The sequence below is a fragment of the Pinus tabuliformis genome, chromosome Q (genome assembly GCF_031772625.1).
Source record: "Pinus tabuliformis cultivar Carrire ecotype Pingquan chromosome Q, CPIR1, whole genome shotgun sequence".
Classification (NCBI taxonomy): Eukaryota; Viridiplantae; Streptophyta; class Pinopsida; order Pinales; family Pinaceae; genus Pinus; species Pinus tabuliformis.
In genome coordinates, this window is record NC_142296.1 from 1,037,478,131 (window position 1) to 1,037,550,219 (window position 72,089).

General features: G+C 38.7%; 1 protein-coding gene across 2 annotated transcripts; it reads right to left on the reverse strand.

The window, feature by feature from the left end:
• Positions 1 to 11,208: 11,208 nt before the first annotated feature.
• On the reverse strand, positions 11,209 to 52,310 carry Y14 (RNA-binding (RRM/RBD/RNP motifs) family protein). Of its 2 annotated transcripts, none has more exons than XM_089385719.1 (4): positions 51,781 to 52,310; positions 36,421 to 36,557; positions 11,593 to 11,738; positions 11,209 to 11,533 (listed from the first exon to the last, which is right to left on the reverse strand). In XM_089385719.1, exons 1-4 carry the CDS (start codon positions 52,064 to 52,066, stop codon positions 11,437 to 11,439), a joined length of 666 nt encoding a protein of 221 aa, XP_089241845.1. In that variant the 5' UTR covers positions 52,067 to 52,310; the 3' UTR covers positions 11,209 to 11,436. The 2 variants fall into 2 exon arrangements, with proteins under 2 accessions (XP_089241845.1, XP_089241846.1); XM_089385720.1 differs by having other exon boundaries at positions 11,209 to 11,510; positions 51,781 to 52,304.
• Positions 52,311 to 72,089: the final 19,779 nt, after the last annotated feature.

Consider the following 72,089-nt stretch of genomic DNA (forward strand, 5'->3'; position numbering starts at 1 on the left):
TTGGAATTGATGGGAGAAACAAAGTAATCAAAGCAATATGAGATGGAATTCTCTGTTAAGAATGTTAAACTTCATAGTTTAATCAAAAGACATCAGATACTTACGAAATCCTTCCCACAAATATATTTCTTCCATGATCAAAAGAAAAACCATCAAGTTATATATATATATGAAAAGGATTGGATAACCATTAAAGCTCAACGATGATCATATTCCACAACCATCTAAACAAAGGTGAAAGAGTACCTAAGATTAATAAAAAGTTAGCTTTGGCTCCCACAAATTCCAAAATGAACCCGTTACACCAAGCATCCAATCATTATTCCTCCTAGACACAGTTTCTAAGGAAATCCCAATCTCATTGCAAGAATAAGTGTTACAATAGGGAAGAGAGTCTCATTTCTAATCGTTGCAATGTCATCATGAGATGCAAGGGGCATAAAATATCATCTGTCATATACATCTAAAAGAACCAACAAGAATAAAAGAGATTTGAATCATGATGATGTTATTTGAAGGGCACTAATCTTCAAATGTTTAGAAAAAGGTTAATTTTGCTCACACTTTTCCTTGCGTCCCAAAGCAATGCATTCAAGAAGTTCTAAAATGTCAAGGTGGTGATGAGTGAATAAACATTGGCTTGTATATAAAGCACAATAAAAAACAAAAGCACTATGAATTATGAATTTAAACTATTCAAGACTCCATAATAAAAAATGCCAAGATATCCCATGCAAGTCCACGGGTATGCATGAAAGCAAGGTAAATTTGCACCTAATCCCAATGATTCAAATCAAAGGATATTGTAAGGGCCACTAAGCAAAGTTAAGGAAAGAATGAGGAGAATGTCAAATGTTGAACAAGATGAAGTGGAACTCAAGGCTACTCAAACCCTAAGGGAGAAGGAATTAACTTTCATGGCCCATTTGCAAGCCATCCAACTAACTTTTCAAGAGTTAATCAATGTCTGGCAAATGGTTTGAAGCACACCCTCCTCCATAAAAGCAACAAGCGCACAAATCCACCACAAACAATTGATTAGCTACTTAGTCAAAAATAAAGCATGAAGTAAAAATAATAATAAAGATTCTAAAATTTTATTATATGATCATATATATATATATCTATAGTACTAGTAATTTTGTGTATATTCAGTATTAGTAATTTTTTGTTGATGTGCGTGCATGTGTGTGTGTATGTATATATATATTCAATACTAGTAAGTTTGTGTTGATATGTGTGCATATCAACACATACTAATGAGCCGGTTTAATTAATCTTTGCTTCCCCTAGATGGTTTTTGGACCCCCACCGACTTTCCCTCTGGCAGCTATCAACTTGGTTACTTGACAGTTATGGAGGCAAACGTTTTCTCCGCGGTTTCTTCGGAACAGCTGCCGATATGGCCTCAGACCGGAACCACAGTGGACGATTTTCTTACTTTTGAGAAAGATCTGGCTATAGAAGTAGAAGCCCTACCCCCACTCTCTCAGCAGCACATACCCTCTATTTCGGTAGCTCCTGAAGCTACAGCGATTCGAGAATTCGCGGGTCCTCAACCGCTTAGGGAACCCTTTTCGCAAGCTTGGAGCAACAGTGTGACAGACACACGGATTCTTGGGCCGGGCTCTGGTCTACTTCCTGTGGGGAATACGTCGAATAAACCCTCGGTTGGGTCCCTACTTGCATCAAACAGCAGAGCACCGGTTCTTTCAGCGCCACAAGACCCGGGAAACCCCCCACAGGACAATTTCACGGACATTGGCATCATCTCAGGGTACTTCGACAATTTAAAGGATAAAGGACCTTTGACAAAGAAAGATAAGGCTGCACTTGTGGATGACCCGGAGGATAGGTCAGCAGTAGCACTGAAAGAAACATACAAGGCCATCTAAAAGGAAGAAGCGCCTCCCCTTGAGTAGCAATGAGCTCTTCTTGAAACTTTATGATGACACACCTTTCAGTGAGGCAATGGACTCGACTGAAAAGGTTCTGGTTGGAAGGGTTAGGGGCAGACACTATAGCGTTGAGCAGTTACAGAAGTGGACGATGGAGGTCTAGGGACATCACCTGTTGGAACCCCCTCGTGTCCAAACCTTTGTGAGGGGTTGGTTTGCTCTCCGCTTCAAGAGCATTGCCCAAACTAATTGGGTCCTCACTACTATTTGGCACATTGACCATGCACCAGTCCTCCTTCGAAGATGGACTCCAATGTTCGACCCAGAGACTGAAAAGGCGGGGACTGGTCCGGTATGGGTTCGTCTCCCAGGTCTTCCTGTACATTTCTGGACGAAGCAAATATTCAGACAGATTGGGGATGCCATGGGCACGTTCCTTACACATGATGAATCATATATCACCACAGGAAGAATGGCTTATGCCAGAATCTTAGTCCACTTGGACCTCTCGAGAGGACTCCCGAAATACATCAATATTCAATGGAGGGATTCGACTCGAAGACAAATGTTGGACTATGAAGGGGTTCCCTTCAGATGTAGGCGCTGCCACAAGGTGGGGCACCTTTTCAAAGATTGCACACTGAACAAATGGAATAGCAGGCAATCAATGAAGAATTTTCCCCAAGTTTCGCCGGTACAAGATGCTCTATCACATGGAGACCCTGCTAGAGATGAATTGCCTCAAGCCTCCGAGGAATTTCTTCGCATTTCTACTCCTCACTCTGGGGGAACAGGCACTTTATCGAGCCCTGGTCAGCGTTTAGCAGAGCAGGCCAAGAACACTCCAAGGAAGCATGGTCAACCGCCACTCCGCCCCCCTCCACCTGTTCCTAGCTCGGCAACGACAGCCTCGGGAGATTCCTACTCTTCGGGTATGCTTTCCTTTCACTTACCCTCCTCACAATGCTTTTCTAATATTCATAATACAATATCTGAACAGTTATTGAGTCTGGGCACTGAGGTCCCTCTGGAGTCCCCTGTTACTAGCATTTGTGCCATCACCCCTCCCCTCACTGCTTTTGCCCCCACCCCCCGCCCCCCACCCGTTCTACTTTGTAACCCCCCCTCCACATACCTCGACCACATTGTTGGAGACCTCGGCCCCTTGATACAATACCCGGTCTCGTTCGAGGATTTCGACTATGGACCATGTTGGACTAGACATTCTCCACCCCCCCCCTCGGCTACCAAATCCTCCTGAGGTCGTCCTTTTGATCTAAAAATTGCACAAGCACAAGCGGATGTTGACATTGCTTTGGGAAAGCAATCCACTATCACTGGGGTTCTTAGAGCAAGAACAACCCTGCCTGAACCCCCTCCATGAAGATCCTATCCTACAATTGCAGAGGGCTTGCTAGGCCCGACAAAAAACTAGCACTCCGTCGACTACTCTCTGCCGACTCTTTGGATATCATTTTCCTTCAGGAGACCTTGGGACAATCCTGTGATATTGCAAGAACCCTAGAACTTTTTCTACTGGGTTGGAGATTTACAGGATTGGATGCACACAGCCGTTCTGGAGGACTTGCTTTGGGCATAAATACTCGATCTATTAAAGAGATCAGCTGCTGGGGTGGGAGGGGTTTTATTGGGGTCGATGTACACTCTGCTGATTTGGGGACCCCTTTCAAAATTGTCAATATTTATGGTCCCTGCCTAAATCACCCTATTTCTGGGACCACCTTCTTGATTCGGAACAATTCTCGGCGGGAAACCTGATTGTTGGTGGGGACCTAAATTTTTCAATAGGCTTCGTCGGATCTTGGGGTCAGCGTGCTCAATCGGACTCTCTCTCAGACTACTTCTCATCTATCTTGGAACTTCACCACCTAATAGACATCCCTGTTGCAAAATTACAGGCCACTTGGAGGAATAATAGGGTGGGTGAAAGTGGCCTTGCTAGGAGGTTGGATCGATTTCTGGTCAAGGAACAAGTCATGGATATGGGCCACAATATTAGACAATGGGTAGGTATTGGCAGGCTATCGGATCACTTGCCAATTTACATGGAAATAGGACGAGGAAGAGACAGGCCGAAGGGTCCTTTTGAGTTCAGTGCTATCTGGCTTAAGGATGCTTCTTATATCAGTATGGTCACTGAATTTTGGAAAACAAACCCACCAGGGGTTGGAGGCACAGCTTCGACTGGTTTTATTAGTAACTTAACGGAACTGAAGAAGTTGTCTAAAAATTGGGCCCATCATAAAAGACTGCAGGATGATCATTCGTTGAAACAGATTGAGAATGAACTGGAGGTATTTGAAAAAGAGCAAGGAGGTCTATACAGATCTGAGGAGCACAAGAATCACATCACTTCCCTCTTCTCAGCCTGAGGTAAGTTCCTAAAAGAAAAAGAAGACAAATGGAGATTGAGGAGTGGGGCCATCTGGATTCAGGAAGGCGATGCAAATACTAAATTCTTTCATAAATTTGCAAATGGGCGGAAAGCAGTCAACACTATTTGGCAAATGCAAGATGAACAGGGAAGGACAGCACATACTTTCCCCCAGCTCGCCTCTCTAGCAAACTCACATTTTAAACAGGCCTACAGTGACCCAGGGGAGATTAACTTAGCAGAAATTATCAGGGTTGCACAGCTCTTCCCTAGATATGTGGATCAAGACGAGGAGGAGGAATTGATTCAGGAGGTCACTTTGGGGGAGCTGGAGGATACATTAAAGTGTTTCAGCAAGGACAAAAGCCCTAGACCTGATGGATGGTCCATCGAATTTTACTTGGCATTTTTTGAGTTGATAGGACCGGATCTGCTCAGAGTGGTGGAGGAGTCAAGGGTTTCGGGTCGGATGGACGCTGCCATCTCATCCACATTCATTGCTCTGATCCCGAAGGTTGACAATCCATCCACCTTTGCAGATTTTCGCCCTATATCACTTTGTAACTGTTTGTATAAGAATATTGCCAAAATTATTGCAAATAGATTGAAGCCCATATTATCGAAGCACATCTTGCCTGAACAATTTGCGTTCCTAAAGGATAGACAAATTCATGAAGCGATTGGAACGGCACAGGAGGTTTTACACTCTCTACACAGCAAGAAGGGCAAAGGTATGATAATGAAGGTGGATTTATCTAAAGCATTCGACCGGGTGAACTGGTTATATCTGAGAATGCTTCTTACCCACTTTGGCTTCCCTTTCATTTTCATTAAATGGATCATGGGTTGTATTACTAACATACCTTTCAGTGTTTTGGTCAACGGGAGTGCATCCCCTTTCTTCTTGTCGTCACGTGGCCTTCGACAAGGGTGTCCTCTCTCCCCTCTGCTTTTCCTCTTGATCATGGAAGGCCTCGGACGGTTAATTACGGAAGAGCAACGGAGAGGCAAACTTTCTGGCATTAAGATTACAGATGAATGCATGCTCACTCACCTACTTTTCGTGGATGACGTGCTGATTTTTCTCAACGGAAGTGTGGGGGATATAACTTCAATCAAAGATATATTTTCCTTATTTCAAAAGACCACTGGTTTGATCATCAATGAAGGAAAATCTACTTTGACGGTTGCGACCTGCACTCAGCACAAAATTCATTACGCACTCCACAGATTTAACTTTACATTGATTGCTCTGGAGGAGGGGCTGAAATATTTGGGATATAAGTTAAAGCCGATTGGATATAAGATTGCAGACTGGACTTGGCTCATAGCTAAGTTGGAAAAGCGGCTAAGTACTTGGTACTTAAGATTTTTATCCCGTGCAGGCCATTTGACTCTTATCAAGAGTGTTCTGGAAGCGACCCCGGTCTATTGGATGTCACTTGCCTGGATTCCCAGGGGTATTCTGGCGAGAATTCAAAATCTTTGCTGCAGATTCTTATGGAGGGGTAATCAGCAGGGAAGAATTTTTGCTTGGGCTAAATGGGATGCCCTCACACCTCCAAAAAAATGGGGCGGCTGGGGACTCAAAAATCTTGATGATTTTTCCTCAGCGCTCGCTGCTAAACTTGGTTGGCAGTTGGTTGCTTCGGACAGCCTATGGACGAGAGTAACCTACTCGAAATATATCGCCCCTGCGCATGTTCTGGAATGGATTAGAAGACCGGCTAGGCTATACTCGAGCATTTCAATTATTTGGAACGTTGTCCTAAAAGCTTTGGATCCCATTTGCACGGGCATCCCCTGGAGAATTAAATCCGGGAACAAGGTTCCATTGGTATTGACCCGTGGATTGGCTGTGGCAATATGCACAGATTACCGGCTGATCTCTTATTGTACCTAAGGGAGCATCATATCACACACCTTGAACACATTGCTGATGAGTTCAACACCACTTTTCTTCATCAGGCTTGAAATCCGACATACAACTCAACTTTCCTCCAGCTTGGCAACAGCATTGGAGGAACTACATACAAGCCCTCCTAGAGGCTCATATCAGATTGATTGGGAGTGATGACGAGATCATCTGGGCACTGGCAAAATCAGGGAGATACACTCCAAAGGAGGGATACATTGTGCTGGCGGAATCTCGAAAGCCCCCCATACTTCACAAGTGATGGAAACACCTCTGGAAACTCAAGGCGCCTCCTAGATCCAGACTTTTAATGTGGTGCATACTTCGAAATAGAATTCCAATGGGGGGCAACCTGATGAAGCGATCCTTCTTTGGCCCACACTGATGTCATTTCTGCGACATGGAGGGTGAATCTGCGTCCCACATTTTCCTGAACTGCCCGATCATTCGCCACTTATGGAACCTTGTATCATCTGCCATACCATCCTCTTATACCTAGCATCCGGGCACCCTGGTCGAGACCTAGAACGAGTGGTACTCCTCTGTTACTCCCCCCAAATTGAGAAATCTCCCCTTATTGTTCTGTTGGGCTGTCTGGATTGCCCGTAATCAACTCATTTTTCATAACTCCCCTCCCAGGTGGACTATCATTGCAGCCTTGATCAAAGCAGACTTTGACCTCATCCCTAATGACCCGCCCTTAACGCGAACCCACATCATCACTCCTGCACTGATTGATCCCATCCGTCCCTGGGCATTTTTTGACGGGGCCGCACAAGTGGATGGTTGTGGGGGGGTCTATCCTTCACCTATTCGCGAGGCACTCTTTCAGGCTATCCATGGGATTGAGAGGGGGCACAAATAATTTTGCTAAACTTTCAGCAACATATTTCATCATCCGATTTGCAACAGAGAAGAACTGCCATGCTCTACAACTGTTTGGTGACTCTAAGATTGTCTGCGACTGGTTAAATAAGCATTCTTATTGTTGGTCTTTTTCATTAAGACACATACTTGACGAAGCATTAATATTGATCTCTAATTTTGATTCCTTTTCATGTAATCACATCTACAAGGAGCAGAACTTGGACACTGACCAACTTTCCAAAGAAGGCGTGAACCGCAAGCAAGGCATCTGGCTGATCATTGTGCAGATTGATGGAGCTAGCTACCAGTACTATCATAGACCATTTATGGACATAATGGTCTAATTTTTGGACAGTTTTTCATCAGATATTGTACATATTTATTCTGTGGTTTATGAACTGTTTTGCGGCCATTATGATTGGCTCTGTACTTATTTTTGGTATTATCTCCCTGCGTGGACCTAGATAATACTTATACCACTGTTTATGGTACTTTTTTTCTTTTGGACTCCTCCCTGACTATGTTGGGGCTACTACCCAGATGTTTTTCTGGTAGTAGTTTTTGATATTTCATCCTTTTTTGCTTTAAGTCGATGGAATATCAGAATATGCATATGCATCTACAAAATGTAATTTCTTCCATTAATGAAATTACAAATTTTTCCATGGGAAAAAAAACACAATTACTAACACTGAAAAAAACCACCAACAAAATATCCCAAGTATCATATGAATAACAATCTTATAACAAAAAAACGATACCAACCATGGAATGACTAACCACTTGAGGCTATGTAGTAAGTGACTATTTGGTTCAACTTAAAAAAATAAAAAATAAAAAATAAAAAAACTAATATATATATATATATATATATATATATATATATATATACACATATGTTAATAAGATCAATAAAAACTCTCTTAATTAAATGTGTGAAAATATACAAAATCAATAAAAAGAGGGAGCATTAAAAAATTATTGAAAATTTGGGTATGTTCAAAGAATTGCATCACATTGAAAATGTATACACTAAATGTGCACAATCCATATTATGCTAAAGTGACCAAGGATCACATTCAATGCAAGATACATATCAAATGTCATTAACCAAACTATATTTGTTGAAGTACTAGTACCAAGGTGTTGGAAATTACTAATAACAGTTATATACAAGTGTCTAAGAATTAATAACAGTTATATTAAGAATTAATTATTTGTTTATTTGTTTATTAATTAATAACAGTTATATTAATTAATTAAATGAAGAAAAATTACTTTTTAATTAAATTGTTTGTCAAGTGGGTGGGTGTAGCTCAAGTGCGTGATCGAGATGAGTTGTTTTTATCCTCTCCACCTGAGATTAGTTGCTCTTATCCTCTCACACCCAAGTTCCAATCTCACTGAGATTGACATACTTCCACCTTGGGAGTAATTTCTACATGAAAAATAATAAGTTCACTACACATGGATTTTCAGTAGATGTAACTAGTATTAATCTCCAGTATAATAAACCACACAAATAAAAATAAATAAAATAAATAACATGAAAATTTTATTTTATTTCAATATTCCGATTGAGATTTATGTATTTAATGACTCAATAAATTTATTTATTTTACATAGTAAGTCAGATAAATTTGCATTAATTTTATACACTGTATGTTACAACATACTAACATTTTATTGATTACAAAATAAATTACCCAGCATTATTATGACCAGCAATACGTCACTGAAATGTTTTAAGAATAATATCTCTATGTATTTTACGTAAAATATCAAGTCACATCATTGCATCCATGTTAAACACTTATAAATCTCCCTCGCATTAAAATGTAAAAAGCACATTGAAATAAAACAAAACAAAAATATTTAATTCAACTACTTCATCATCCAATGATGATAAATAAAATATTAAAACGTATAAAGCACATACATGTAGAACAAAAAAATTATTTAATCCAAGTACATCATCCAATGATGATAAATAAATTACAAAACTTAATGTTGAGGGGGTAGAACAAAAAAATTATTTAATCCAAGTACATCATCCAATGATGATAAATAAATTATAAAACTTAATGTTGAGGGGATAGGAATAGGGATCAGGAATGCGAAAGTTCCGGAGAGATCCACATCTCACATCTATCCCATAACCACTTTAACTAACTCTTAAATATATATTTATGGTCACACATCTAGTCCATCCCATAACACTGTAACTAACCCTCAAAACTCTTTTCTTATATATACTCAAAACTCTTTTCTTTTATATATATATAAGAGGTCACAAATCTAGTCCATCCCATAACACTTTAACTAACCCTCAAAACTCTTTTTCTTTTATATATATATATATATATATAAGAGGTCACACATCTAGTCCATCCCATAACACTTTAACTAACCCTCAAAACTCTTTTTCTTTTATATATATATATAAAAGAGGTCACACATCTAGTCCATGACCACTTAACCCATCATCTTTCATAATCACCTTTTTTGAAAATCATATAATTAAATGTGAGGACCAACTGAAACCATGCTACGTTAAAAGCTGAATATTAATTGAAATTTTAATATTCAGATAATATCTACAATTTTCTAAAACGCAGATTTATAATTTGCATCGCACGTCCGTTCAAATCTTAATAGATCTTCGCGTGCAGAACGTAAATCTCATTCACGAGCTTTGCCAGCCGAATAAAGACATCTACCCATTCGCCAACTGTTTAATCCACTTTCAACCCCAAAACTAAGTTGCACGTTTTATTCCATATGCATAAGTTCTCAAAGGGCAGGTACGTTGCTACCATTCGCACTTCTGGAGATGGAGCTCAATGGTTTCAATGCTAACCGTATATGAATTGTAGAATGCAAACATAGATACCTGTCCAGGTTGTGAGTTGCAATCTAATGTAGTTCATGTGATCCCCCAACCTACCAATATGCACTAAAGTTTGTATGTCAAATTCATTTAGAGCATGCAAAATAATCAAAACAAAATCCATAGTCCAACTTCTCTATGTTTTGGCAATTTTTTAGTCATGTTTTTCAAAGGACTTTACACAAAATTCAGCAAGAATTTGTTGGAATTACCAGATTGAGTTCTGTAGTTTACGGAATACAAGTGCCCCAGAGATTTTTCAAAATGCTGAATCCACTTATACACTCAAAAATGCATTTAAAACAATGAAAAATCATGATCCTACCAAAAATTGTATCATCATTCAAGTGAAAAGGCCGAAATGCAGAAGCAATTAAACTAAGCCCAAACAAAATGCACGAGTCAGCTACACCAACGATTTCCAAACCAAACCGAGGTTCAAAATCCACCATGTTATGATATTAGAACATCGGTAATTTTAGCCTAACTATATAGTTAAAATGAATATTTTGCCAGCCATAGTACCTTCCATTTTACGATGTTAGCTAATACCATACATGAACTCTTGAACAACGTGATTTTAATGATTACAGTAGTTCACCCAACAATAGCAGTCCTGGTAGGTACCAAGAATTGTATTCAAACAAATATGACTACAAAAGACATTCTTATCAATCAAGTTATTGCTTATTGTTATCTTCCTTAGGCATGAATAAATATGATAGATCTATTTAAACCTAGATAGCTCTTCAACACAGAATTGTGCAAATTAAGCCTCAACACAGCTTTTCAGCACAGAAATGTGCAAACTTTCTAAGATTGGCATGGTACCAATTATTAAAGCACGATAATTTAGTAAAGAAATTAAATCAATACTTACCATATAAAATGATGTTTTAACAATCAATTAGTAATTGGAACTGGAGATGCAGAATTAATCCAGAAACAAGCTAATCTTATAGCAAATGGACCCTCTTTCCAATTGTAAATCTGATAAAAATCAAAATCAACATAAATTTCAAAGATACGCTTAGTTCTACCATGATCCGAGACTTGTGCATGCTGGAACAATGCCTTAAACAGTTTTTGCCCAATTCCAAATCAACCAGCCATATTTCATACCAGGAGAAAAATTCAAAGAAACATTTGTTTCGCGCAAAGACCAAATTGAAGACGAAAATTTTCAAGTAAATGCATTTTGAAACCTGAAGGCTCCCAAGCACGCCCATATATGGGATGTATATAGTACAAAAATCAAAATAAAAATCACTATTTTCATGAATAATTGCAAATAACTTCCACTGCACTTCCGCATTCTAGTGCTTCAATTACATCATCCTTTAGTACAGATTGACAGGTCGATAATATGCATTATGAAATAATACATACCAGATACCAAAATATCAAGCCAACTCAATCAGTCACGCACAGACTAGTAATAACTCAAATCAACTACCAGCTGTTATAGATCTCACCATCTAATAATGTATACTTCAGTATCTTCTCCTGACAGGACTCCTTGAGCGATGACCCCCACGCGGTGACCTGCAAAGATAAGAAATACAGATCTTCAACCAAATCGTAGTTGCCTTATAAGTAACTGTAAAGAAAACAAAAGACCACTTACCTCCGACGAACAGTTTTGCGTCGAAATGGACCATTGCTGAAGGCCCAATCAACAGATATGGTTTGAGTCAATAATTCTGCTCCATTAAGATTTGTTATTGCAGCCTGAGCCTCCTTAAATGTTTCATACTCAATTAAGGCATAGCCCTGACTTGGAAAAACAGCACCAACAACAAGAAACATATGAGCTGTTGCATAAGAAATGGACTGAAGAAATGATAATACATGTGTTCATCGTGAGCGGGACAACATTGAAAGAGGTATTTAACAGTATTATAGACCAGAAGAGCTATCTACATGATTGGTATTTTGTTCATGGGATGCAAAAATGAACGAAAAACACTAAAGAAAAGGAAATCGTAGTAATTGAAGATGAAATAATACAGCTATCATGGCTATTTGAAAAATCTGTCCGTAGACAATGAGCACTGCCTAAAAATATTTCCCTTCTTAGGAATGTGTTTCCTAAAGTTGCACCCTAAAAATTAATCAATTACATCCAGGGAAGTTTTTAATGCTGCTTCTCAATCTTCTTTTTCAAACAATGTCCTAAATAAAATAACTCGCTTTCACTCATATGTTATACCCATACTGTTGGCTTATCAACCCTTCAAACCATTGACAAAAGGAGAAATGCATTGCGGTATTTTCTATCAATTTTCATTTTCCTTTATATCCTAAAATTTTCTCAATGCTAAAATGATAACAACCCTTGAAATGAGCTTTCAAAAGGTCCTTCCCCACACCCACAACTGAAGGAACATGAAATAGCAACCGATACACCACATGAATCAAAATCCACAGGAAAAATACAATACACATTTATCTCCTTCAACCAACCTTGCCTAAAAGAGAGGTGGAATAAGGAACAAAGTAAAGCAACCCCAAAAGCAGAGAAAAGAAAGCAAATTGTCCTCAAAATTAAAAAACCAAAAAAAAAAAAAAGGTTATATTGAAGTTTAAGTGAAGATGCAGCCATAGAGGATATAGAAGATTTGGAGAGCGTTTGGAGAGACCCCAATAAAAATGAACTATAGCACAGGGAAATTACTTGTTTTTTCATTAACAAATCACTGTAATACTTTTCACAAGTGAGGCTAAGTTTTGACACTGGTAAATTCAATGACATACAGTTATCAATTAACAAAAAGGGTAATCCAACAAATTCTACCCAAGAAAGTTGCACCGTGCCCTCTGGAAAGGAAATATTTCTGATGAGGAAAACTGGAACAAAAATATAAAACACTCTTAAATATTTCTTCATTCCGAAAATGTTTTATATATCAAGATATGGATCACAAAATCTTGAATTTGAAACTCTTAAATATTTTCAAGCCATTTCGTGTAGGATAACTTTTAAGAATGTTTCCTGGAGTTTACAGGCAACCTCTACCACAGAAAGGGTTTTTCCAAACCCAAAAAGATAAACTTATAATTTTGCTTAATAGATGATGTGTGACCAATCCACACAGAAAACAGACAGATGAAAATAGACAAAACTGAAGCATGAAAAAGGACAAAACTGGATACCATAGGTCAAGCTGACAAAAGTTCAAATACGGTCAAGATCCACAGTGTTACCAACCACTATTCCGACTGGCAGTTGAGCCACCCTGTGTCCGGATATTCCAAGAGGGATCTCCAAAAGGTTTACTTTGGTAAAAAGATCAGTGGAAGTTTTGGTAAGATATATGAATAATTAACAATTGGGTATTAATTCACTTGGCGAGGTCAACAGAATTTTAAGCTCTCTAGGGTACCAATATTGGTCGTGGTCAGTCCCACACAAAATGGCATGAGCTTTCAAAGGAACATGAAACTGTATTCAGGTCCTGGGCAATTTTCGTGGAATAGATATCCCTCACGTCTGACACGCAAAAGCTAAAAGAAGCCCTATGTGTAGTGTGGCCCTCGAGACATGTTTTCTTAAAGCTAAATATATATATATATATAGAGAGAGAGAGAGAGAGACACACACACACACACCTTGTTTCCTGGAATCAAGTCCTGGGCAATTTTGGTGGAATAGATATCCCTCAGCTCTGACACAAAAAGCAAAAAGAAGCCGTATTTGCAGTGTGGCCCTCAAGACATGTTTTCTTAAAGCTATATATATATATATATAGGCACGTGCCTTGTTTCCTGGAATCAAGTCCTAGACAATTTTGGTTGAATAAATATTAAATATATCCCTCAGGTCTGACACCTAAAAGCCAAAACAAGCCCTATTTGTAGTGGGGCCCTCGAGACATGTTTTCTATATATATATATATATAGACGCACGCCTTGTTTCCTGGAATTTTATAACTGCTATTCTTATTATCTGATACACATCCCATTTTGAGAATAGTTTCCCACTCCATTTAAGGTGACAATGGGGTAAGATATGTGCAAAATAATGTATATTAATGCAGAATGGAGGAAAAGCAACCAAAGGAGAGGCTAGATAAAACAGAATCAAGCAGATAACTAGACTACACAAAACATGGATTAGGATTTAAAGCGAACAACTTGAACATGGATGGATGCTACAGTACAACATATCACAAACCTCTAAAATCATACAAAGTTTCTCATAAAAATGGACCATAAGAGGACCTTAATTCTTATTGTGCAACTAAAGACCAATCTTCCAAAACCTGAATTACAACATTAAATACACTATTGGCCGGTCTGATCAGAGGTACACTTAATAGAATAATTCAATAATCAGAGCTTTTTGAAATTTAAAGAACTCACTATTAAACTATAAGTACTGTGTAACAAAAGAGTGGACAGTCGTGCTGCTGTTATTTTCCTTTTCCCAAAGGCTTTATTTACCTTTAGGAAGGACAAGTCGAAAAAGAAAATTTAGTAGCAAATACATAAGTCAGAAACTATGTGCGCACTATGCAAAACTTCTGTACAAGCATGAAGGCAAACAAGGGTCTCCTCGAGATATTCACTATTGGAATTGCTGGTGTACACCTGTCCTCATTTCACTCGGGATTACAAACTGACTGGCTTAAATTCATGTAATTTGGGGTACACCGCCAAAAACCATGAGAATAGACATCCAGTTACTGCAACATGTGGATGTAGGAATCGTGCCTTCCATAATAATGCAAAGCTAAAATTATCACAGAAAGCCCTAGAAGGCCTCTGCAGTTAAAGTGATTGAACAGACTGGTTGATTTCAGCTCCCTTCTTGTGCTTCAGTACAGGCTATAAACATATCAGAACTTTGAAAACAAAGAACAAAAAGGTCATACAAGACTGATCCATCTTTTACAGCTAAACAACTTAGTTGAATTTGCATAGCTCATACAAAACATGAAAGTGTGGAGATCTGTTAAAATGCAAAACCTTTCATCACTACATTAAAAAAATTCTTCTAATGCAGAATGAGACAGTGAAGAGATTAATTCAATTAAAACTAAAGATTGTGGCGTTGAACATGGAGCTTGACTAGATAGAACAAGAAGATCAAACATTCAGAATAAACAAAAAAAATATTTAGCAAATATGGATTGTCCTTATGATGTCAAAAGGAATACCAAGCAGCTCCTAATTGTAGGGAAAAATATCAAGTTGCAGTTGATAATATCAGAAATGTCAGTACCTGGCAATGCCAAAAGAGCCATTACTGCAGCTCCTCATTGTGGGGCAAGATAGGCAATGACAATTCATAGCATCAGAAATGTCAGCAGTTGGTAATACAATAAGAAAAAGGGTCATGTCCCACGCTCCCCTCCTCGGTGCTTTCTCCCATCTCAAGTCAATAAAACCACATATATTGATAATAGATAGAGAGGCAAGCCCCAAGCATTAGCTCAATTGGTTGAAATATACACCCAAGGTATGTTGTTGACAAAAAGGCCATAGGTCACAGGTTTAAACCCAGTCAAGTCCCTCGGTTACCAGCCACTATTGTATTTAGTGATTGAACCACCCTCCATCTAGATATTCTAAACAAGGGTGGTGGTTCCCACAAGGTTTTTCTTGGAAAGCATTCTAGAGGCAATGTTCTTCTCTCTTAAAACCATGTTGTTAGAGGCAGAGCAGAAAGCTGCTAAGGAGGAACACAGTCCTTCCTTTAGCAGAGCAAGGCTCCACAGTTCCACCTGACGAGACTTAGTCCAGTAAACAGAATAGAACTTTGGACAATGCTCTTCATATCTGCCACCATCAGAACAAACTTTGTACAGTGAAGATGTAGACCCTTAAGTTCAAAAAACTTGAAATACATGTCATCAGTCAATTTAAATGGGCCTGTGTTAGTGGCCCAAATTGTCTGAGAAGTCTGAGATCTCCACACTGATTGTTGAGGTTGTTATAATTTTTGGCCAACAAGATGAAGTCATCTGCATCAATTTGAATGATGACCATCCTTGCAAGGTCGACTCCACCTCAGTCTTCCTCTACAGGGCATTGCCCTAGTTAGTAAATATAAATTCCAAACAGAGTTTGGGCACCCCCATTTGACCCCTATGTTACAAGTAATTTTTTTCTGCCCATCCCTTGCAAGTTTTAATTCTGCTCGTTACTCTCCCATATATTCTAGCTGTTGGAGATCTGAGGCCTACGGGTGTGCTTAATTTTTTTATAAGTTAATTTTGGGAACTGTGCCAAAGGCAATTTCAAAGTCCCAAAACAGCATATGTAAGGTCTCCTCTAACTGCTGATTAATTTTTCTTTTCTAAAATTGAAACATATAATTTATTAGCACACATGGATCTGATCATAGCAGTTTTTCCAGTCAGCTGGGTTTATGTATATCAACTATAATTGAAGACAATATGAAACAATTATGACTGCTTAGAAGAAAACATAGAAATGACACACCAACATGCAGCAAGGTAAAAATGATTACAATGGCCATAATAGCTATCAAATGGTAGAAAGTGAAAGAATTGTCTGGGTCATTTAGATCATAATACTTGAATGATAATAGAGATGGACGTGTAGTAGAGACTGTACAATTAGATGGAGAGGACAGCATTCAGCCTCAAAGGTTATCAAAATCTGTTGAACTATCTGTCCAATGTAGCTTTCCTAGGGGAAGACTTAGGTAACAAATTCAAATCAAATCTAGTGCCTTGTGGTTACCAGCCACTATAGTGGCTGGTGATTGAACCACTCTCCAGAAGGATACTCAGCAAAGGGATAGGATCCCGCAAGGATTTCCATGAAAGAGAAAGGTGCAAGGGATAGCTATAAACATAATAATTAAAAACAAAATAGAAAATTTAAACTGGAGGTGAACAGAAATTAAAATTTATCATCATAATTTATAGAAGTGATTGTATCGTAAAGATGCAAAGTAAACAGTGGTATCAATACTTGGAGGGCACATTATAGAGTTCGCCAGACTGATCACTAATAATATGTGACATCATTTCGGTATGGGCATAAGCAGAGAAAAATGGATATGTATACCCAGGAGCCATGGAGCCAAAATGGAAATGTCCCATCCAAGGTACACCAAAATGCATACCTGGAGTACATTCTACTGTATGGGACCTGCCCAGGCATATGAACAAGAGGACACACGAAGACAAGAGGACAACCATGTCTGTCCAAAAACATTAAGAAACTACATGTAAAGAGACTTCTAGTTACATCAGACATCTGTGATAAAATTTGAGACCATAAAACCCATAAACAATTTCCCTTGTCTACTATTCATTTATCGACATAATTTTTACTCTTACCAAAGGTCAGCAAGTAGCTTGTGGGCAAGATTTTCCGAAGTGTGTAAAATTTTCCCAAGTGAACAGCTAAATTTGGAGTTGGGCAGTATATTTCACTTCTAGAAATTTATTATTATTGAACAGAACCATTCAATTTTTGGCAGGCTGAACTCTTTTGGACAAGTTACAACTATTTTTTACTTGGACGGCAGCATTTATTGTTGTAATGTCTAAAGATAACCGCTTCAGTGTTAGCTGTTGATACTCTTTGTGGGTCATTAGAAATTTTGTTGTTTATATTTTCCTGTTAGTGAATATACTTTATGTTAAAGATAAATTTTATCTCAGACGGTTGTACTTTTCTGTTAGCCAATGGAGCTTTTTATGTAAATTCCAGATATCCACAATCAAAAGATAAAATAAGATAAACTAGGATCATTAGCTATAAAAGGGTTCTTAGGCTTTATAGTAGAGGCCTTTTGCAAATGCGTGATTGCGTGGTAGTCTGTAAGAGACAAATTTGGCCAGGCACAACATCCATACTGCCTTGCATTTAGCCCAAATTGGCATCCATACCTTTCCAAGAAGAGTTTCAATCCTATGTGCTGTACTGCGAGTATTTAGGTGATGCTACCAGAAACTACAGCTGGACTTTCTGTTGTCAGTACCCTGAAATCAGTTATTGAATGTACTGGCAAATATTGCTGAAATATTTCCGCTGTTATTACTGAATTACTGCTGTCAATGTTGTTAGCACCATATTAATTTCAAGTTTTCTGTGTATGTCATTTCATAAATAACAGATTTCAAAAGAGATAAAATTCATTTGTGAGCAGCATTTTTCATATGTAAGCAGGATGTTTTTCAAGGGCAAGCTGTTGTGGCTCCTAAAAATCATTTCAAGGTCCTGTTTGGTCATAGTGGCACTGTTGTTCAGTAAATAGGGGGGCAGGAAAAATGTACAATATAATCTGTTTCAATACCCTTGGAAGGAAATTTGTTCAAGAGTCTATAGGATATACATGTTTGTTGAGTGTCAGCTATATGGTAGAAAAATACCCTCTGACTCAAAGTAACCCTGAATTGGTGAAAAAAATAATGGCAGAACATTGTGCTGTTGAACGAACACTGACAGCAGTGAAGATATCTCTTCTACTGATAATATAGATATGGTATTCTTCACAGATTACACTTACTCCTAAAAACCAATGGGGCCAGCTATTCCCTCAATTTCGTTGTGTGGCATAATCTCCCTTATTTAATGTGTAGAGGAAATGAGGGGTTTAATGGCCGTGTGAGAAGCTTTGCAGCTCACTTCTAAACAAGGAGAAAGCACAAGTTAATAAAGTTTGAGCCAATCCAAACTACATAGTCATAGTAGGACTGCTCAATCATTATAGGTGGAATTCATGTTGAAGCAATGAGCCTTTATTGGACATAGTCCTCCATTGCAATATTATTCTAGATTGCTGACTAAAGGAGAGAATGCTAGGTTCTTTATAAGGCCATAAAGAATGTTGGCCCCTATTCCTAAGCAGGAGATCACCAAAGCAGTTGTTTTCTTCAATGTTTTAGGCTTGCTTGTTCAAAAATCAAAATAAGTACAAGCATACCTATCAGAGGCCTTTTTGTGCTTACGCAATGGACAACATATTGAAGAACATTGGGAAAAGCAAAATTACACTGGAGCATGTAACCCATGGATAAAAATATCCCAAAAAGTACAATGCAAAAAAAGGAAGAAGTAACTCTACACCATATAAAAATGTGTCATATAAATGAAAATAAGAAGAACATATAATTTGAAATTTTTACTAGAGTAAATTCAAGAAAATGAAGTTCTGTTCAAAAATTGAAATTATTTAAGTTTTTACAAGTTCCTAACTAATTATCATAGGCAACTAATATGAAAGATTCCACCTTTGTGCTTAAGAAGAAATGAAATTATATTATATTAATGTAAACTAATGTCATCTCCCGAAAGTACAATAGAAAACCTAAAGCTGAGGAAACAAGGCAAAAAAGAATGCCCTATATATCAAATAAAACTAACTACAAGTTCAAACAAGTAGACATAAGATATGTTGTAAGGGCGAGGATCAATGCTATCATCGTCATATCCAATAATGTCAATGTCCACCACAAGAATTTAGCTAAAAATGCCCACTAGAAAGTGGAGTGCACTGACGAACCCCTGGGAAGTGATATGTGATGACCTTCAATTCCTACAAGGGTCAATAATAGAAAATGGTGTTGAGGTAGAACCCAAGGCAAACCCCTCCTAGCATCTGAGGTTGAAGGACACATAATATTAGAGATGAAATCATTAATCAAACCAGAGTCACAATACTACAATGACATTGCTGTTGAGATTCCAAATCTCCTATTGATTCCCAACCTAGCTTAATTTGGAGGCAGGGCAAAGTGAATCAATGAACAAAACTTGATCAACTTGTGGCAAACAACCTCAGCAATAGTAGTCAAAAGCCCTTGCTATAGTAAAAATATTTGTGAGTTGAGTAACTGTCATATAGGGTGTTGAAGCATGTGGCTACAGAAGGCAATCACCTCCCTGATGAATAGACCCAAACACTTATGATAGGGTATGTGTTGTATTGAGTTAGAGGAGGAAGGGTTCAGCCAAGTTTAGAGGTGCACTAAACTTAGCAGAGGGACCCACAGTCCACTAGTATTGTGAGTGCTTTGTGGGCCCAAGTCGAACTCTTGAAGGGGAGATAAAGGCAGTTGGTGGGCAGTTTGTTTTTGCATCAGATTTGTGTGTTCTCTCTTCAGCAAAAGAGCAGACCAAAGTTCCAGCACTAGGGTTTTACCTACAGCGCAGACCAACAAGGAAGGAGGTGTCATACAGCCATAAACTTTCCAGATCCGAGTTTCCAGCTAGCAGTGCGAGAGGGACTGCGCCAAGGGCTGTATAAGGCTGTACAAAATTCGTATTGCGGACCAGAGGGAGGCCGAGTGGGCTTGATAAAATTCAGTTGAGAGCAGAGAGGTGCTGGTTGATTTCTGAATGAAGGGAAGGCCTTCCCCTCTTATATGTAATTTTCTGGAATTGAATTTGCTAAAGAAAACAATAGAAAACACACAGTTTGCAGGTTTTCCCCAGTTGGTGCTTCCTGGGTAAAATTTATGGTGTTGAACATTTGAATGTGCTTCTCTTCAATTTTGTTTTTCCACTGTAAATAGTTCAGTTAGTAAACTCAGTATATTTGATGAATGCATGTTGAAAGTTCAGTTGCAATTCCTTTCACTTCAGTAAAATTCATTTGAATTAGTTGTTTTGTGTTTTCCAAATGGCCTTTAGAAATTAGTTGTTGGTTGTATCTATACAATACATGTGCTTTATTAGGACATATGTAGAACCACTGGGGTAAAGTGGCAGTGCCCCCACTACTCCCACTCTTTTTGGGGTCTACATTGATGAAAACGAGTATTTCGTTAGGGAGCACACACCTAGATGATGGTTGCCTTATTTCTACGGGTCTTGATTTTAATCCTCTTATTTAACATGGTATCAACGTGAGTCTCTGATTGAAGACCAGAAAGCATGTTTATTTCCTCAAGTGCAGCTTAAAGGCAGTGAAGGGCGTATTTTATCAAGACCTGCACTAGGGTTTACCAGAACCAGCTCTGCCCAAGGGTTTTCTCCTAGCCAGCTCTACGCTACGGTTTCTGTGCAACATGAACAGCAGAATGGCGTGTTTACACTCACTCTTTTTGCGATCTACATTGATGAATACAAGCGCTTCATTAGGGAGCACACACCTAGATGACAGTTTCCTTATTTCAACAGGTCTTGATTTTACTCTTATTTGCAAATGATGTTATTATTGAAGTCATAAAGATATGATTTGAATCAATGTTTTAAAACTCCAACTCGGGTTCGGAATCAGCCGAGGGTCAACTCCAACTTCAACTCCGACTCGGTATCAACTCGGTCATTGTAAAAAATACATCAAATATTTATTTTTTTATGAAAAAACATAATTTTAAAGATTTTCATTCATGTTTCCAAACACAATGCATTAGAATATAGAGAGAAGACAACATATGATCAAGGTAGGCTCATGAATATATCCATTATATCAAAATGGTACCCAGTGCATTGTCCAATACATACATGCTATAGACATCAAAAAAAACACGTAACCAAGGAGGCTCTAAATGGCCTCTACAACTAAAGTAAATTGTAAAACATCACTACGCACCAATACTACTGGCCACTGCTAACCTCCCCAGTGAAGCTTCTGCTTCCGGAGCTTTATAATGATACCTTGGGTTCAGAAAAAACCCAATTGCATGTATAGGGCGATGGAGTTGATTGTTCCATATTTGATCAATGATTTCCCAAATGGGCCCATACTTAGCCACTTTATCCTTGTATGTTGCCTTTATTTGCTCCTTTCCCTAATCCATAGCCTCATAAATGAAGCCCATAGCCAATCTTTCACCATCCACCAGCCACAACACCTTAACAAATCGGCCAAGGGTCCGGCTCAATCAGTTCAGTCAGTCGGCTCGGCCAGTTTGGTAACAAAACAACCATCAAACCGGTTTTCCTACCGAGCCGGCCCGGCCGAATTTTAAAACACTGATTTGGATGTATGAGTGTACTTCGGTTAGTTGCAGGTGATTTTCCTAATGTGTAAGGAGCTATTATGTAACTCACCTTTATCATCATTGTGGGACTTGTTCTTCATGCTCATACTTGGTTTAGATTGTCTATATTTTGGTTTATCCATAACATAGAAGGATATTTTTGAAAGGATATTGTTATCTTGGAGCCTTTTGGAAGTTCTATGATATATTTCCAAACATCTACTCATAGAAATTGTTCATTTTGTGCTTTTCTAATGACCTTTATAAATTAGTTGTTGGTTGTATCTATACAACGCATGAGCTTTATGAGGACATATCTAAAAGCGTTGGGGTAAAGTAGCAATGCCCCCACTACTGCCACTCTTTTTCGAGTCTACATTGATGGAATACGAGCACTTCATTAGGGAGTACACACTTAGATGATGGTTCCCTTATTTCAATAGGTATTGATTTTACTCCTCTTATTTAACATGGTACCACAGCGAGTCTCTAATTGAAGACCAAAAAGTGTGTTTATTTCCTCGGGAGCAGCTTAAAGGCAGTAAAGGGCACAGTTTACCATAAGGACAAGCACTAGCATTTACCAGAACCAACTTTGTGCAAGGGTTTTCTCCTACCAAGCTCTGCACTAGGGTTTCTGAGCAACACAAACATCAAAAAGGCATGTTTACTCTTGCCCTTTGGGGTCTACAATGATGAATACGAGCACTTCGTTAGGGAGCACACACCTAGATGATGGTTGCCTTATTTCAACAAGTCTTGATTTTGCTCCTCTTATTTGCAAATGATGTCATTATTTGAGTCATGAAGATATGATTTGGATATATACGTGTACTTGGGTTAGTTGGAGGTGATTATCCTAATGTGTATGGAGCTATTATGTAACTCACCTTTATCATCATTTTGGGACTTGTTCTTCATGATCATACTTGGTTTCGATTGTCTATACTTTTTTGGTTCAGAATGATATTATAAAGATTGGATCACTAACATAGAAGGATATTTTTGAAAGGCTATTGTTATCTTGGAGACATTTAGAAGTTCTATGATATATTGCCCAAACATCTACTCTCTAAAATTGTTTGTTTTGGTTTTCCTAATGGCCTTTATAAATTAGTTGTTGGTTGTATCTATACAGCACATGAGCTTTATGAGGACATATGTAGAAGCACTAGTGTAAAGTAGTGATGCCCCCACTACTCCCACTCTTTTTGGTGTCTACATTGATGAATACGAGCACTTCATTAGGGAGCACACACCTAGATGATGGTTGCCTTATTTCAACAGGTCTTAGTTTCACTCCTCTTATTTAACATGGTATCAGAGCGATTCTCTAATTGAAGACCAGAAAGTGTGTTTATTTCCTCAAGAGCAACTTAAAGGCCATGAAGGGTGTAGTTTATCTAAAGGACTTGCACTAGGGTTTGCCAAAACTAGCTCTACACAACAGTTTTCTGCTAGCAAGCTCTATGCTAGGGTTTTTGAGCAACACAAACAGTAGAATGGCATATTTGAGGCTGAGATTTGATGACCGCCTTAATGGAATCTCAAATTTCTGTTCTTGGAAGGAGAGGATTGGTGTAATGCTAGAGGGAGCAAGGAGTTTGGGAGTTTATGGACAGTCCACCAGTGACACTAGCAGACCCCCAACAGCTAGTTCAACAAAACAAGATGGACGCAAAGGCCAATAGAATAATCCTTGAGGGCGTCAAGGATCACATCATAACCTATCCAAAAGGAAGACATCTCAGGCTATGTGGGTTGTACCAGGGTTTGGGTGAGGACAAGAAGTTGGTACTCAGAGATAAACTCAAAAATATTAAAATGACCGAGTTTGTGTTTGTGATCTCATATCTCACCAAATTCACCCGAGTGAGGGACGAGTTAGTGGGGATTGGGGAGACAATCTCGGACAAAGACCTTGTCAGCTTTGCACTATTTGGTTTTCCCAAATCATGGGAAAATTTCACTGATGCTATGAGTGGTAGAGAGAAGCTTCCGGATTGGAAGCGGCTATGGAGTGATTGCATACAAGAGGAGATCCAAAAATGGGCAAAATCTAGGTCTTATGCCAAGACTAACAAAGAGGAAAATTTTGCCCTAAATGGCAAAGGGAGCAAGGCCAAGGACAAGAAAGGCGCAGGAGGGATTGAGTCCATCTGTAGAGGCAAGAAGAAGAAGAAAGATCTTAGCAAGATAAAGTGCTTCTCTTGCCATCAATTTGGGCACTATTCTACCAAGTGTCCAAACAGGAAGAAAGGGTCCAAGGACCAAGTGGAAGCATCAACATGTTCTCCCTCAGCTTACATCGCAAGCTTAATGGCTAGCAGTGTGTGGTATGTTGACAGTGGAGCCTCCTGTCACATGACCGGGAACAAGGAGTATTTCAACCAATTGATTGTAAAGAACAGGAAGTTTCACATAGAGTTGGGAAATGATGGTAGGTACCTAACCAAGGGCATGGGTACTATCAAATTTGAGAGGGAGTCCGTGAATCCTCTCTGCCTCAAAAAAGATGTCCTTTACATCCCAGGTTCGAAAAAAAACCTTGTTTTTGTCTTAACCTTGGAGAACAAGGGTTATGATGTTATCTTCAATAGAGGAAAGGCCTTTATCAAGCCTTTCAACTCCGGAGCAGCTAAGCAATTTGAAGTTAGGGTGAAGAACCTCTATGGGCTTCAGTTTGAGACAACTACGGCCTTGAGTGGCAGAGGAGTTAATGAGTAGAGTCATGACCTTGGGGAGCTTTCGCATAGGCATATGGGTTACTTACACCATGGAGCGTTGAAGATTCTCAAAGAGCTTGCCACTGGACTGCCACAATGCAATGTTGACTAGCATGACGTGTGCAGGGGTTGCACACTTGGCAAGTACACCAAGACATCCTTCCCTAGCATAGACAACAAGGTCGAAAGCATCTTGGAGTTAGTGCATTTGGATGTTTGTGGACCATTTTCCTCTCCATCCCTTATGGAGATACAAATATTATGTCAACTTCATTGTTGACCACTTAAGAAAGACTTGGATTTTCTTCATGAAGAAGAAAGATGAAGTCTTCTTGAAGTTCGTGGAGTTCGAAGCCTTGGTGGAGAACTACACAAGTAAAAAGATCAAGGTGTTGAGGCCAAACAACAGTAGGGAGTACATCTCCAACGCCTTCAAAAACTTGTGCGCCAAGGAGGACATTAGGAGGCAGCTCACCATGCCTTATAACCCTCAGCAGAATGGGGTGGTTGAGGGCGAGAACCGAAGTATTATCGGAGTGCCTAAGGCCATGTTGCATGCGTAGGGGATGCCAATGTTTCTTTAGGCAAAGGCATGGAACACTACAATATTTTTGCAAAACAGGAGCCTACACAAGGTGCTAGGCAAAGTCACACTAGAGGAGGCTTTCACAGGCAAGAAGCCTGATGTGCCTTACTTTCATATTTTTGGAAATCTTGTTTATTGCCATGTGCCTTCTGATAACCGAAGGAAGCTCGACCCCACAACAAATATGGGCATGTCCATGGGCTACAGTGAGACATCTAAGGCATACAAGGTGTATGTCCCAACATTCAAAAAGACAGTGGTCAGGCATGATGTGAAGTTCAAATAAGACAGGGCACTCAGGAAGTCCTTGGAACGTAAGCAAGGTACAACATAGGAGGGAGAAGCAATAAGCTCCCAAGCAAGAGGCGCAACCAGCTCCTCGGGCTTCATCACAACGATTTATTGGGCAAGCCAACCGGCAAGCAAATGAGGAGAAAGCCCAAGAACAAGAGGAGAGAGTAGAGTGAGTGGAGCCCACTCTGCCAATGACTCCCAACACAGGGAGAAATCGAGCTAAGTGGGAAAATCCTTTGATCAAGGAGGCTCAAGAGAGAGTTGGAACCCCCAACTCCACTTTCAGGCAGTACAAGCAACCACAAAGATATACTTAGAGCCTTCTTGTTATAAGGAGGCAGCTTCTCAACAGGTATGGCGAGACGTCATGGTGGAGGAGAATTCCTCCATCATGATGAATAATGTCTAGAAGATAGTGTAAAGACCTGTTGGCAAATCAACAATGGGATCACATTGGGTCTACAAGATCAAGCACACAGTTGATGGGAGTGTGGAGAAGAGCATGGGTAGATTTGCGACCAAAGGTTCCTCTCAACTCGAAAGGATAGACTATGATAAGACATTTGCACCAATGGCCCGATATTTGCCCATTAGGTCCATATTAGCGATTGCAACGCAGATGGGGCAAAAGATCCACCAAATGGACATGAAGATTACCTTCCTTAATGAAGTTGTTGATGAAGAGATTTATGTTGACTAGCCTGAGGGTTTGGGACTTTTAGCAGAGACACGCATGTATGCAAGTTGAAGAGAGATCTTTATGGGCTCAAGCATGCACCGAGGGCATGGTATGCCCAGATAGACATCTACCTTCTAGGATTGGGCTTCACTAAGAGTGAAGTTGACCCTAACTTGTATTATATTGTGGTTGGGGGGCAGCCTCTCATTCGTGTGTTGTTTGTTGATGATTTGATACTTACAGGGGATGAGAAACACATCAATGACTACAAGAAATATCTTGTAGAGGAGTTTGAGATGATGAATATAGGGTTGTTGCACTATTCCTTCGGCTGGAGGTATGGTAGGGTGACAGAGATATTTTCTTGGGTGAGAGCAGGTACACGCAGAAGATTCTCAAGAGGTTCCACATGCAAGAGTGCAGGCCCATGACCACACCTCTAGTCATAAATTAGAGGAAGGTGGATGCTAACAGAGCAGTGCAAGTTGATGCCACACCTTACAGGCAACTCATTAGGTCATTGATGTATCTGGTGAACACACGACCCGACATTCACTTTGCAGTTAACCAGTTGAGCTAATTCATGGTTGAGTTGACCAGAGTGCATTGGGTTGCCACCAAGCACGTGCTTAGATATCTCAGGGTCACTACAAATTATGGGTTGTTGTACAAGCAAGTTGATGTTGTGAGACCTTCAAGGCTTCATAGATGCAAATTGGGCAGGGGGTTCAACAGACAAAAAGTGCACTTCAGGTTGTACCTTCAATGTTGGGTCAGCAGTTGTTTCTTTGTTCAACGGGAAGTAGAGATCAGTGGCACTGAACTCAACTGAGACCGAGTACATGGTTGCCATCCTGGCAACCTACAAGGCCATATGGTTGAGGGAACTACTTGTTGGGTTCTTCAGTCAAAAGTTGGAGCCTACAATCATACATTGTGACGATCAGAGCTACATTAAGCTCTCTGAAAATCTGGTGTTTCATGACTGCTCGAAGTACATCAATATCTGGTACCACCATGTCAGAGATAGTGTTTAGAGGGGTAAAGTCAAACTCCAATATGTACCTATAGAAGAACAGACAACTAATATTTTGACCAAAGCATTGTCAAGGGGTAGATTTGTCTACTTCGGAGATAATCTGGGAGTAGTACAGAACAACTTCCTCTCTAAGAGGGAGTGTTGAATGGAGTTATAGGAGGAAGGGTTCAGCGAAGTTTAGAGGTGCATTAAACTTGGCAGAGGGAACCACAATCCACCATTTGCAGTTTTTTATTATTTCCCAACAGAGGGACCCACGGTCCACTAGTCTTGTGAGTTCTTTGTGGGCCCAAATCAAGCTCTTAGAGGGGGGATAAAAGCAGTTGGTGGGAAACTCGTTTTTTGCATTAGATTTGTGTGTTCTCTCTTCAACAAAAGACCAGAGAAAAGTTCCAGCACTAGGGTTTTACATACAATGCAAACCAACAAGGAAGAAGGTGGTTATACAACCATAAAATTTCCATATCCGAGTTTCAAGCTAGCAGTGCAAGAGTGTCTGCCCAAAGCACCTGCACAGAGGGTCGTATAATGTTGTACGAAATTCATACTGCACACCAGAGGGAGGAGTAAAATCAAGACCTATTGAAATAAGGCAACCATCATCTAGTTGTGTGCTTCGTAATGAAGTGCTCATATTCATCAATGTAGACCCCAAAAAGAGTGGGAGTAGCAAGGACACCACCACTTTACCCCAATGGTTCTACATATGTTTGTTAGAATTTCCCAAACCTAGCACCCAATATTCGATTAACAACAATTATTAACTGAATGAATACACAACTAACTTCCTAACCAAAATATTTAGCAAAAGCAAAATTATTTGATCTGAATCACATACACAAATAGATCTCCCTCAATCGACAACTCTTCATTAATAAATTGATCACAAAATTTACTTTGGCTCTCTTCCTAAGAAAATACAAACTACAAAACTGATCACCAACCTCTATGCACTCTCTCGGACCCAACGCGCATTCAATGATAAGCCTCTCTCAATCTTGTGTCCTTGTGTCTTAGCACCTCACATTAGGCTCAATTTATAACTTTCCAAAAGCTAAGATTGACGGCTAAAATTAGCTCATCAAGTTAACTGAAGATAAGTGACATTACTTATCTTTAGCTTTCTCTACTTTAACTCAAGTACAAGTCATAAATTTAGCTTGCCTTACATGCACATCTCATGCATGTCAGACGCAACACATCAACATGCATGCACCTCACTTGCACACTCGGCATGTCGAACGCAAGATCCTTCTAGTCAAGACGCAAGACTAGAAGTACCTTTCGAGCTACAAACCTCAACAATGTCCTCATAAAGCTCATGTATTGTATAGATACAACCAACAACTAATTTTTAAAGGCCATTAGGAAAAGCAAAGAAACAATTTCAAAGAGTAGATAACAATAGCCTTTCAAAAATATCCTTCTATATTATGGATCCAATATTTATAATAGCATTCTAGACAATCTAAACCAAGTATGAGCATGAAGAACAGGTCCCACGATGATAATAAAGGTGAGTTAATAGTAGATCCTTACACATTAGGATAATCTCCTCCAACTAACCCAAGTAGACCCATACATCCAAATCATATCTTCATGACTCCAATAATGACTACAATGCCTTCTATATGTACCTATTCTTATTCATGGCACATGTGGGCCCCTTCTTAGTCCAACCCATATTAAATACATTTACCCCATATATACCCCCATTAGGATCATAACATAAACCCTCTTCAAAAAACATTATACTTGAAGATTTGTAGCTCAAGGTTTTAGATGTGATTAAACCAAGTAACCAAATTTCCTTATATTACTACTCTCTTACTAATATTGATGATTATCCATCCATATTCAATTATTTTCATTATAACTAACCGACAACTATGTTTCCTTTAATTTCTTCCATTGTTGTAGTTTCTCTAATATGTTGTAGGTGTTGGTCCGTGGTAATATATTTGTCACATAATCTTCTTGTCTTTCTTTCCAACAATCTTAGTAATACAGATGTTGATAAGCCTTTAATAACAAATGTTATGGACTTAAATAGCATGGTTAACCAAAACACAAATAACATAAAATGAGCTTAGTGCTAGGAACACAGGATTTGGCTATATGGATTTACATGGGTTATCTAGTGGAGGTTTCCCACATCCATATTCAGTTTTTGTTATCTCCAATAACTATAATGACCCATATATATATATATATATATATATATATATATATATATATATATATATTCTCGCCCATTGCGCATGTCAGGCCCCCATTAGGTTGACTCCTATTACAAATACATTTACCCCAATATACTCCCATTAGGCTCAATACATAGTACACCCCCCCAGCCAACCAACCTTCAAAAAGTTTTGCCTCCTTCCTCGGTAATGATGATGTTGATCCTTTAGTCTTTCTTTCCAACTTTCTTGGTAATGAGGATATCGATAAAGCTCTAATACCAAATGTTATAGAGCCAATCCTTAAAATAGTATGATAAACCAAAATACATATAATATAAACCAAGTTTAAGCATGGAAAACAAACCCCAAAGTGATAATAGAGATGATTTTATAACTCCCATATCAAAAAAAACTCCTCCAAATACCAAAGTACTCCATATATCCTAATCCTATGTTCATGCCTCCAATAACAACTACAACGACCTCTATATAAACCTATCATTCCTCAATGCACATGTGGGCCCACTATTAGGTCAATGGTTGTTACATATACATTTATCCCATATGCACAAACATTATGGTCATAATATACTTCATAGTACCCCCCAAGGTTTGTCCTCAAAGCTTTGTAGCCAAGAGCTTTACATGTGCTAATACTTATTACCAAGTAATAGGACTTCCTCATGTTCCTACTCTCATGCTACCACTAATAATTATTCATCCATCCATAGGCAATTATTTCTAGTGTCACAGTTTGGTAGTTTCCTTTCTCCTAATTCCATTCATTGTTATAGCTTCTCTAATTTTCTTAGTAATAAGGATGTCAATAAGGCTTTGATACTACGATCTTCTTCCTTAGTAATGAAGAGGACAATCTTCTTCTCTTTTTTTCCAATTCTCTTAATAATAAGGATGTTGAGAAGCTTTGAAGCTTTTGATACCAATTGTCAATTGAGATTATCTTATGACTTAGAGATTAAGTGTCAATTGAGGTTATCTCAGGTGGTTGGGAGAAAGGAATGGAATCCTCCCCAAACCCAGGTTCAATTCCCACAAGTGACATGACGAATGTTCACAGTCTTGACAGTATGTATATTTATTACATATTCATTTAGCCCATATATACCCCATTATGGTCTTCACAACCTAGCCTTCTAAATAATAGCACAAAACGTGAAGATGTGGTTGATAATCTAATCACCTTTTCTAAAACTCACTCGTCTTACCGCCCTAAAGCCTTATTTCTCAAGCTAATCATATAGGTACATATCAATAGTTGAAACATATTATTTGATAAAGGTGTGTCCAATCATGGTAGTCCTATAGTTATTCAAGTCAACGTTGCCTCCATGCTTATATAAAGGAAGAATGATGTGTTGATACCATGACATAAGAAATCCAAAGAAAACCACATCATTAAGGAGAGCAATGATGGGGTGCAACATAGGTTCCAAACCATAATTAAGAAATTCAAAAAAATACGCTTTGGTTCAAGGAACTTGGTAGTGCAAAGTTTCTAAATGATCTCAAGGCTAGGGATGAAAAAGTGACACAGTGGAGCAAGGAGAGTAGCAAAGAGATGCACAAGAAATCCAAAGGAAACAACATTAAAGAGAGTAGTCATAAGGTGAACCATCGGTTCTGAGGCATACTAACAAAATTGAAACAAAAGACCCTCTACATCAAGGTCCTTCAATGCTAGTGCAAATTTCTAAATGATCCTTCTAATAAGGCTCAACATGAAAGTGACAAAAAGGACAACAAGAGACAATGGTGAGAGGTGTGACCATAAATATCATAGAGGAGGGACACATGAGTCTACCATATGAAAGGAATTAATATCCAAGGAAGGTTGGTTCCTAGGGAAAGAATATGCCAAAATGTCTTGGGTGAGGTGCAATGCACAAGAGGAACTCTCTCCTAGTACGCAAGAAGTTGTTTTCTTACTTCTTAAAAGATAATGATACTCCATTCAATGTCCAAAATGAGATCAAGATAATGGAAAAGGTCCAACTTGAACTTTGTATGCATGGATTTTAGTGTTCATAAAACCATTTACTCACAAGAAAAGAACCAAGAGGAAGAGGGGATTTGGGATAACGGATTATGTGTGGAAATGACTCTGAGTCCTAAGCAACATCCCAACAAATGTGAGTTAGAAAAGGTTGTGAGGAGTGAGTAGAAAGTGGGTAAAAACTAACACAAACAAGTCTCGTAAGCTATGGCATAAGAGTAATCAAACTAGAACATGGTCAGTGGTGATAAGGGAGAATAAAACAGGAAAATAAATGAGAGGGTAAAGACCATGTAGATATTATCCACAAGTAAAAGATGGATAAACACTTGAAAATCACAAATAAATGGAATGGGGGATAGGGGTTCCAAGACATGATCATCCATCAATGCCTCCTTTATATGGGAAACAAGTGGAATGAGGGACAGGGGTTCCAAGATGTAATCAACCACTAGCACCCTCCTTATATGGGAAACAAGTGAAGCTACTAGAATTTGCAAAGCAAGAGATTCCCTTTAACATGTCTAACTCATTAGAATCACCCGAATACATAAACATCTCTCATGCACAATAACTAGACCAAGACTATAGATCAAACTCTTGTCCAACCCTTAATTTCATACACCCAATTCACAAATGTGTTGTCCAATCCTCTTTGGCGTCAAGGATCAAGAGCTATTGAGTCCCAATGCTTGCATCAAAGTCTCCAATGAGAATCATGTTTCCCAAATTAGAATAACAAGAGATGTCCCAAAAATGCCTTGAAATAAGGAAGATTGTTCTATAAAAGCTCTCATGTCTCGAGCAAGAAGACTAAATCATGACATGACATCACCTCATGAAAGATACACAAGAAGGACCAAACCATGCCATCTTCATTCCAATAGCAATAGAGATGCCCTATTTAGGGCCACCCCATGGGGGCATAACCTCGAATATTCATTCAAAGGTTTGAGATCATTGCCCATAACTTTTCTTTTGTTATCCGAAATATACATGCTCAAACATTCTTGAGCTCTTCAAAATACAATCATATAAGGTCCTCATCAAGAAAAACTTTGCTCGTGAAGGATAGAAGCTTACATCATCATCAAGAAAAACTTTACTCACAAAGGATAGAAGCTTACACTAGGCCATCAAAGCCTAAAATTAGTCGTCAATTGATTTCGTGAATAATGAGTAGAGTCAAAGGTGAACCATGCTCAATCCAAAAAAATATCTTTCAAACCCAATGTATCATGAATAAAACTTTATCCATCATTGAAGGAATCAAATCATCTAAGGAACCCATGAACCTAAAGATTGAGCTCTTTAACCTATCTAGACTTCTCTTCCTTGAATCTAGTTTGCAATGTCAACTCAATAATAGAAGATAGCTTCTTCCCCTTGACCACTTACACCTATGAGTTATGTTCATCAATCTATTTTTGAAATGAATGTTGTTTGACAAGGACTCTATTCTTGAAAGCCTCGTAATGAGTAAGAATATCATCTTGCACATTTCTCACTTCTAACATCGTCAACTAGAGAGGTGGGAGGCAAATCTAGAATTGATACTTTATATTCTAAAATGGCTAAATGTTGTCCCTAGGAAAAAACTTCATATCTCAACTAGAAGCAATGTACAGTAGAGTATTTTGTTACTATTTGACGTAAGTATTCTTGGACAAGCATTGGCAAAATGTGCTTTGAATTTTAAAGTGCATCTCAAAAATGAACAAGCATTTCATAATGGTTTCATTATCAAGAACAACTAACCAATTAAGGCACCAAATGTCCTAATTTCCTAAATCAATGGATTTCAAAAGCCTCTACAAATTAAACTACATATGAAACTACAAAGATTTTGATGAATTGAACCCATTTTTTCAAGATACATACATATTACATACCCAAAGTTTAAAGATACACACACATAAACTTGTGTTGGACAAAACCCCTTATCTTTTGTTATACCCTAATGCCTTCACAAGCTTGACATTGTCTTCTAATAACATCTCACAATACTACATGAAATCTCCATAGAACAAGAGAATGAGTCAATCAATATAGTTGTAATTGCAATTTAACATTAGGCAAGTTTTTGATTACTATAAAGCAAGCACACTTAGCTAAAAAGCCAATATAACATTAGTTTTGCTTATTTTATTAACAACCACAAAGTATATATAAAATACAAGAGCCCGTGCAAGACCATGATTACCATCCACAAGCCACAAGATGCATTACACAAAGTCTACTGATTTGAACACTCACTACGATAACTACAAACTACTTACACCCATACAATCCAACATATTTATGAATGACACAATTAAGGACCAAGGGAAGAAAATGTTGTACTATAAATATGATTCCATCTAAACATGGAACAACATTTTTCACACGTCAAGAAACCGATAAAAATATCACTCTTAAATAAGAAATATCCCAAACGTATAACATATCGATAATTAAATTGTGCAAACAAGGAAATCCGAGAAACAAATGTAAAAGAGAATAATATTCATATTGTAAATATCTAGGTTGTTTAAGAATTCCAGTGCTTTATTACAAGAATTATGAGGGGCATAAGTACCTACCCATAAACTCTTAAATAAGACAGATCACAAACATATATAGCATATCTAAGATTAAATCCTACCAAACAGAACTAGATAAACAAATCTAACAGTTAATATCATGCAATTATCCTAGGTTGTCTCCACATGCTAGTCTATTGTATATTATAGAATGATACGCCCTAGGTACCCACCCATAAACTTAGATAAAATCAGTGGGGCTAACTCTTAGTAATAACCAGCATAGATCCATTTTAAACGCAGATCTAACATGAGCCGAGAGGGACCAAATTTCTTCAGGTGTAAACTTATTTTAGAGTGAAAAAACAATGTGTAATTTTTTATTGTTTAAATTGTATTTTTTATTGTTATAGAGATTACATATCATGTGCAATGAGCCATTTTATAAGCGCACATTAAAGTAGTTTTTTTGTTATTAAAATATTTTTAAGTATACATCACTATCAATTCATATTAAAATATTTTATTCATAACCCACATTGGATATTTTATTCTATACAACATTAAAATATTTTCTTAACATTTTTTCTATATATAGATATATAATCTATATGAAGCTGGTATCATGTGTTAAAATATTTTTGAAAAGTATAAGGTTTGAGCATCTTAACATTTTAAGCTTCTAATTACATTACATGAAATTATATTTAGGTCATATGGGCAACTAATTAAATATACATGGCATTTTTTTTCTTTAGAGAATATTTTATTTTTATTTTAAGAGGGAGGGGCATACTTACACATCGCCTTCACAGTGGGTTGTAGAATGAGACGAGACTAATTAAATATGCATAGCTTATTCTTTTTCCTTTTTATTATAGCCGACATTGTTTTTCATTTAGAGTATTTTATTTTTATTTTAAGACGGACAGACATACTTACACATCGCCTCCACACTGGGCTGTAGAATAAGTCTCTCAGCTCAATAATAACAAAGTCAAGGTAGCAGGTGTGGAAGCAGTTGTTTGCAACCCCGAAGGACACAAGAAGACTCAACTCAACAAATCTGAAGCCCTAACCCTATTTTAAGACAAGTTGAAAAACTTGTGGTCGTTGGAGATTCCATGGTGATAATTTGGAAAATGAGAAAGCCCTCAACAGCGAGATCTTCTAACTTGTCCAAAATGATAAACAGAATTCAAAGAATAAAGGACCATTTCAATATAAAACCTTATACCGTGTCCTTCATCATCTAAACTCTAAAAGCAGACAAATTTGGGAAATAGAATTGTTCTTTTAAATCAGGGTCGAATTATCCAAAATTGGGGAAAAAGCTTTTGCATTATCTCCCATGACAGGTTCCCTAATGAATAGTATGAATACACTCATCAAATCAATGGACAAGTGGCAAATGAAAATATCACCATGCAAAGGCATTTAACTCACTCCATCCCCCCATACTCGTGCCATCTCTCAACATGATTGTGACTTCAATGGTGGGAAGATTGAGCCTTCCCAATGATGGCTAGATAGAGGATTCATATGCAGTTTCAAATCACCTCATAGAAATGTTCATTGCAGGTTCAAGGTAACCTGAGAAGTGTGTTCCCTCTCCTTGGTGGCACTAGAGACCAGGTTTACAATGTGTTGTGAAAGTGGAAAGCTTTGAGGCTCAGAGCTTTCTGGCTGAGGCTTCTTTCAGGAAGGAAGACCAAGGTTTGCGTGCAGCTGTCTGTTGGCCTGTCATCTTTATCTTCAACAGAAAGTGGCAATCATTGCACTGGGAGAAACACTTGTAACATTGTTGAGCTTCGTAGGCTAATTCAAGGCCATGCTCACCAGTAGAGGCATTGCAGTCAACCATATCCCAATTGGTAGTGAATGTTCAAAACCAGATGGAGGATGTAAAGTCTAAAATCTATGATTTGGGGCTAAGCATGGATATCCGGAATGCTCAGATTGAAAAGCTGGAATCTGCGAACAATGTTCAGATTATTCCTTCTTCTGCCAGAAGGCACAACAGATCAGATGCATCTCCAAGAGATGTGGCAATTGAAGAACACACAGTCCACCGGGTCATCAAGCCTATAGAAATTGATGACGCTGTTGAAAAAGAGCAAACTCAAAACCAGTAGAAAGTTTCCAATGGATGTTTTCCCCTGCTTTTATCCAGGTTCATGTTTTGCAAGTTTGAGCTTATGCTAGGGCAGTTTATTAGAATTTATTGTACTAGGCGCATTTCTTTTTTGAGGCAAACTGTGAAAGCATGGAGGGCGAAAGACCCCCAACATATCCTGTTTACTTTGAATTTCATAGCTTTAGACTTTTGTATTAACTCGCAGTCCAATTTGGCCACAGCTCTTTTTTAATATAATCTTTACTTGTTTCAGTTAAAATAAAATAACAGCAAAAGCATTTAAAGCACTTGCTCAAATCCTGCAAGAAGATTAAAGAATAAAATGCAGAGTTGTAATTGGATCAGGTAACATAAACATACCTTGACAAAACCAGTTCTGCGATCTAAATTCAGGTGCAGATTTTTAATTTCTCCGAACTCACCAAAAAGTTCATGGAGATCATCTTCTTGTGCCTCCTCGTGTACTCCATTTACCAAAATGATCCATCCCTCAATAGCTACTCTTGTCAAAGATGACATTTGAAAATATGGCAATTGCTTCTATAAATGATTAACTTAATGACATAAATTTTATTGGTTTATATGCAAACAGAAAACCCTTCACAGCTCAAAGCTTCTATAAATATAGTTACAAGGCTCAATGATCAGTGTATTTACCATTCAGGACAAAAGCCGCAGTTAATACTGCCAGAATAACTATAGGCAAAACTTACTTGACCAAGAACCCAAGGGCCACTACCACAATCATGCAGAAGCCAAGGTCCCAGGGGCAATGTCGAAATTAATGTTCAGGGGAATGGTCTGATACAACATCACTCTGGGACTTTACCTTGGCAAAGGTTCACACAGATTAATTAACACAAATATGACCTAATTCAAGTAGGCAAGGTGAGATTTTAAATAACATTATGATATAAATAAGTTTGATTAATTCAAGAAAATAACCAATGATAATAAGCAAGCACACTTGGCAGAAGAGTTCAATGGTATGCCACACCAAAATTTGGGGACAAGGAAATACGAGGATGAGAGGACAAGTTTTGTGGATGTCTGGAAGGTTCCCCAATATTTCCAGTCTATGACAGACAGGTTCCACAATGATTCAAGGGGGCAGCAGAGGATAGTATAAATATTTACGATAACTAAAAAAAAAATCTACAACACAGGACTCTGATAAAAACAATGTTATCAGAAAAAGTAGGCTATTCCAGAGTGTTTCACACTGGCAAGAACTCACACTGGCACATGGACCGGACAGGCAAGCTGATTCCATCCTGAACCAGCTGATTCAGATGCTAAACTGGGCTAACTTCAACCTGAACCAGACACCAACTTGACAACCCACCTTTTGCGCCAAATGGAAAATAGAAGGGAAAATAAATGCTTTATTCACTCTTGGAAGACATAACTGGTAACATTAATTTCTTAAAAGTGAAAAAAACCATTCTGCATAATCTTCATTTTCTATCATTTTACAGAAATTTTTAGCATTACCCTGATGCTTCAGGATGTTTGAGAGTGTGGTTCCAACCTCAATGGACTTCATGTGAAGAAAGTAATTCATATCCCATTCAAAACTCATTCACAGTTTTCACTGTTCAGAATTTCAGTGTTTCAAGATTTGCAGAATTGCAGCACTCAGGACTTGATTGTATCAACTATGAGGGTAGGGGTTGGCAATAACTGGGATTTTTGCACTCTTGAGTTCCATTTAGAGTTTCAACGTTTATGTATTTTGTTTCAAATATGCATCCATTTTGGTAGATTCACCCTTCCAATGCTACTTACATGAGCAATCTCTCTCTCTAGAGAGAGAGGGAGAGAGAGAGAGAGATGAAATTTGCATATTTTATCTGTTTTTTAACAGACCAGTTCTTCAACCTAGTTTTCTGGCCAGTTCCAGCCCCCACTCTATATATGTGTGTGTGTGTGTGTGTGTGTGTGGAGAGAGAGAGAGAGAAATAAAATTTACATATTTTATCTATTTTTTAACAGACCAGTTCTTCAACCTAGTTTTCTGGCCAGTTCCAGTCCAGTCCCTGTCTGACACTCAGCCAGTTCCAGTTCTGAATCCTGATAACATTCCATACAGCTCAATAAAAGCAGCAGGTCTGTGTATATTAAAACAATCCAGAAACATATATACAAGTTATAAGAACCTAATAAATATGGGACTCAAAACTGCTGTCATGATTTTCCTTCACTACAAAAACATGCTGCGAAGTATTCTGGCATGCATTGCATAATATTTGTCAGCTCTAAAAATGTTGAACTGATGCATACAAATTCGTCTTCCAGAACAGGTGCCACATTGGCACCAATTTGAATAGGGGTGCCCAAACATCCCGAAAACCATCAAGAGCCATCTCCCAAACCTCCCTGTTTTGGGTGGGCAATGTCTAGGGGACATTTGCAAGTTCCCCAATCCTTGGTGATGTCTCCTTCCAAACAGGAAGTACCCATTCAGTTTGAATCCCCGGAGACTAGGAAACATAGAGACACATCTCCGAGGAGTGGGAACAGGGAAGCACAAGGGAAGCATCCCACAAAGGTGGGAATGGGGTGCATTGCACTATTTGTACATACCAAACCTCAGATATGATCATATAAATTCAGTCAAGCCAGACAAGGTGAATTTTTTAGGAATGATAACCCTGCTTTGCTAACCTCGTGATACAGATCCAGTTTGATTATTGATAGAAAACAACCAACAACGAACACTTGGCTTAAGAGTGCCAAAACTTTGTTATGATATATCATAATCTTCCAGTAAATATAAGCCACCTTAATTTCAACTAATCTTTAAAGAAAGGCGTGGGCATAGCAATAACAAATAGGAATGCTACAGACCAGATTGTTTTGGCATTCAGTATTGAGTGTGGGTCCTGTTACCCACCAAAAGTGGGCGACCCCATAGGAGAATTTTTCTCCCAGATTTGTCTTCAGCCAGCAGTCAGCAGCCACTGACAGGCTACAACCACCAATGTAGCCGATGTATTGTGCCACTTGATCTCCGCCCCCTAAGCCAGTCATGTGTCACCTCGCCCATCTGTCAAGAGCATATGTTTAAAGGTGGGCCAAAAGTGTGTTTTTCATTGTACAATTGGGTGCTTATGCTTGTTTTTCCTTGGGCACATTGGGCATGTATTATTTGATCATGATGACTTGGAAGTAGGAGGGGTTTTGACTATAGTTTTGTTCCCTCAACCTTAAATGGGGGGTTAATCCTCAATCCTAGTCCCATGTGATCTCCCCTATTGGCTTATAGCTTCAGGAAGGGCACTACTTGGGAAACCCTGATTTTGGTAGTGCCATCACATTTTCCCATTTCATATTTTTCACTCCCCTCCGCACATTACAAGCCCCATTTCATCATCTTCCCTCTCTGGGTCCACAAGGCTCTGGTACACCCTGTTATCACAAAATCAGACCCCTGATAGGCTGCTGATCAGGTAGACCTTGTGTAACTCTTTCAAACCAACTTTTGGTTGAGGCTTAGCCTCCCCAACCTGAGAGGGCTCTCTCACAAGATTAAGGATTTGGATAATGAATAAGATGGCTAACTCTATGAAACAAATGAACAAGTGTAAGAGGTTGAAACACAACTAGAAAGTATCCATTGGGCTTATGGAGTCAAATATGCTTCAGTATTGACAATAATGTTAGCTTTACATAGAAGTCAGGGCATAAGAATTCAACAAAAGGAGAAAACACTAGATACAATAGGACCAATATGGTTCACAAATGCATGAAGAAAATTAGAGCACTGTTAGTGATTTCTAAGTAATCACACATTCATACCACTGTAAATAATAGGAAGAAGACAATACAAGACATTCAAAACATCGAATTCCTTCTGATTCCTGAGAAGCAAAGCCAAGTATTGTATTACTAAAACAGAGTCATTTCACAAAGCACAATATGAGAGCCTTTCTCAATCATTTTCCAACCCTTAATACATTAGTTCTTCTCCCATATATAGAGTTCAAGTAGATTCCTTCCTCTAGCATGAGGGGAATTCGAATTCCTCCTAATTTGACACCTATTGTTGACACCTAATCCTCAACGGATGGGTGAACTGGAACGTGAACAGTCATCAAGAAGATGAACTGTTCCGTCTCCTTTTTGTATATAAACAATAGTTCTCTAATGAAATAACATCTCAGTTTCTTCTGCTCATTCTGGAGTTACCCTGACCTGACATGGTATCAGAGCGCAGGTCCCAGATTCCTTGTAACTCCCCATGAGCGCTGCATCTGTCCATAACGGCTCTGCCTGAAATGTTTGCCTGGCAATAATGCCTCTGCCTGGAACGTTTGTCTGACCTCTGCCTGGAACGTTTGTCTGCCCTCCGCCGTCTGTCGCCTCCAGTTACACGGCATCTGTATCTGACATATCAGATTTGGCGGAGCGAAACGCGAGTGTGAGTCCCGATGAGGCACTGCAACTGCTATGGGCTTCGCTGGTTTCCACCACGCCTTTGAACGACGTTTTCCGTTGGGTAAGAACATGGTTCAAAAGTTGGAAGGTCATACAGACACTGTTATCTCTGTTTCTTGTAGTCCCATTGAAAATAAGATTGCTTCTGGTGCTTTGGATAGAATTGTAAAGCTTTGGGTTCAAGATAAGTAACTGAAGCGTGCATTTCTTCTGCTAAAATGTTGAACACTCAGAAGGCTGTTGTGTTTATCTGTGCATTCCAAAGAGAGATTTATAGTTAGGTCACATTGACTGCTATCTTTCCTCCAGTAACTCTATTGAGTTGATCACTTTTTGTGCTTTAGAAAATGAGGAATATGGGTTCAATTTACGAATCTGTATCCTGTGTTTAATATTCCAATAATGTTCTTCACACAATTTTGTTTGGAGAGAAGAATTTAGTTATTTTGATCTGGACAGACGTGAAAGTTATAACCAGAGTGCTGCTCTCTCTACTTGAAGGTCAACATCTCTACGAAAGGACGTGTTGTTTGGTGCTCGTCAAGAGAATGCTGCTGTCATGTTATATTTTTTGTGTTGCAGTGCGGAGGCTGTATTTCTGAATTTTGAATATGCATTTTCAAGATAGTCATTAATCGAAAGAAGTTTTGTTGCAAGTACTCGGCAGCGTAATCCATAGGTCGCATACAGAAGAAGGTGCACTATTTGCTTTTAATGGAGGTTTAGCAGAAGACGACATGTTGAGAGCACGTTGAAGCATTCTTTGGGAGAAGACGACATGTTGCGAACAGCATTGTAGAGAGAAAGCGGGGGTGCCGAGAAGTGCTAATCGGCCCTCAGCACGATTGCCGGATTCAAGGCCGTCCTGCTGGTTCTCTACACCAGTGAATTAAAAAAACGTTTAAAGTATTTATATATTACGCTGCTTTCAAAATAGTGATATATTAATACAGAGAAATGATATAGTCATATACTGCATTGCATATATATTGAAGTGATATATTGATATATATTGAAGAGATCCCTTGAGCGCTTTTTTTTTTCAAAACATAGTAGTATTACAGTGATGAAATGCTGATGCTTTTAGCAAATATCAAAAGGATTTGAAGGCTGTAACGTAAGGATTTTTTCTATCAGCAGAAATAATTTTTGTTACAGTATGCATTCAAGAGAAAGAAGAAGATACTTCAGAGGCAGGGGGGGCAAACATTCTCAAGCAGAAAAGGCAGATCTGCATTGCATTCGCTGCAAACGAAATGGATCACATGATGCTTCTACATGCAAGCTACCATGGGACAAAATTGAGCAGAGAAGAAATCAGCAGAAAGGTAAAACTAATGACACAGACAAAGGTAAAGCACCTGAATCCGCTCACTATATTGAGGCACAATGTAACATTGGAGTAAATGAAGATTTGTTTAATGCTTCACTTGCTTCTTCGAAAAATGACTGGTTGCTTGATTCAGGAGCAACCTGTCATATGACTCATAAGAAAGATTTTTTTGAAGATTTCACTGACAATGTTAATGGAGCAGTATACTTTGCAGATCAGTCAAAAATCAAGCCATCAGGGCTTGGCACAATCAGGCTTAAACTGCCTGGTCTTCCAGACTTTCTTCTGGATCATGTTCTATATCTCCCACAGCTCAAGAGAAACTTGCTGTCCCTGGTCCACATCCGCCAGCAAGGTCACTCCATTCATATGTTTGATGGAAAGCTTGAGGTAAGAAAGGCATCTGACCACTCACTTGTCATGAGGGGTATAGAAGAAGAAAGACTTCTTAAACTGCAAGGAACCTCTGCTCATGCACAACATTTCTCATATATTTCTCATCATGAAGAAGGTACACTTCCATCAAGTTTATTATGGCATGCTAGATTTGGACATTTAAGCTATGACAGTCTTCGCTTATTAAAGAAAAATGGTGTTGCTGGTTTGCCTACAATTCCTAGAAAACATAAGCAATGTGATGCTTGCATTCTAGGAAAGCATAGCAAACAGTCTTTTCATGATTCACATTCAAGAGCACATAGGAAACTTGAACTCATTCATTCAGATTTATGTGGTCCAATGCCTGTTTCTTCTGCAAATGGAAATAAGTATATCATGACGTTTATTGATGACTACACCAGAATGTGCTGGGTCTATTTATTAAAGAACAAATCTGAGGCTTTTCAAACATTCAAGAATTTTCATAAATGGATTGAAAATGATGCACAATCTCATATTGGGTCTATTCGCACTGATAATGGAAAAGAATATACATCAAATGAATTTGAAAACTATCTTCGCCAACATGGGATTAAACATCAAACAACTGTGCCTTATAATCCCCAACAGAATGGTGTAGCTGAAAGAATGAATAGAACAATCTTGAATATGGTACGATCCATGTTTTTCTTCAAAAATGTAAAGATAATGTTTTGGGCTGATGCTATTCTATGTGCTGCATATATAAAGAATAGATGTCCATCTAGTGCTATAAGAAACAAGACTCCTTATGAATTGTGGTATGGACATGTTCCTTCGGTAAAACATCTCAGGATCTTTGGTTCCACCTGTTATGCTTTAATACCAAAGGTACATAGAAACAAACTTGGTGCTAGAAGTCGTAAGTGTATCTTCCTGGGGTATTCAAACACATCTAAAGCATACCGCCTTTATGATGAAGTAAATAAAAAGTTTGTTTTATCTAGAGATGTCATTTTTCTTGAATCATCCAAATCTGACAGTGTTGTTGAGCGGCAACTTGATCGCTTGGATAGATTCACAAAACCGAAATCATTTCAAGAGTTTGATAATCAGATTCCACATCTTGAAGGGGGGATTCCTATACTAGATCAACATGTGGAATCTTCTTCTGAAGAACAATCTCCCCTGCATGACACTCCAACAACGGATGATGCTTTAAGTGATGTAATTGATAGAATTGGGAGACTCAATCTTGATTCAAACCCAACTCAATCAACAGAGCAGCCTGGACCATCTCAGAAAGGTCCCCCAAAGTGGCTGACAAAGACACTTGAAAGTGTTCATCCTGATGAAATTGGAAAAACAGGAACCAGAAATACAAACCGACAAAATGGAGGTGATGTAGATAACTCTAATTCACCTGTTGATATGGATGTTACTTATGATTGTGAATTGAACTTGTCTACAGATTTTGAACCAACTTCCTTCAAAGAAGCTGCTTCTCATGATGAATGGAAAGAAGCGATGCAGAAGGAGTATGATGCCCTCATAAAGAATGGCACTTGGAAGCTGGTTGATCCTCCATTTGGAACCAAACCAATTGGCTGCAAGTGGGTCTACAAGAACAAGTACAAAGCTGATGGCTCACTTGACAAGCACAAAGCTAGGCTTGTGGCAAAAGGTTTTGCACAGAAGGAAGGGGTCGATTATGAGGAAACTTTTGCCCCCACAGCAAAATGGGCCACCATCCGGACACTCTTTGCACTAGCTGCTCAAAACGGTTGGAAAGTCCATCAAATGGATGTAAAAACTGCATTCTTGAATGGAGATCTAAAAGAGAATGTTTTTATGTCCCAGCCTGAAGGATTTGCTGTGAAAGGACATGAACACAAAGTATGCAAACTTGTGAAGTCCTTGTATGGCCTCAAACAAGCACCACGAGCCTGGTATGAAAAACTAACTGAGCATCTTCTGAAACTCAACTTCAAACATTTTGATCTTGATGATGCAACTTTATTTGTCAAGAAAGTTGGCAAAACAGTTGTATATCTTGTGGTATATGTAGATGATCTTTTAATGACAGGGAACAATGAAAGCTATATTGCATCCATAAAGAAAGAATTAGGAAAAAGTTTTGAAATGACTGATTTGGGCTATGTTCATTACTATCTTGGCATTGAAGTAACCCAACATCCAAAATCCATATTTCTTTCTCAAAAGAAATACATTGGAGATTTGTTAAACAGATTTGGCATGACAGAGTGCAATCCTCTTTCTACTCCAATGGAACAAAACTTGAAGCTCACATCTATTGAAGGAAAGGAATTTGAGGATGCAACAAAGTATAGACAGCTTGTAGGAAGTCTCATCTACCTCACTACTACCAGACCAGACATTTCATTTGCTGTTGGAATCCTCTCCAGGTTTATGCAAAAGCCTTGTGAGGGACATTGGTCTGCTGCAAAAAGAGTTCTAAGGTACTTGAAGGGAACTCAAGACCTTGGAATCAAGTATACACAGGTGGACGACTTCAACTTGATTGAATACTCTGATTCAGACTTCGATGGAGACAAAGAAACTGGGGTATCTACTTCAGGATATGCTATGAGTCTTGGATCAGGAGCTGTCTCCTGGAGATCACGCAAACAATCAGTACCAGCAGATTCCACAACAGAAGCAGAATACGTGGCAGCAGCTGAAGCAACGAAAGAAATTGTGTGGCTCAAGAAAATTCTTGAAGATTTGCAGGTAAAACAAATACAATCAACTCCACTCATGATTGATAACACCTCTGCAATAAAGTTGGCCAAGAACCCAAAGTTCCATGATCGTACTAAGCACATCAATACTAAATATCATCTGATTCGACATCATGTTGAGGCCAAAACAATCCATCTCCGTCATTGTTCCACAAACGAGCAAATTGCAGACATCTTCACCAAAGCGCTTGGAAGAGAAAAGCTTGAAAGATTCAGAACGATGCTTGGACTCACCAACATCCCTTCAGATTAAGGGGGGGAATGTTGACACCTAATCCTCAACGGATGGGTGAACTGGAACGTGAACAGTCATCAAGAAGATGAACTGTTCCGTCTCCTTTTTGTATATAAACAATAGTTCTCTAATGAAATAACATCTCAGTTTTCTTCTGCTCATTTTGGAGTTACCCTGACCTGACACCTATTGACACTTATAACTAACTATTTAATACAAAGACAGCTAACTAGGAGTCCTAGAGACCTAATACAACTAGGAGTGTAACTCCTTATTATGATTACAACAACCTTATCTAAACATTTAAAGCATTCTTTGACACCTATAACTCCATGAAGTCAAATTTGATGGTGCTCATAACCTTCCAGCTGGCCCTTGATGACTCATCCCTTTGTTATTCCTAGAAACTAGGAGACTGTCCCTTGCTCTGTTCTGGCTGAAAAATAGGTCTTGGGACAGAGCTCATAACTTCTCATAAAAAATGTATTTGGAAAAACTGAAGGAGGCTTTTGTGAACCAATCCATGCTGAACAAAAACCTCTCTTGGTTTTTTGAAACATCTTTCCTACCGCCCAGAATGAGTCTTTGAAAAACAGGTGTAAAAATATGCTTGTGAAAAACTGCACCTACAGCAGTTTCGTAGCGCAAGTTTGATCATTCATTTCTCTCAAATAATAATGGATTTGAAGAAAGTGGAAGAGGTTTTTGTACTTCAGTATCTTAAGAATGAAAACCTCTTTCACTTTTCAGAGATGAGTTTTCCATTGCTTGGTAATCCCCTTGGAAGTTGGCTGCTGTTTTCATAACATGAAATTTTGGAGTTCACAAATGTCCTTCTTTGTTTCTTTTAATTTGCATAAAAATGCATTTGATTATTTTGTTTTCCATGCCAGGTGTACCTTGCTCCAAAAAGATTTCCCTTTGTTCTTCAAAATTGGCCCATCGAATGATAATATGTAGCTACAGCAGTTTCGTAGCGCGCTACGAAACTGCTGTGTAATTTCAAAAACACAACTTAGGATCAAAATCTAACTTTCTTGAGTCTTTCCTTTTTCTGCAATGACTTTTCCATTTGACATGAAGTTGTTCAACATTGAATATCTAGACACCATTCTTCAAGGTAAGTATCAAAAGGTAATTTGTCAAAAATTACGACTTAGCCTTACTTCTGTCATTTTTATGCAGCTGTGATGATGTTTCCTTAGCCCTAGGGCTAAGTCCTGTTTCAGCTCTTATGATATCTCCCTTTCTTTGGACATTTTCTCCTTTGAAATCGCTTTAGATAAATCAACCTGGAAGGAAATGCCTTGCTTAATTGAGGAGCTGCCTCGCTTGAATTTGATGAAGATTTCTGATCTCTGCTCACCATGGGCTTGTTTGCTCAAACTAAGAATTGTATCAAATGTCTATTGCATGAACACGACCAAGATCAACATGAATATGTCCAGGATCAATTAACCTTTACCTTACCCTTTTTCTTTGAGAATTTTTTCAGTGATAACACACCCCCTCACCTTGTTCACATGTTTGGGTTTGGCTTGGAAATTTTGCCCCGGAGGTTGATGCAACTAAAGAAAGAAGGTTAAAAGCATACCATGGCCACAAACAAAAGAAAATAATATTATAAAATGCAAAATATGGTTGAGACATTAAAATAGCACGTGGGCAAAAGCCAAACATGAGCTCTACCCCTTCATTATGGCCATCACTCTAGTTCCTAGGGCCCCATGAGTGCCCCCGCATCATTAAGGAACCCATGCACATCCCAACCCCTGGTGGGAGATGAACTGCCCACCTTAATGGATAATAATTGCTTATATCATACACAACATACTCTCGTCTCTTGGAGACCCGAGCAGTAATACAAAGAAAAATAAGGCAAAAGACAAAAGGAAAATGAAAAAGGGTGGAAAAGCAAAGGTTGAGGTAACTCATAAATCCATGATTGCTCCCTCCTACATCTATATACCTAAATATGTGGAAATCCCTCATCATTACCACCCTTGAACCCATGGCATTTGGCCTTGAGACCCCTGTGTCCCTATCCGCCTCATCATTATTCACGTGACCCTTATCACTTGAAGGATGTACCTTGGACCTATTTTCCCCCTTACTACTTGGGAACACCTAATAGTGTTGATTATTAGCCACTCCTACCTAGGGAGATAACACTATTACATGCTCAAAGCCCCAAATTTGGAAGGGAAGCCCATTATTCAGTCTCATTTGTGCCCTTGATTGACAAGTTTGGTTCATTTAGATGCACTAGTGAATTATTGTACCTGAAGGTGAGGAAGCGCATTGGATATTATATGTAATTGGCAAGTGATTTCATCATGGGTTAGACAACTTAATTAGGGCCCAAGCCCCCCAAAGTATCATATTGACATTTGTGGGGGATGCGTTGAGAGCCATGGGACTCCATCACGTGTTTGAGCATCATTTCATGCCATGGGCACCCTCAGCACTTTCAAAAGTTTGTTCAGTGCCCCACAGTATTCACAAGATGATGCACTTGGACCAATGCAACCCAACCAACTTAACATGATCAGGGCAGTTAATCCAAGGCCTAGAGGAAGTTTGTCTTATCCTTGAGACATGGGAAGGCAAGCACTGTCATCAAAGTCCTCGTTTGGAGCATTATACAGGCTTTTCTTTTAGTTGAAGACCCATGAGACCAGCAGATGTGCCCCAAACCCACTTTGGGGACCCACGCGATGACTTACATGGAAAATTAGGGACCATCCCTAATTCATCTTTATTAAAGACCTCTCTCTCGTCATGGCACTTAGAGGACGCAATGAGGCCCTCCAACAGCCCTTCTACATCATGTTGTCATCAATTCACCTTACTTATGGATGGCTTTTTCATAACTTGTGATAGCTATTTGGTTGGCTTGTAACCAAGACTTGTTCTTAGCACATTATTTTATAATTTTGGGGGGTTCGTTAGGCTAATTCAATTTAGGAGAGATTCGTAAATAGAGATGAGTCTCATTTGTGAGAACTCATCGTCGTCACTTGGATTCTTCTCTTGTAAAAGAACTTGCACTTTTTCCTTGGAGAGTCTAAGATGCCTTTTGACATTTGGAGCTGAAATTTTCGATCTCTTTAGAGCTACTTCTTGGTTTGTGGATGGATATATCATATTGTCATTTTGTAAGTGCTTCTTGTTGAATATTTTCTTGGAAATATGTCTAACATATGGAATTTTTGCAACTAGGTTAATGTTATTTTGCCCTAATTGTTGAAAATCATTGTTGGAAAGCTTCTTGGTTGGCAATTGCATATGTTACTCAATGTATGGCAAATGGTGAATGTCCCTAATGGATGAAATTTTGCTTTTCTTCCATGAAACTCCATAAATCTTGGTTGGGTAAATGTTAAAGGTTGGTTGTTGCTAAGGCATCTTTAGCCTCCTTAAAGACAGTTTTGGCCAATTTTAAATCATCTTAGACTCCATAGCCCAAGGGAGGGTTTGGTGATCAACTCCTCTTTTCTCCATATTTTCTCCTCCTAAACTTTAGTCCCCTAAAGGTAGGGCAAAAATGTAGGACTTGCAACGAAATTTTAGTAAGGGAATTTTTCGGGAACCTGAGGGTCCAAACATCAAGCTCGAGGCCTAGGCTACATATGCTCCAAGTTTGGTGGGCATTCGCCTGAGTTTCATCCATAAAATCTCTTGCCCTAGCTACTACTCCAAGAGGGAAAACCTAGCTCTTTCTCCCTCACCCTAGGGACTTCCTTAAGGGTTGTATGAACTTAGTATTCATTGGAGTAAATCATAAGAAACCCTTTATTCTTCCTTGCCTTGACCTTGTGAGTACCTTGAAAGTATTCCTTCCCATGATTATTCATAAAACCCTAGGTCTAGTGCAAGTCTTTCCTAGGTCTCTCAAAGAAAGTGAAGAACCCCTTGGAAGTGTTAAAACATCACATAGAGCTTCTTTGAGAGGTCATATCTCATCATTTGGATTCTTGATCTGAGGAATACGTATTATAATTGCATATATCAAAACCCTAAGTCTTCAACTCCTTCCTTTCAAGGCCTTTCTTAGAGAGCATTTTAGCTTCTTTGAGGCATGACATGTTGTGTGACATGTCTCTCCTTGAATGGGCTTTGTGGAATCACTTCACACCTAAATCATTGATCTATTAATTTTAAGTGATTCCCTTCCCACTGAGCCTCCTCCCATCAGTGAAAATCTTTAAAGAGCAGGGGACATTGATTGAGGTGACAATGGATCTTTGTCCCATTGTTGTCACTTGGTCTAGCAGTTGTCCCGTAGGTTCCCCTCTTAGGGCCCTGCTAGATTGTGTGGTAACAGGTCCAAGAAGTGTAACCAATTATGTGGTAAAGTTTCAAGCTTTGGTCCCAAGCCTTGGATAATTTCTACCAATGGACATCATGCACTTAATTGTTCATAGGAGACTCCATGTTGATCATCTTAAGTGTCCACTGCAAATGGAAGAACTGAAATTGGAAAATTATAGCCATTGGCCACAAAAGAACGCCAAACCTTCAAAAAACTTATCTATGGTTTCCATTCCCAGATGTTATAGAAGGAAGGGCCAATAAGCTGGAAAACCTTGCAAATAAAGACACACAGTAATCTGATCATCTACCGCTACCAGAAAGAAAGTAAAACGAACATTTATATGACACTAAAGAGGTTGACTTTCTTAATATAGTGACGTACACTTAGCAAATGGAAAGTTTAGAGTTATTAATTTTTCCAGTGGCAGCACACTAGTGCAATCTGCAAACAGTATTAATGATGATGAGAAATGGAACAAGGTAAGAATGAAAAAACTATTTGGATAAGCCAATCCAATTAAGCCAACCATCACAGACTACGTATATATTTCAATAATCTGTTTTGCAACTATTTGCTTTAGGATGTCATAGTCAGCAAGCATAATTGCTGAAGAAACATAAGAATATTTTCAACTGACCACCTAGCCAGGGAAATGTGGTGTGTTCGGGCAATGCTCAGCGGCAACAGCTAAATAGTTAATGGCATATTCAGTTCTCTCCCTAAGTTGTTGAGACCTATACATTTGAGGGGCATCTCCACAGATCCTATGAAGATGTTTCCTCATTCCCGTGGCCCCCCTCCTGGAAACTTGGTGGAACATTGAAACAAATAGAGTAATAAATATGCTTAAATTGAAATTTGATAAGTTCCTAGAACAAATTTCCAAAGAAGGGTAAAACAGCCTTCGGCTCTCAGTTGTTATTTAAAACCTCAGTTCTAATATGTAAGATGCTTGAATTTGAACTGACAGATATAGTCTCCAATGTGTAGCCTATATTCTTGCACAATCATAACAGTGTGCTAGCTGATCACACCCGTCCCAAGCTATTTTATGTTGAAATATTAATAGCCGGTAAGGATAATTTTGATGTTCTTTACTTATGGAGCTGTAAAGATAATATGTTTATAGCAAGCCCTCTATTAGATTAGTATACAGTGTTGTAGTTGGAAAAAGAGATGTAATATAAAAATCAAATAAATCCAACGAAGACATATTTACAATATTGGACAACGTTCTTAGATGGAAAAGATTATTGACGACAGCAAGGGAACAACTCAACCACATAACCTTCAATTTGAGTCATCAACGGACTACATCATCAACATTTGAATTTGAATCATTCATGAGTTCATCAAACCCCGTGGACCAAGTGGATGTGCCAGTTTTGTGGCAAAAACAAAGTTGCAGGTGAAGAATGCACTGCATTTCTTGAATTACCATCTTATAGCAGCATTTACAGTAAAGTAAAATACCGGATAGCTAAAACCAGTCACTGGCTGCAACAAGTAACTGAAGAAAATATCCTTGAACATTGAGCAAATTTGCTAAAGGCGCAACAATGGGAGTGCGATTAACCAATATTATGAGTAGATGACATCATGACAATAATACCGTATTGTTAGTTTGAAAAAAATAAAATAATTTTTTTCTGTTTAGTATTTGGGTGTACTCGACTAGTAACCTGTACAGCAATTTCGTATTTTGACATAGAGCAATTTTGGTTCTCCCGGGATTACAAGCTTCAGGTAGCAGTGTTTTTACCCTTTTATTTAAATAAAACGCCCGAATGTACATACTATGTTTATCTTGCTAGTCAAATAAGGTACGCATTTAACTTCTAGAACAAAGCGGATATTACGTCAAATCTAACGGAGGCTCCATGAACTCCTATGCCTGAGAGGAAGCTTTTAATTAAGTGCCAATCTTAGTAGAGATGTAACGAAACCTTTTAGGACACAAAACAACAATGAGGTAACCTGATAAAATTGAAATCTCGTCATAGGTACCAGCCCATAATATACCCGCAAACACATCCAGAATGCCCAAACCCTTGAAAGAACACAATAACATATTGTGTCGCTCTGGTAAAAGAACATCATAGGTGCCCATTCATCAGTAAAGGGACATAAAAAAACTCATCGAATAAAATTACAGTCTCAAAAGAACTTCAGTCCATCAAGAACGCAGTAAAGACAAACAGAATGAGCTAACCCTGAAAAATTTCCCATGAATTCAAACCCAATCCAAAACCATAAAAATGAAAAGAAAGGATACATCTCTGCGGACCAGGGCCGCCATCCGAGTCAAGAGACTCAAACTCTCGCGCCGCAAAGCGGCTATTGCGTTCAGCGTCGGTTTCTTCTCTGAAACCCCTTCCTTTGGTCTTCTTAGGGCCACCATCGCCGAGCTGGGAAGTACCTCCCGTTATGGTGGATTTCAATTTGGGCGCAGGAGTAGTAGGAACGGCGTCCGCATTGCCGTCATCCATCGCCGTATCATCGTCCATCAGATCATCTTCTTCCGGCTCGAAATCGACCGCCTCAACCTCTGTGCCAGCCATTCTTCCGCTCTTTTGTGCAAAACCCTTGAAATTGAAATTTGCAGAGCGAACGCAGGATATACACGATTATAGGGTTACCAAAAAAACCGCACGCAGGTAGTCTGAGCAGAGCTGCGCTGTAAGGGCAGAATGTCAAAAATAGACGGAGGCCTTTATTCGGAATTATTTCATCTTTATTGTAGAGGTGTTTATCAACACCCAGAGGGGTTTCAGTGAGTGGGATTTGGGGAAATTGGAATTTTATTATTCGTACCTTTAAATGAGATATTTTTATTTTTTGGTTCTCCAATCTTTTTGTACTCTCTTTATGATCGTTGTGCTACTAAAATAATTAATTTGTTTGCTTAAGAATTATTAGGGATGAGTTTTTTTTAATTTTTATGGTTTTAATGAGTTGAAGAATTTTTCTGTATTTTATCTTTCGGGTTTTCTTTCGCCTTTTGCGGTTATATAGATGAAATTTTCCTTATTCAAAATTGTTTTTCTGGGAAGTGGCCCTCTTTTTAGTTGTAAGAAATTATTTTTATTTTAATGATAGATGGTAACGATCTCTTTGTATAGTATTTTCTTTCCCTTCTTTATTTAAATAGAATTTATTTTTAAATTTAGATAATGATATTATTTAGGAAGCGATTGATATTTTGTACCGTTTTTGTTTAATTGAAATGATTTAATTAAGATTTTGCATTTTGAAATGGTTTAAGTGATTTTCACTACAGTTTGAAGCAATATCATAAGGTATTTTGTCAAACGTATTAATTGTTTTCATATTTATACAATAAGTACCTAGTCATAATCATATTTTTATAAGGGAAGATTAGTTTCTATGAGGAGGATAAGATAGGTTATATTGCTTTTATTTTTAATTTTAAGATTATAAATTATATAACACTTTTGGATTTACTTTATCTTTCTCCACAACTCTTTAGAGATGTTACAACCCCAAACTTTGCGCCCATATAAGTCTGAGTAACAAGAGACTCAAAAAGCCTTGAATGGGGTGCTTGAGAAGGGACAAGTAGGGAGGGGTGTTGTCCTTGCCCCACCAAGCATAAACAAGGGTGGAAGTGGAAAAAACCCCTTACCCATGATACCATAACAAATGTCTTATAAAGTACAGGAAACTACATAGGAGCATTCATCCATGAGTGGAGAGGACTTGGTTTGTGTACTAGGGCAGTTACACACAAGGCAACAAGTAAATTTTGGACTAGGCTTCGATGTGATCAAGATTCAAGGCCCCTCATGGGGTCTAGCTCTCACACTCGCCATTCATTGCAGGAAGATAGTAAGCTCCTATTTAAAATCCCCCCATGTCATTTTATGATGGTGTTTTTCTATTGTTTCCTTTTGGAGCAAGGCTCCTCTCTAATTTTTTAGTCAACTCTCCTTCATGCTCGCCACTTCCTGCCTTGCTCTTGGGTTCCTTTGTTTTTCTTCGATCATTTGCCAAATTTAGATCCTCCTCACTCTCTCCCACCTTCTATTCTCTCTTCTCTTTGCTCTTCTATACCCTTTGGTCCCTCCCACATCTTCCTCTCTCACCTAATCCATCTCCCGCAATACCCTCATTCATCAACCCTCTTGTCGTGATTCAAGCTTCCTTGTTACAAGCCATTCTGTCTAGTTTAGTCACTCCTCCCCTAGCCTTTAATTTTTGCCTCACCTCACCCACTTATGTTTGCAATCCTGACACCTCTCTATAATATCCAATGCCTTAATAACAAGCTAGAAGTCAACAGGGTGTTGCTTATTATCAAGAAATGGGACACACTTGAGCTCAGCAGAGGGTGGAGTCATCAACTGAGCTATTTTGTGGCCATATACTGCAACCGATCCAAGAAGAAATTGTCATTACTATAAGCAAAATTGCAAATGAATGGGGTTATCTCTTAGATGTGGAAATAGTCGGTGAAATTGCAAACTAGGTTCTGGATGTTAGACATAGAAGAGGCGAATTCAACTAATATATGTGCACCATGGACATACTAGCACATGGAAATGTTGTTAGGATGAGTACCACTGGATTGTAATGTGGCCTAAGATGAAGTTAAATTGCTACTAGATGAAATTCAACTCATAACACGAGGACTAAACTGAAGACTACAGCACATTAAGGCACATATAGGTCTTCCTTGATCCAAATTGGATAGTTATATTATTTTTCATCCATCTTGATGCTTTTAGAGTGGAAAAAGTAGGGGAATCAACTCACAGGACCATTTTTACTGATGAGACCCAGTTTGGTAGATTAGGATCTAAATCATTCCAAGAGCATTTTGAGACATCAAACGACATTTTTTGGGGTTAAACCTTGATGTTTTATTACCGCACATTTTTCCCTATTCTACAGACATAGACCTTTCTAATCGCGTAAGAATTACCTCAATTAGAGTCTGTATGCAAAAGTTACGCCACTTTGAAGTTGACCTTCTTGTTTGACCACCATAATTTGAAACGATACCACATCATGCCCCATTACTCACGGAAAATAGATTAGCCACATAATCATTATGAAGAATACTTTAGAAGAGACAATATTTTAACTCTAGTTAAGAGTTGAATGAGTCAAACCTAACCACTAGAAGGCTCTCGATTTGTGCTATAATCGAGCCACTATGAGGAAAATAGGTTCCATTCATTTTAGGGGATTTTATTCCATAGATAAGCAAAGTAGCCAAAAGGTAGAGGGAGAGAGCACAAAGAGAGGATTTGTGCATTTTAGTATCCCAGCATCCACGGAATTACTACTTTGTACTTATATCCATTCTCTATTCAGAGAAAGAGAGCAGAGTGACCTCACCTCCCAATTGGGTTTCCTAGGATACATTTTGTGTCAACTGTGGTTTGTGAGTTTTTATTTTGTTGTTCTCTATTTTCTACATAATTACAAATTTCATGCATACACAATAAACAATAATTAATATATCTAGAAATCTAAAGAGAAATAAACGCTCATAGAGTATATTTCATATTTTTAAGAGTAAGTTTATCATATTTGTTGTGACAAATTGTCCAGTGGAATATCCACGACAGTTTACGAATCATATTGGTATCAGAACAGGTTTATTTGGGTGTATTGTGGGGAGTTTTATGGATCTAGATTAGCTAAGCCAAAAGTCATAAAACCCTTGTCACGGGCAACAAATCTATGAGTAACACTCCTGATCCTACAGAGTAGAGGTTTACGCGACTAGAAGCTCAAGTTTCAAAGATAAATCATAACGTGAATCTCCTCATGGCAGCCCTAAAGAATAAGCTTGAGTTATTCAGAGAATATGTGGGTTCTAATGCAGAATTCCAATTAAATGGGAGATAAGAAGAAATTGAGAAGGAGTCAATGAAAGAAATCGAAAAGGATCTAAGAGATTCAAGTTTCATGAATCATTTACAGTCCCTATTCAAAATGGAAGCGAAGATCAATATCAAGTTGTATCAAGGTGAGATTTATTTCAGTGTTCATCATACAAACGAAGAATAAAATATTTGATTTATGTGGTTGAAATTAGAGGACCATTCCTTGGACTTAGTGGGAAAGCCACACAGAGACCTTGAGGTTGGAGGGAGATCCTCTAGTGACTAAGTGGTAGGACTTTAAAGCCCTTGTAAAGTTAGAATTTTATCTTATCAGGTATAAAAAGGACTAGTGGATTTGGTGGCACTAGTACTTGCATAAGTAAGGGCAAAGTGTACAAGAGTACACCACAAAATATAGAAAGATAGGCATAATGTTTGGTATCTCCCCAAAGAACCCAGATATACTCCTCAAGTATTTGGGGGGTCTACGCAAGCATCTGCGGAACCAAGTAATGTTGTTTAAGCCCAAATTGATGAATGAGGTTTGTGTACAGGCATAATACCTGGAGAACATAGGCCTGGAGAAAGGGAAATTGATGCAAGAGCATGAGGCTTGAAGACAAAAGACTTCAAATTTTATTCCAAAAATACAAAAAAATTTACAAGCAAAGGAGTGGGATCCTTTAGTTGTCACTTTACAAAGCTTTCTAGATAGGATTTGAGCTAGAATTCAGGGATTTGAATTATCTTGTAATTAATTCAAGTATTTAGGCTTAGTTGAGATTCTTGAGGAGAATATCATGCAGATTAGATATTATCTAGGATTAGGCAGATTCGATCCATTGATTTAGGATCTGATTGTTGTATGTACAGGTATTTATGTAAGTTTTGAATTAGTAGAATGACATTTTTGGTTGAGGAGGATTGGAATGTAAAATTTGGAATCTCTCTGTATCTTCGTGAATATTGTGCATGAATGGTCAAATGCTGGAGAGTTTAGTTAGCGATATCTTGAATATGATAGATGAGAAATAACTTGGCGGAAGTGCTAAGTCTGGTGGAACGAGGAAACCTGACAAATTCGTGAGAAACCCAAAAGAAGATCGGAATCATTCGATCTGATAGATCCAACAAATCTAATGGTCATCGCGTGCCAACAAGCGCAGACGTTAATTCCAAAATCAAACGCGATAATTTATAAAACTGAGTTAATAGCTCAGATAATAGTGATCGTCTGCTTGAAGGGTTAGATCTAACGGTGATCACGTCGGAAGATGCACGTGATTTAATTTAAATTATGGACGCGATAAGGTTATGAACTGGGGTTTTATTTCCTTTTGGTTCCATGGTAAATTTGAAGATTTGCCATATACTAGGTAAATTAAATAAGTCTGTTATTTTAGCAGAATAACTAAATTTGGAGGTTGATGACTGATACTCCAAAGAAAACCCAAGAAGAAGTTCCACCCGAACTTGAAGAAGTAGTTTCTAGTTTTGAACGATTATCCTTAACACCTGCAACCAACCCACCATTAGTGGTATCAGAGCAACCTATTGACACTGAGCAGGATCTCAAAGATCAGAAAAAGAAATCCAACATGGCTTTCAGAATTGGAAGAGGACGTGGTGGTGGTCAAAGAAGAGGAAGACCAGTTGCAAATGCTGAAGTGTTGGAAGCTATGCAACAGATGCAAGCTAGATTAGAAGTAGTGGAAATGGGAAATCAAAGAGATGCAGGTGCTGGAGATGTCAGTGAGCCTGAAGTTGAAGCTACAGAAGAAGAGGAACCTGCAGAAGTTACTCCTGAAATGAGATTCTTTAAATCAGTGTTGGGATCCACCTCTAAATCCAAACTTGAGGTTTCAATTTATACAGGAGGTTTAAACCTCGAGGAGTTGATAGATTGGATTAATGACATGGATAAATTCTCTGATTATGAAGAAATGTAAGAAGGAAAGAGAGTGAAATTTGTTGTCACAAAATTGAAAGGACATGCAACACTTTGGTGGGATGGAGTGCAGGTAGAAAGAAGGAGACTTGGTAAGCAGCTAATTAAAAATTGGAACAGGATGGTGGCAAAGTTGAGAGGTAAGTTTTTGCCAAGTGATTATCAACTTTCATTATTTAGACATATGCAAAATCTTAGACAAAGGTCTTTGAGAGTGAAAGAATACGCAGAGGAATTTTACAAAGTGAGCATAAGAGCTGGACAAATTCAAGATACAAGCGAGAAGGTTGCAAGATATATAAATGGTCTCAAAATGGAGATCCAAGACAAGATAAGTGTGTTGTCTCCTAAAACAGTAGAAGAGGCTTATCAAATGGTGCTGAAGGCTGAAGAAAAACTCATGAGGAAGCAATCCGCCAGAAGTAGAGGTACTTTATGAGGAAGAGGAAGTCAAGGTGGTAGAGGAAGATCTACAACACCTAGAGATGGAGATAGCAGCAACTCGAATCAGCATACACCCACAGAAGGTGATGCAAGTGGCAAAAGGATTTTTTCCAAAGGAAGAGGAGGCAAAGGTAGAGGAAGAGAAATCAGATGTTACAGATGTAACAAGTTGGGACACAGAGCCTATGAGTGCCCAAAAAACACAGGGATAAATCAAAGAAATGTAAATTGTTGCTCAGACTGAAGAGGAAGTAGCTAAGGTGCCAGAAGAAGAAAATGTATTAGAGAAAGGGGAATCTTTGGTAGTTAACAAAGTTTTGTTAAAGCCATCAAAGGAAGTTGTTGAACAAGCGCAGAGAAAGACTTTGTTCAGGACTGTGTGCAAGGTTCAAGGAAAATGTTGTCAAGTGGTAATTGATAATGGCAGCACCGATAATTTGGTCTCTACAGAAGTGGTGGAAAAGTTGAAATTAAAGAGAAAGAAACATCCAACACCTTACAAGGTGTCATGGCTTCAAAAATTACATCAGTTGTTAGTGAATGAACAGTGTGAAGTGGAGTTGCAGTTGAGCAGCTACAAAGACAAAATTTTGTGTGATGTGATGCCTATGAATGTGTGTCACATATTGCTGGGAAGACCTTGGCAGTATGACAAAGGAGCTATGCATGATGGGAAAAAGAACACATACAGAATTGGTAAAGATGGTATTAATCATACATTGTTGCCTATGGAAGAAGAGGTTGTATCAAGAAAATTTAATCCAAGGACTCTATCGCTGAGTGGAAAATAAAACTTGCAGCAGATTGAAGGGAATGGGGTAAATTTTGCATTGATCTGCAAACCCAAGGTAATAACTACTTCTACTAAAATTTCTGATTTGCCAATTGAAATTCAAAAGATGCTGGAAAATTATTGTGATATCATTGTAGATGATTTGCCTAATGAGTTATGACCCATTAGAAAAATCAGTCATCATATAGATTTGATTCCAGGGGGCGAATCTGCCAAATAAAGCAGCTAACAGGATGACTCCCACAAAAAATGAAGAAATCATAAAACAGGTTCAGGAATTGTTAGATAAAGGACTGATTAGAGAGAGTTTGAGTCCTTGTGCAGTGCCAACAGTGTTGAGCCCAAAGAAAGATGGAGGCTGGAGAATGTGCACTGATTCAAGAGCAATCAACAAAATAACAATCAGGTACAGATTTCCTTTACCTAGAATTGAAGATTTGATGGATTGTTTAAGTGGAGCAAGATATTTTACAAAGCTAGATTTAAAAAGTGGGTATCATCAAATAAGGATTAGAGAAGGAGATAGATGGTAATGCCTTTTGGGTTATCAAATGCTCCTAGTACATTTATGAGGCTTATGAATGAAGTGCTGAAAGAATTTATTGGTAAATTTGTAATAGTATATCTAGATGATATATTAGTTTACAGCAGATCTAAAGAGGAACATATGAGACATCTAAATTATGTCTTACAGAAGCTGCAACAAGAAAAGTTACTGCTAAATTTAAAGAAATGTTCATTCATGAAGGAAGAGTTGGTATATTTGGGCTTTGTTGTTTCCGTTGATGAATTAAAGATGGATCCATATAAGATAAAGGCAATCATAGAGTGGCCTTCACCGAAAAGTGTTTTTGAGGTAAGAAGTTTTCATGGTCTTGCTAGTTTTTATAGAAAATTCATAAGGAATTTTAGTAAGATCAATGCTTCTATTATTGACACTATAAAGAAGGATAAACAACCATTTAAATGGACTGTTAACGTAGACAAGAACTTCCAACTGTTAAAAAAAAAGATTACTGAAAAGCCTATTTTAATTTTGCCTGATTTTAATAAACCTTTTCAAGTGAAATGTGATGCTAGTGGAGAAGCTATTAGCACTATTTTCAGTCAAGAGGACAGACTTGTAGCTTATTTCAGTGAAAAACTGAATGAATCGAAGAAAAACTATTCTTCTTATGATAAGGAATTTTATGCAGTTGTGCAGTCATTGAAAAAGTGGAGACATTACTTGATGTCTAAGGAATTTATACTCTATTCAGACAATCATGCATTATAGTACATTATGCAACAACCAAAGCTTAGTCAGAAACATGCAAAATAGGTAGAATATCTTCAAAGTTTTAATTTTGTATTTAAACATATAAATGACCAATCAAACAAAGTAGCAGATGCCTTAAGCAGAAAAAGTATCCTAGTTCAAGAAAGTCAAATTCAAGTGTTGGGTTTTGATTTTCTTAAAGAATTATATGAGAAAGATTTAGATTTTAAAGAAGCATTTGAAGCTTGTAAAAATCTTGTTTTGTTAGACAGAAGTAAGTGGCTAGATTGTTTTTTGCAAAAGGATTGTTGTTTAAAAGAAATCAACTGTGCATACCAAATTGCTCTATGAGGGAAAATTTAATCAAGGAGAAACATAGTGGTGGACTTGGAGGACATTTTGGTGCAGACAAGACTTATGAACAGTTGAATCGGTTTTATTTCTGGCCGAAGATGAGATCTGAAGTGGAGAAGTATGTAAAAAATTGTAAAGTCTGTCAGTATGCAAAGGGAAGGAGCCAAAACACAGGTTTGTATGTTCCATTACCTATTCCAGATAGACCTTGGGATATGGTAAGTATGGACTTTGTTTTGGGTTTACCAAAAACTCAAAGAGGAAATGATTCAATTTATGTTGTGGTTGACAGATTTTCTAAAATGGCACATTTTATTCCATGTTATAAAACCAGTGATGCTACTCACGTTGCTAATTTGTTTTTTAAGGAGATTGTAAGGTTGCATGGGTTACCTAAGAGCATTGTTTCAGACAGAGACACTAGATTTGTTGGTCATTTCTGGAGGACCTTGTGGAAGAAACTTGGTACTAAACTGAGTTTCAGTTCAGCTTATCATCCTCAAGATTGATGGACAGATTGAAGTTGTAAACAGAAGCTTGGGTAATCTTCTGAGGAGTCTTGCAGGTGAACATCCAAAACAGTGGGATCAAATTTTGGCACAGGCTAAATATGCTTATAATGATTCTCCTAACAGGAGTACAGGGCAGAGTCCATTCCATATAGTTTATGGAATGCACCCAAGAGGAGTGCCTGAATTAAGAGAATTGGGAAAAGATGAAATGAGAAGTACTAAAGGGGAAGATTTTGCTCCAGAGATTCAAGCAATACATGAACAGGTAAAACAACAGTTACAAGATAGCAACATAAAGTACAAGAGCATAACAAATTTGAAGAAGAGAGAAGTTAATTTTGAGGTTGGAGATTTGGTTTTGGCACACCTAAGGAAGGAAAGATTTCCAAAAAGGGAGTATAACAAGTTAAAATTTAAGAAAATTGGACCATGCAGAATCTTGAGGAAATTTTCTGCAAATGCATATGAAATTGAATTACCCCCTTGTTATACTCTTATACCAATAGGTGTCATATTTCATGATTGACTGGTAAAATGCCAAATATGTTCATCCTTTCCATGCTGCAAAGGTTCCATATTTTGAAAAAAAAAAGAAAAAAAAAAGAGGCTATGCTCTAAAAGAAAGATCAAAGGGAAAAAAGAATGAAATGGTCAAAAAATAAAGAAAATGAACCCCAAAGAAAAGATCAGGAAAGTGTGCTAGTCCAAAATGCCACTACTATTCCATTTTTAAAAAGAATCTCATTGTGTGCAATCAGTTGACTTTTGTCACGATTGATGGATGGCCAAACAACTTAATCTTGGCCAGTTCATGTTTAAATTTCTTGTTTTAGAAATAGAGAACAAAATCTATCCAAACAGTTCAAGCTTGGCAGATAAGTAGTTAGGTAGAGAAGCAAAGGTGCTCAACAGCTAAATCTGAGCCCCTGGAAGAAATAAGGGCAGACTTAGATAGGATGGCAGCTAAAAGAAAATAAAAGAGTAAGGGTTTGCTAGTTTAAATGCACCCAAGGAAAAAGGAAGAAAAAATGTTAGATATAATAGGCTGGGTAGGCAGTTTTGATGTTGCAGAAGCAGGTTTATGAGCAATTTTGTCTTTCAAAGGTGATTCATCTCATTTGATATCATAAGCACAATGGCAATGATTTGGCTACAAATCAGGTGAAGCATGTCTAACTTCCCCTCACTCTTCTCCCTGAAACATTTACTAACCTCCCCACAAGAACATTGAGATCTACTCAGTGCTCCTAAAACACTTCATTTCATGAAAAAGACTAAGTGAAACTATGTTTTTACTTAGGCAAAGGAAGCCACATTTCTGATGTAAAAAATCCTTTTCATTTCCCTAAACCTAAGTTTTTCACTCTTTAAACTTAGCGCTTTTGGTTCAAAAACATATCTCTCATATTAACCCTTAACTTTATTATATAATTCCTACATAATATTTCCCCCCCGGTATTATATAAATATATGAAAAAACCCCAAAAAGTTTAAATACCCCGCCCCGGCTAACTATAGTTATACCTCATTGTTTTGTTGGAATTATAGGTTCACCCAGAGCCATGTAATAACCACCCCACACATTGCTTATGGAACCAATTAACCCCACGTTAATTGGTTAACGCATCACCCCGCGCACCAATCGTATCAAGCCCCAAAAACATTTAAAACAATGATTTAATACGAGGGCCCTCGCGCCATAGCCCTCCGCCATGTCCATTAAGCGCTGACCGTCGGATCCGGGCCCGCAGATCGGATGACCCAGATCCATAGCGCGACCCTTTCCACTTCGGATGATTAGCGCCCGGGGGATGGTGGTATTGCCGTCGTACCTTGGGATAGGTGGTGGCCTCCCGCATTGCTTGCTGCCCTCCGACTCGATACCACCTTTGCCCAAAAGCAATGTGGGGCCCAAACCGCTTACCGCCCCCCGCTTCTTCCCCGCTAACATCATTGCCACCTCATCCGTGACGTCACCTCCTCGTCACCCGCTACACGACAAGCCATTACATCATGCTGACGTCATCTAAAAAAAAGACGCCAAAAGCCTGCCAAACCAATTTTTGTTAAAAACCCCTAAAAAGTGTCGTTTTTGCTCATTTATATTGGTCGCTTCCACGAGACCAATGCATGTGAATTTCGTCAAAGATGCTACCAGAGCTCCAGCCCACCACCCTGACCAGCCTAATCCGGCATCCCACTCTGCAAATTCATCGTCCAAACCTGCAAATTACTCCCGGGCGCGTCCAAAAACACAGGTATTTACCCGTTTCACCTCCCAAAACCGTGTTTTTTTAGCTTTCCTCTGCAAAATTTTCTGAAGAAGCCAAATTTGAGTTGAATTCACCAAACTGCCTTCAAATAGGCGCACCAGAACCACTGCTCTTTTTCCATTTTCACCGAAAACCCTGCAGACTTCGTTTTTTTTTATAAATTCACCCAGCGAGCTAAGTTCAAATCCACTGTGGTCTGCAATTCCCGGAGAAAGCCCCAGAACTGTTGTTTTGCCTATTTTGCTACACAAACCCAAATTCCAATTGAAAAATCACAGACAATTGAGCAATGGAAGCTCCAGTGGCCCTGAACATTGCTCCCCTCAATGCACCTCATAAGGACTTGGAGTGGTTGCCCTTGGCTGATAGGGATTTTCAAATACAGGACTTAACTGGTGACAAAAGCCACCTCCAAGCATTCTGTGAAATTAGGAATAGTGACCTAAGTAAAATTGATCTCTATGGGATATGGGAATCCAATCTGCCCAGGTACTACCTCCCCTGAGTAAATGTATTCCCAGATATAATCCGCCTATGCTGTGCCAATTATGAACTTGTCAAAAGAGCAGTTATGACTCCATCTGGAACTGTTCTCTTTCATATAACTCCTGAGTCCATAAATGAGATGTTGCACTTCAAACCTATTCAGCCTCTAGCTCCTCTTTCCATGGGATATTTGCTGGAGCAAGGCTCTAAACTATCCACTGTAGAAATAGGCCGGATTGCCAAGTTATTTATGGGACCAGATTGCTAGCCCAGAGAACCACCTCCTTTTCACCATGTCTGGTTCAATGAAACTAGAAGATTCATTATTGATATGATATCCTATGTCCTGGGATTTAAAACAAGTGAATATGTTGATGAGACCATTTTAGCTTTGTTGTCCATGTTTATTCCAGGACATCCTCCTGCTGTCAAATATGACTTTGCTACTTTCATTGCCAACAAGATCCATGACCAATTCATGAGTCTAGACAGAGAAGGAGTCTTTAAGTACACATCATATATATATCATCTGTTCTTGTACTATCAAACAGACAGTTTTCAGTTTCCCATCAGAAAATTGGATTCTAAAGGAGAAAGGAGGTCTGTGATCTTTTGGACCTCAGTCTTCCATGAAGTCCATAACTCTCCTTACACTTACTATGAATTCATTGATTTGTTTATACATCCGGTCTTCTCTTTGCTGATGAGAACTCCTCCTCCCAGACTCTCTGGTGATATGCAAAAAATTTTACAACTCTCCAAAAGCTATAAAATAGGTGACTGGTACTTCTACCAGAATCACACTAAGATCATGATATATGGCTGTGAGCTGTGCCCTTACAAACTGCCAAAATATGTGCCTATGAGACTGTTTGCTCTAGAATATTTCAAGCAATTTATCAATTTAGATTTGACTCACTTTTACGGTGCCAAGAAAAAAACTCGGCTGAAATTAAGAAACCAGTTAGGCCCTTTCATCATTAACAAAAAGCAAGCATGGCAAGATGCTGACAAGATATTATGTGAACAACTCAAATTAAAGAGGAGCTTTTGGTGGGTACCCTATGACCCAAATGGCTTTATCACTGAAAGAAAAGTGAAAAACAGGCTATCAGCTTACAAACATTGTAGGATCCTTGAAATAGAGCAATTTGCTAATCAAGATGAGTGGGTAGAAGGCACATTAATTGAAGAACTCACTGAGGAAGAAAAGATGGAACAAGCAATGAAAAATCTTGAAAAGACCCTTGACCTAGACTCTTTTGGATAGGTGTCTTTCAAATTGCCTCAGCAAACCGGAGTGGGTACATCATCTGCTGGAACTTCACAGCAACCTGCCCAAGAAAGCACTACACCAGCTGCAGGGACATCTAAGGGCAAAGAAGTGCTGGATACAGAGCAGCACATAATGACAGATCAACTAGCATCATCAAAGGAACAGGGCCAAGGGCAAATTCCTCCTACCCAGACCAAAGCACCAGAGATACCAGCATTACAGACTCCTCTAAATGAGGAAAAGGGCAGGAAAAGGGACAGAGAAGAGACCACACCTGTAAGTGGACCAGCAGAGCAACCAGGGGCAAAAAGGCAAAGAATAAATCCTCTACCTGAAGAGGAAATTATTGAGGAAATCATAGAAAGTCCAAGAGGCGAGAGGGCAACCAGCCCACAGACATCCCCAGTGGTAGGAACATCCACCAGCTCTCATAGGCAGGAATTGGAGAAACAACATAGTGTGGAAGTTTCCTCCACAAGGCCACAAAGCAAGCAAGGTTCTGATATCAAAAGAACATTCACGGACATCAAGGCCTAGAATGAGCCAATAAGACTACAACTTTATGATCAGTTTCTCAAGATGACCCCCACCAAACAGCAAAGGCTAATGTCTGCATATGACATTAAAGAAGGAAAAATGATCTTGAGCCACTTTAAGCCCAAAGTGCAGCAACCATAGTCAGCAGCTGACTACATTAGAACAAATCTGGAGGTCCTTGCCAAAGACATTCACCCTATGGACCAAATTGAGCTGCATAAGCAAACTGGAGAGATGGTCTACTCTACATTGGCAGATAAGGCAATGTTAGCTCACAAATTGCAGAACTCATTAAACAACACATCTGCCCAACTGGATTTGGAAAAGGCATCTTCTTTAGCCAAGGACAATAGGATAAAGTCCTTGGAGGATATTATCATTGAGCTGGGACATGATCCCAAGGATGCCAAAGGAATAAAAGCATTGATGAAAAAGAAGGAAGAGGACATTGCTGCCCTCAGGAAACAATTGAAGCTGCCTATTACCATGCATCCACAAACTACAGAGGTTGTGCAGGAAAAAGAAGAGGAGGACATGATGGACTTGCTGATGAGAATGAATCAAAGACTAAGTGAGACAGAGCAGGAATTGGAGAAAGCACTACAAGAAAAGCAGGGAGTGTCGACCTCCCAGCCATCTCAAATAACTCCAACAGTCACAACTGCTCCTCCCACAGTTACAACAGCAGTGCCTCCCACTGTCCCAGCATCAACAACAGGTACTTCAGCAACAACAGCAGTAGCAGGCAATAGCACTACCATGACCACAAAGGAGTTAATAAAAGCTATGGAGGATTTAAAACTCTAAGTATCAGAATTAAAAGAGGCCAAAGAGAAATTGGCAAAGTTAGAAATAAACTATGACAAATCTAAAATGATTGTGGCAGAAAAGACAAGAGAGGTAAAGGCATTAGAGAACAAGGTAAAAGCATTGGAAAAAGACCTATTTTTAGATAAGCCTCTGGAAGAAATCAAGGGCATTTTGTGGGCTAACATCAGTGAATCCATTAGTAATGTCTGGAGATCTATTCAAATTATATATGAGCAGATTGACTTGAAAGCAGCAGCCTAGGTGGAAATTCAAAGGGCCAAAACTTTATTGGGACATATGCCCGAACAGGCCAACAGGTTAATACAATTTTTGAACACTAGACCAGTGAAGAATTAGCAGCACTGGACATCAAAGACGGGACATCCACCATTCTAACAATCAAAAGAGTTTTGACCATGAGAACCATGATGCAGAATTTGGAGAGGAAGAGCCAAGATATGCAGGTGGAGATAGACTCTTTTATGGAAAGATTTGCAGTTTTGCATGAAAGGGGCTTGCCAAGTCTGGTGGGAAACAATGAACGCCTGTTGAGACAAGCTGAGTACTAGCTCAGGTTGAATAAACATGCTGCTAATCAACTAAATGCATCATCAAGTACTCCAGCAGAGAAGACCCTTCCATCTGGCCAGACTCTTTACAGCAACTTGGAAAATCTATTTTATATAGAACATGAAGTGAAACATCTTTTTTCAGTCCAACCTAACTTCTACAGGTACACAGACGCAGATGAGACTTTGAGAAAGCTGCTAAGACATCAGTTACCAGAAGAGCAGTGGTGGCAAAGTATGTTGGAAATCCTGTAGGCGAGTTTCAAACTTTTGTTTTTTCCCAGAATACAACAGATATCATAAAGCAGAGAAAAGGAATGGGTGAGAGTCTCGTGGGGCGGCAGTTTATCAAATCAAAATTAAATACGCCCGAGGAAGCTGAGCCAGCAGCGCGAAATATCAATGGAAACATCCACCGGCCGACTCACCGAGCTCACAGTCAACGCATCTCACCAACTGAGCGGCCAGCACAACAGCATTTACTTCTGCATTTATTTCTTCCTGTTCCCAAGATCATTTACTTCTCCTGTAAAGTAGGTAGAAGAAGTTATTACTAGATATTATCTCTTTGAGATATTTTGTAAACATTTTTGTACAAATACCTCCCCAAGCGAAGTATTAGGGGTTGGTGATACATCTCTCAGACTGTGTTGTAACTCTAAAAAACTTCTGAATACAAAAGTTGTTGGAATCCATTGTCGCTGGACTGTCTGGATGTGGAATTGATAGCAGAGGACTATGTTACAGAATTCCTGAATCATTTTGTGGATCAATAAGTCTCTCTTACTTGCGTTTTCAGTTTCTGTGTTTATTATATCATATATGTTTCATGATCTGAATAACAGGGAAAAAGAATAACCCAGAACTTGCTTAACTGCACTCTGTGTTCAATCTCTATTATTATTTATGTTTTCTTCAGAATTAGCATAAGCAGGAATTCTTAATTGCTCATGTTTCCCCTGATTCTTACATCTTGAATATAGCTAAGGAATTCTTAACTACTCCCTGTCACTATTCATCCACTTTCCCTCTGTCAACATGATGAAGGATCCTTAATTGCCCTTCACCCCCTGACTCCATCCCACCTGATTCCAGCTTACAATTTGTTCCATGGTTAATTACCTTGCTTTGTAGTACCACCCTCTGTCAAAGAAACCATATCCAGCAATTCATCCTCACAGACTCCATTAGCCCAATGGACTGAACTTCTCAGATTTACACCCCTGTTCTATTGAATATCACCATCCAAAAATCAAACAAACCCTTGTACTTCATAACTAGCCTAATATACCCTAAAACAAAGCTAAATCATAAAGAGAGAGCCCTCTCTGGATGCAGATTGGCTAGAACCTGCATCTAAAAGATTGGTCTGTGGTTACCTCGGCCGTATTCCCTTTTCTACAACTTTTGGGGAACAACCTGAGTGATAACACCCCTGACATTGGAATATCTCCAGTTTTCAATGTTGTTGATTTGTATAGGTATGAAAATATAAATGCAGATGATACAACAAAAGATAAAGAAGAACAAGAGGTTGACTGGGTAAAACAATTACCCACAGCAAAGGCATTGCAGCCAAAAAAGATTTTAGATAAGAGATTGTTTAAAAAGACAAGAGGACAGGAGTATTTTCAGTATTTAATCAAGTGGAAGGATCAACCAATTGTTGATGCTACCTAGATGACAGATGCCATGCTACAGAAGTTGGGCAGTTCTGTAGAAGAGCTCATGGACAAGAGCCCATGAAGAATTTTTTTCTCAGGAGTTTGATGGAGGAGCATGAGGCTTGAAGACAAAAGACTTCGAATTTTATTCCAAAAATACAAAAAAAAATATTACAAGAAAAGGAGTGGGGTCCTTTGGCTGTCACTTTACAAAGCTTTCTAGACAGGATTTGAACTAGAATTCAGGGATTTGAACTATCTTGTAATTAATTCAAGTATTTAAGCTTAGTTGAGATTCTTGAGGAGAATATCATGTAGATTAGATATTATCTAGGATTATGCAAATTATATCCATTGATTTAGGATCTGTTTGTTGTATGTATAGGTATTTATGTAAGTTTTGAATTAGTAGAATGAGATTCTTGGCTAAGGAGGATTGGAATGTAAAATTTGGAATCTCTCTGTATCTCCGTGAATAATGTGCATGAATGGTCAAATCTCGGAGAGTTTAGTTAGCGCTATCCTGAATTTGACAGATGAGAAATAACTTGGCGGAAGTGCTAAGTCTGGTGGAACAAGGAAACCTGACAAATTCGTGAGAAACCCAGAAGAAGATCAGAATCATTTGATCGGACAGATCCAACAGATCTAATGGTCATCGTGTGCCAACAAGCGCAAACGTTAATTCCAAAATTGGATGCGATTATTTATAAAATTGAGTTAATAGCTCAGTTAATCATGACCGTCTTCTTGAAGGAGTCAGATCTGACGGTGATCACGTCGGAAGATGCACGTGATTTAATTTAAATTCCGGATGCAATAAGGTTATGAACTGGGGTTTTATTTCCTTTTGGTTCCGTGGTAAATTTGAGGATTTTCCATATACCAGATAAATTAAATAAGTTTGTTATTTTAGCAGAATAACTAAATTTGGAGGTTGATGATTGATACTCCAAAGAAAACCCGAGAAGAAGTTCCACCCAAACTTGAAGAAGTAGTTTCTAGTTTTGAACGATTAACCTTAACACCTGCAACTAGCCCACCAGAAATTAAGTGGATCAAAGCAGAAGGAGCACCAAAATTATTCTAAGGAGGGAAAGAAGAAGTTGAAAGGGGGGAAAGATAAAAAGACGGTTGCCACAACACACTACTACAAATATCCCAATAATCATTGTAACATTAATAATCATACAAAGGAGAAGTGTTGGAAGTTGCATCTAGAACTTAACTCAGAGAAGAAAAAGAAAAATAGGAAGAAGAAGAACCTTATGGCCATTGATTCAAGCAATTAGGTCGAAAGTAGGTCAGACGTGCATGAGAAGATCGTATGTACATCAGTGCAGAAGGAGGTGAATTTGAGTAGCCTTCGACAATAGGAAGAGAATGAAAAGACCATACCCTTCCACATAAAGATATGGGTTCAAAATACCAAGATTAATGCTTTGTTTGACTTAAGATCATAGGTAAATCTCATTGCATCATAGTTGATCAACAAATTGGGATAAGAGGTTTGTGATCATCCAAACCCATATCCATTGGGATGGGTACATAAGGATGTGGAAACAAAGGTAACAAAATAATGCAAAATCAGATTTTCTATCAATGATGATTTTACTGATGAAGTAGAACTACATGTAGTCCTCCTTGATGTATGTGGGGTGATGTTTGGAAGTCCCTATATGTACGTGTGGGATGAAATCTTCATACATACAGCTAACTAGTACTGCCTCGTCAAGGATGGAAAATTGTTCACCATCAACGCGCACAAAGACAAGTCGAAAGTTTCACTGGTAAGTTCCAACCAAGCTAAGAAATTAGTCAGTTCAAGCAAGAAGTATGTTTTATTATTTCTAAAAGAAAACCAATCTGTAAAAGAGTCAGTAAGAGCAAAGGAATCCTTGGAGGGGTGTTCTAAGAAACATAAACAAGAACTGGAAGAGTTGCTACAACATACAGGTATGTGTTCCAGGAGCCGAAAGGGCTACCACCAATGAGGGAATTGGAGGAAAATTTCCAACTATTGTCGGACTTCCCATTGCCAAACATTGGGTTATACATGCAGTATATTATAGAAGTAAGTGAAATGAAGAAACAATTGCAGCAACTACTAGAACAGGGTGTCATTCACGCAAGTACATCACCATGTGGGTCACCCATCTTCATTGTGCCAAAAAAGATTGGGACTTAGCAAATGTGTATAGATAACATGGTGTTGAACAAAATTACGCTTGAGAACAAGTATCACTTCCCCAGGATAGATGATATGTTAGATTAGTTGCAACAAGCCAAATACTTCAACAAATTGGCCCTAAAGTGTGGATATCACTAGGTTCGAGTTAGATAAGAAGATACCTCGAAGACCACCTTCAAAATGAGATAAGGTTTGAAAGAGTGGTTAGTCATGCCATTTGGCCTTTACAACAAACCAATTAGGTTTATGAGGTTAACGAATGATATGTTGTGCCCTTTATAGATTCATTTGTTATTGTCTGTTTGGATGATATATTGGCATACAATGCTACCGGGGAGGAGCACATCTCACATTTGACGTAGGTGATGGAGACATTAAAGAAGCACTAACTACTAACAAATCTCAAGAAGTGTGAGTTTTCATAGCAATCTTTTATGTATCTTAGGTAAGTGATAGGTGGAGGAGAGTTGGAGATAGATCATGCCAAGATGGAGGCCATCTTGAAATGGTAGATGCCTGCTAATTTTTATGAGGTCAGGAGTTTCGTTGGGGCACCACAATACCTAAGGAAATTCATAGCCTCATTTTCAGCAGTAGTAGTACCACTCCATGATCCGAATTGGATCCATAGAAAGACTGTTAAGAACCATGACTGAATCAAGTCGAACAAATCTCAAAAGAAATCCAAAACAGTATCAAAAACACCCTGAACCAGTGGCCATGGCATCCAACGTGGAACTACGAGGACCTCGGTCAAAGCGCACTGACCAAGGCCCATGGAGACCGCGCAGGAGGCCAAAGTAGCCTCTAGGAGCCTCGGAATGGGAAAAGGAAGAGGTTTTTGATGCGTGATTAGCACTTAGCTAGGCGAACAAGGCCCTGAAGGGGAAGCCCGAGCACTCGGTCACCTCAGGAGCCAGGAAACCTCGGGCGGAAAAGCGAAAAACACTAACGTACGAAAGCGGGTCCCGTGCACTGAAAAATCGGCGATATTGATCGGGGCGCCCTTGAATGGTAAGAAGTTTTGGACAGGAGCGGAGCGATTCCATACACTGATCGACACGTGGCAGGCAAAGGTGAGAGAAAACCACTCTTGATCGCGCGCTATCGGTCGAGCAAGTCAACTGCGCGAAACGTGTGTCTGGCATCGGATTTGGAGGGCCCAAATCAGACGACTGAGATTGCACCCGATGGAAAGAAGTGGAATCGACAAGGAATTAAGCCGCTTTCTAAAGGGATTTGGAATCCGTTTGACCGCCACGGTGGAGGAAGAACGCATCCTTGGTGTCACTGAAGAAACGAACTGACGACGCATGCTGGCGCCATTTAGAGGAGGACAAGTGGCCACTCCCTGAGCGTTCATGATGATGCTGAATACAGGGAACTCCAAGCGCAGCTGCATAAGGTGAATCGGCATAGGCAGAAGAGGAACCGAACAGGTATAGGGATCGAATGGCTAAAGCCATGAACAGAGACAGTCGAATCAGTTAGAGTTGATTTAGAGTCAGAATTGAGAAGAGTCCAAGCGACCAAGAGAGACAGTGAACAGTGAACCCTGAGAGGAGGACTGAACACAGAGAATAGTAAAGCTAAGCAGAAGAGACAAAGGGC

What these genes read in the sequence shown, in the direction of transcription:
- Y14 (XM_089385719.1), bottom strand. Translation starts at nt 52,066, where the DNA reads ATGGCTGGCACAGAGGTTGAGGCGGTCGATTTCGAGCCGGAAGAAGAT. An exon ending in GCAGAACTGGTTTTGTCAAG is followed by an intron (nt 11,739 to 36,420) that starts GTATGTTTATGT and finishes TTTCCAAGTCAG; the next exon opens with GGCTATGCCTTAATTGAGTA. An exon ending in CGCAAAACTGTTCGTCGGAG is followed by an intron (nt 11,534 to 11,592) that starts GTAAGTGGTCTT and finishes ATTTGGTTGAAG; the next exon opens with ATCTGTATTTCTTATCTTTG.